At 38.8% G+C, this 71104-nt stretch overlaps 8 protein-coding genes and 1 long non-coding RNA gene across 12 annotated transcripts; 5 read left to right on the forward strand and 4 right to left on the reverse strand.

Annotated features, from left to right (window-relative positions):
- On the reverse strand, positions 4105-7034 carry LOC109831694. 2 transcript variants are annotated; one of them, XM_020399077.1, is made up of 3 exons: positions 6884-7034; positions 6607-6704; positions 4105-5224 (listed from the first exon to the last, which is right to left on the reverse strand). In XM_020399077.1, the coding sequence occupies exons 2-3, from the start codon at positions 6667-6669 to the stop codon at positions 4307-4309; spliced, it is 981 nt and encodes a 326-aa protein (XP_020254666.1). In that variant the 5' UTR covers positions 6670-6704; positions 6884-7034; the 3' UTR covers positions 4105-4306. The 2 variants fall into 2 exon arrangements, with proteins under 2 accessions (XP_020254666.1, XP_020254665.1); XM_020399076.1 differs by having other exon boundaries at positions 6607-6768.
- Positions 22355-22957, forward strand: LOC109831356 (uncharacterized mitochondrial protein AtMg00810-like). The gene has a single exon (XM_020398686.1). The coding sequence runs from the start codon at positions 22355-22357 to the stop codon at positions 22955-22957; it is 603 nt and encodes a 200-aa protein (XP_020254275.1).
- On the forward strand, positions 26138-28326 carry LOC109831695. The gene is made up of 2 exons (XM_020399078.1): positions 26138-26394; positions 27325-28326. The coding sequence occupies exons 1-2, from the start codon at positions 26239-26241 to the stop codon at positions 28237-28239; spliced, it is 1071 nt and encodes a 356-aa protein (XP_020254667.1). The 5' UTR covers positions 26138-26238; the 3' UTR covers positions 28240-28326.
- LOC109831696 lies at positions 30675-31423 on the forward strand. The gene has a single exon (XM_020399079.1). The coding sequence runs from the start codon at positions 30689-30691 to the stop codon at positions 31286-31288; it is 600 nt and encodes a 199-aa protein (XP_020254668.1). The 5' UTR covers positions 30675-30688; the 3' UTR covers positions 31289-31423.
- Positions 34408-37390, forward strand: LOC109831697. Its single transcript, XM_020399080.1, has 4 exons — positions 34408-34431; positions 34547-34708; positions 36108-36389; positions 36459-37390. The coding sequence occupies exons 2-4, from the start codon at positions 34643-34645 to the stop codon at positions 36633-36635; spliced, it is 525 nt and encodes a 174-aa protein (XP_020254669.1). The 5' UTR covers positions 34408-34431; positions 34547-34642; the 3' UTR covers positions 36636-37390.
- On the reverse strand, positions 38407-39533 carry LOC109831357 (cyclin-D3-1-like). Its single transcript, XM_020398687.1, has 5 exons — positions 39467-39533; positions 39227-39362; positions 38937-39133; positions 38733-38854; positions 38407-38646 (listed from the first exon to the last, which is right to left on the reverse strand). Exons 1-5 carry the CDS (start codon positions 39531-39533, stop codon positions 38407-38409), a joined length of 762 nt encoding a protein of 253 aa, XP_020254276.1.
- On the reverse strand, positions 39454-40272 carry LOC109829654 (probable mediator of RNA polymerase II transcription subunit 26b). The gene has a single exon (XM_020396704.1). The coding sequence runs from the start codon at positions 40206-40208 to the stop codon at positions 39591-39593; it is 618 nt and encodes a 205-aa protein (XP_020252293.1). The 5' UTR covers positions 40209-40272; the 3' UTR covers positions 39454-39590.
- On the reverse strand, positions 41939-44091 carry LOC109831698. 3 transcript variants are annotated; one of them, XR_002244529.1, is made up of 5 exons: positions 43891-44091; positions 43702-43788; positions 43075-43161; positions 42704-42814; positions 41939-42469 (listed from the first exon to the last, which is right to left on the reverse strand). It is a non-coding gene; the product is annotated as an uncharacterized LOC109831698 (long non-coding RNA). The 3 variants fall into 3 exon arrangements; XR_002244528.1 differs by having other exon boundaries at positions 41939-42526; XR_002244530.1 differs by lacking the exons at positions 42704-42814; positions 43075-43161 and having other exon boundaries at positions 41939-42526; positions 43891-44090.
- LOC109831358 lies at positions 45569-46459 on the forward strand. Its single transcript, XM_020398688.1, has one exon. It carries the CDS (start codon positions 45569-45571, stop codon positions 46457-46459), a length of 891 nt encoding a protein of 296 aa, XP_020254277.1.

Raw genomic sequence — 71104 nt, forward strand, 5'->3', positions numbered from 1 at the left:
TTTGAGGGTGCTTATGTTGAACCAGTTGATACTGCGGAAGGTTCAACTTCAGATGCTGATACATCACAAGAGCAATAGTATAATATTACCACCGGGAGAACAAAAAGGCAGATCCGACCTCCTCAACGCTATGCAGACATGCTTGCTTATGCTTTGAGTGTAGCAGAATCGATTGAGGTTCCAGAACCTTCTACCTACAAGGAGGCTATTAGTGGCAATGAGGCTGCAAATTGGACTGTTGCGATGACTGAAGAGATGGAGTCTCTTCACAAGAACCAGACATGGGAGTTAGTGAAACCACCAAGGGGACAGAAGATCGTTGGCTGTAAATGGGTCTTCAAGAAGAAAGAAGGAGCTCCGGATACAGATTCTGTAAGGTACAAGGCACGCTTGGTAGCTAAAGGCTACAGTCAGACCGAAGGTGTGGACTTCAATGAAGTATTCTCTCCAGTTGTAAAACACACCTCAATCCGCGTGTTGCTTGCCATGGTTGCTCATTTTAATTTGGAGCTTGAGGAACTTGATGTGAAAACGGCTTTTCTACATGGTGAGCTTGAGGAGCAGATCTTTATGCATCAACCAGAGGGATTCATTGTTGAAGGTAAAGAAGATCATGTGTGCAGGTTGAAGAAATCTCTTTATGGGTTGAAGCAGTCTCCGAGGCAGTGGTATTTGAGATTTGATACTTTCATGTTTGAGCATGGTTACTCTAGAAGTAAATATGATAGTTGTGTTTATCATAAAAAGCTCAATGATGGTTCTTTTGTATATTTGCTTTTGTATGTTGATGACATGTTGATTGCAGCTAAAGATATGTCAGAAATCAACGAGTTGAAATCTCAACTCAAACATGAGTTTGAGATGAAGGACTTAGGAGCAGCAAAGAAGATTTTAGGGATGGAGATCCACAGGAACAGGCGAGAAGGAAGTTTATTCCTATCTCAGGAGAAATACATCAAGAAGGTGTTGGAGAGATTTGGCATGCTTGATGCCAAGCCTGTGAAGACTCCGTTTGCCGCTTATTTTCGTCTTTCAGCAGATTTGTCACCTCAGACTGAGGAGGAGGAGCAGTACATGTCTCATGTTCCTTATGCGAGTGCAGTTGGAAGCATTATGTATGCGATGGTTTGCACCCGTCCAGATATTTCACATGCAGTCAGTGTTGTGAGTCGGTACATGGATAAGCCTGGAAAGATCCATTGGCAGGCTGTGAAATGGATACTTAGATATTTGAGAGGATCTGCTAATATTGGTTTGTATTTTGGCAGGAACACAGACTCAGATTGCAGAATACTTGGCTATTCTGATTCAGATTATGCGGGCGATTTGGATAAGAGACGATCCCTGACAGGTTATATATTCACTCTTTCAGGTAGTGCCATTAGTTGGAAGGCGACTCTACAGTCGACAGTTGCTTTGTCTACTACAGAGGCAGAGTATATGGCAGTGACGGAAGCAGTGAAAGAAGCTATTTGGTTGAGAGGTTTGGTTGAAGATCTCGGCTTACACCAAGGTGTTACTACGGTATTTTGTGACAGTCAAAGTGCTATATATTTGACGAAGCATCAGATGTATCATGAAAGAACCAAACATATAGATGTCAGGTATCATTTTATCAGAGAAGTTAAAGTCATCAAGATTGAGAAAATTGGTACTGCAGATAATCCAGCAGATATGATGACGAAGCCCGTACCTTCACGCAAGTTCGAGCATTGCCTCGAATTGCTTGGAGTTCAACAAAGCGAAGGTTAAGCCCGTAAGGGGCTTCTGGCGAGACAGCAAGAGTGAAGAGAAGAAGTTTTCATATTCAAAGTCAAGGTGGAGATTTGTTGTTTGACTTTGCCCATGAAAACAAAAATCACCAACCCCTCCACCTAACATTTTACTGTTCCACCTACCCTATTACAATATTTTATTAATATTTTGAGCCTATATAAGGAGGTGTAGGGAGAGGGTTTAAGAGCATCGAAAACTCAGTTGAGTAGAGAAAAGAAGAGAGAGAGAGAGAAGAGAGTGAGATAGAAAGAATTTGTCTCTTTCTTTGTGTGAGTCTCTGGCAAGAGAGTGATCTCCTCTTTGTAATCTTCTCTTTGGTGATTAGTGAATTTCTCTGCTGTTCTCGCCCGTGGACGTAGGTCATACTGACCGAACCACGTTAAATCCTGGTGTGCTGTTTTATTTGTCCATTCTTGTATAAACATCTTCTGTGTCTGTGAAGCCCCTCCGCTGCAACAGACACCATTTATGTGAATCAGTTACTCTCTGTGGCTTTTCTGTCTTTGGCTGCCAAGACGGAGGAAACTGAAGTCCCTCTATTGCTTGACTTACAGATGAATTGAATATTCCATATGAACTATTCCCTAGCTTGCAATATAAGAAATTTTTACTTAATTATGAAAATTTTATGTGAATTAAATCAGGTTAGCGAATCGAAATATGTTTTTGAAGCTAGGACTATTCAAAGAATGGAGCTTCTTGTTCTGAGCACTCTCAAATGGAGGATGCAGGCAGTCACCCCTTTCTCTTTCATAGACTATTTCCTTCACAAATTCAATGATGACAATTCCCCAACCAAGCCATTGATCTCTCGAGGAGCTCAACTAATATTGAGCACCGCTAGAGGTATAAAATCTTTGTTCACGTCCATACGATAAATCTACTCCTCTATACAAATGGGAGAACCCAAAATTTACCATTCATGCTACAGTAGCATTTTACTGTAGCATTATTACTATAGCAAATAAGAAACTGGGCATTGTAGATTTTTTTGAAAAGAATTACTGTAGCACACGGGAATTGTGGCAGGCGGGATACCGCACAATTCAAAAACCATTGTTAAAATCGGGATTACTGTAGCGGAAAAAAAAACTAGTTTGTATATAAAGTAAAATTTATCTGAATTATGTGAAATTGGAATGCAGGAATCGAGTTTTTAGCGTTCAGGCCTTCTGAGATTGCAGCAGCAGTTACAATGTCAGTATTGGGAGAAACCCAAATGTTGGATATTGAAAAGTTTTCATCCTTTTGCAATTACGTAACGTTTTGCTATAACTACCCAGGTTTTTAGTTGGTTTATATGATTATAATTTGGTTGGTTGCAGGAGAAATTGCTGAGATGTTATGAAGTTGTACAAGAGGTGATACTTATGAAGAGCAATGGGCCTAAAGAATGCAAGTAGTCTATCAATTTTCTCTGTGCTGAGCCCAAATGGGGTTTTTTTATGCTGGATGCAGCTTGACCTATAACAGTGAGGAAATGGCTATTGATACTCATGAAAATTCAAAGTTATAGGCTTTTCAGGCTGCAAATCAGCATGAATTTTATCTTAAAAAAAGATTTTGAACAGTTGTATGACAATGTTACTTATGGACATGACATATCCACGCAAAATTTAAAAATATTTGCAGTTGATTTTCAGTTAAGTGCAGCTTTTATCTTATTATTACATAGCAGCAAAATATGCACAACTCCATAAGGTAAGAGTCTGACAGAACACCTGACAGGAAAAATAATTATCAGAGTATTGGCTTTTCTTAATTTACCTTCCAGCTATTACAATAAAAATATAAATGATTCTTGTAAGCATCTTTATTAGAACATATACTTGCCTGGGATGGTACAAAGTACTGAACTTATTCCCTTCCCCTTATCTATCAAGCCTAAGGAACATAATTAATTTTTGGCAGCATTGTTGCAAATTTACTAAGGTGACACCGCCCATTCCCTTGACGCTACTCCTGGTAATGTTGATCTGTATCAGAACCATTTTACAACCAGTATGAACCCTCTAACATTCTAAATTGATACAATCCAAAATATCAAATTAAATAAGAAAACACATTAAAATATTACACAATTAAACCCCAAAAGACACCCTTACTGTCAGAAAAATTGCGCGTCAGTTATCCTTTACCAGGTTATATTAGGTTGAGAAATTCAACTCTTATTCTTATGTATCAGTCAAAAACATGCACAGCTCAATAAGTGAAAAACACAGTCGAGAAGAGTGAAACAGAAATAAAATAGATGACAAGAAAATTATGTACCTTTGTGAGTTCATATATACCGAATAAGAAAGTGCACAGAGAGGCACACATAGAAAATATCTCAAAAAATGAACTTTATTTCCAGTAAGTCAATGTAAACTATTGACAGGTAAATAAACAATTACAAATTACAAACATGACATTTCAAGTGAAACTACTGTCATAAGCTTTTTCTGAGCATTTAGACCGACTTCTCTTGTTGTTTCCAAGAGTGCATACGCTGACCTCTGCTTCTGCAGAATTTATTGCCTTCTCCTGTCTAGCAAGCCAAAGAAACATGATTATGTTTCGGCAACCTTGTTGCAAATTTATTAATATGACACCCTCGATTCCCCTTATGCTTCTCTTGGCTATTTCGCTGAACTGGTAGGCTCTTCAGGTCTATCATCACGACCCTGCGCTTCTTTTTTATATTTTCAGCATCCTCATAGTTTTCTCGCAGCTTCCTCTTTGAAACCTCGAGCTTCTCCTTATACATCAGGTCCTCAGGTTTGCCAGTGACACGAGGCAAAATCTTTGGTGAAGCCCTTTTACAGACTTGTATTGGCTTCAAGTTGGGGCTCGGTTTGTCAGTGCTCTTCTTTAGGAGGACTGACTTTGCTGGCTCTGTTGAAGCTGGATTTCCTCCTGGTTTCAAAGTTTTCTGAGGCTTCGTGATGGAATTTTTCATCGTTTTTAACTGAGTATTTTCTCCAGTTTTCTCCACTCTTCGATGAAACCTGTAAACAACTTTTGGTTTCACTTGGTAGCTCATTTCATTTCTGTAACTCATGATGAAAGTTTCCTGAGGGTTGTGAATGGATCTTTTCAATACTTCAATGTTCTTCCCGGTTCTCTTTTGCTCTCTTCTGCTAAGGGACCATTCATCAACCATTCCGTTGAAGAAATTTGCGAGATCAAACGTCGAAGTCTGTGAAGCCAATAGATCACCTATATCAAACGGAATTTCCTCCTCTCTAGCCGAATATATATCGAAGCTTTCTCGGGTATCAGCCGTCCATTTACTCAGAAGAAACTCCCAGCCCGTGACGAGAAGATGGGCGAAATTTCTGATTCTCTCGCTGGTATCTTTTAAAAAGCATTTTACCGAAGAGGTAATGTCTGTGGCTTTGATGGTATGTGCAGAGAGCTCCATCAACTGTAGTAGTCTTAATGACTCAAATAGAAGGTTCTCAGACTGAGAGGAAAAGAAATCTTTATCAGTTAAACTATTTATAACCATTCATGTACTAGAACAGATATCTTCCCGAAACAACGAAACCATAACTTAATCTCGGTACGAAATAATTAAACCTGGAACTTTTACCATCTATCTATAATTAAAAGCAAAAACCTGAAACTTTTACCATCTATCTATAAGTAAACGCAAAAACCTGAAACTGATCTCTGAGTTCAGAGATAAGTGCATGAAGAATAAATAACTTGAACCTCCCAATTGTAAAATGTGTAATGCAATCAAAACTTAGTCCAATAACAGGTCAATGCATGTAATTCATATTATTTCTAGTCTTAAACATGCAAACCTATCAAAATCTAATAAGCCAAAAAACAAAATCCTGTGCAGTGACAAACATGAACCACAAACCTGAAACTTTTATATCATCTGTAACTAAGAACAGAAAGCTAAACTCTCTTAGTTCCAAGCACACAAAGAAATAAGAAGGGTTATCTGCATATATACCCCTTAAGTCATGGGTATTTGCAAAACTACCCCCAAATCTTTGCATTTGCGAAGCTATACCCCTCAGATCATCAATTTTTGACGGGTGGGGGGGGGCACCCTAAAATCAACAAATGATCAACTTGATGAGTAAAAACTTGACTACGTTGTTAATTATTTACACTGCAGTTGCATACTAACCTATTAAAGTTGATAATTCATTGATTCGGAGGAATCCTTTTCCGCAATTGATGGCTTGAGGGGTAGATTTGCAAATACTGAGATATTTTTGGGGGGCTAGTTTTGTGAATACCCATGATTCAATAGGTATGTTTGCAAATAACCCAAACAAGAGAAACGAACGATCCATCAACAAATTTGGTACTGTGGCTGAGATGATTGCATGAAAATAGTTTCATGATGCCTTTTCCATGGAGAAATTGCCGGCATACCTATTACGTTATGTGTTATGGAATCTCTTATGATCATATTTCTTGGAAGCAAAATAGATCCATGGTTGCAACTTTGGACCTACATTTAGGACGTAATTATCAATGCAAGAGGTATTATCCAAAGTTGAGTATGTCTGGTTGAACTCTTGAGAAGATGGTCGGGACATCTCCTTGGATTGAATGTGAGGTATAAGGCTATAGAGATCTATATTCAGAAATTGTGGAAAGAAATTGGCAATCCCCAATTTTACTTACTAAAAGCTGGAATTTTACCTAGCAATAGCTCGCAAAAAAAAATATAAAATAACATAAAAATCAAACACGGCATTAGGTAAGACTACTACTTTTAATCTTTAGAGGTGGACTTCAATGCTATAAATTCAATAAAGAAACAATAGAAAAACATCAAATAATGAGCAAAAAAATCAGCCAGGATAATAATCTCACCTTAATTTCCAATGCCTCCCAATCCAATCTGCGCTTCTGATATTCTACTAGTAATATCTTCATCTTCGTCTTCTTCCATCGTCGGAGAGAGTACTCCACTGCGAGAAAATTGTTATTTACTGATGAGAGGGAAACAGAGAGTTGTATTTTTCTGTGAAACTTCTACAAAGGCCCAATGAAGAGAGAGCAATTTAGATATGTAAAATATCACCATTTCAAAACAACTTAGTTCGCATATAATTTAGATATGAAATTAAAACAAGAGTTTCGATTCGACCTTATGGAGCAGACGGCGGATCCGTCGGCGACGATCTGACGGCGTGCGGCGAATACGAGGCGTGCGAAGATGAAGGGTTCTGACGGCGGCGGGAGACGAGGATCTGACGATGGCGGGAGATGAGGATCTGACGACGGGATCTGACGAGGATCAGACGCGTTTATTAAATTGCTCAGGCAGCGGAGGAATCACGCTGACTGTTGCCGTTGTCGGGTTTGATTATGTAGCCTAACTAACTAATGTTTCCTAAAACTCAATAATAATAACTTACCAAATATGGCAGCAATTATTTCCAGTAATAAAGGGAAAAATTACTGAACCAACCAACTCAATAACTAATCTCGAAGTAGATCGTTTTAGGAAACATTTGATTTGGAGCCACTTTCAAATCATGGTGTTTTTACATGTTCACCCCTCGTATCATTCATATCTGCAATCCCTCCAAAATGCATAGCTTTGCGAATTTAACCCCCAATTGTACCAAATAGGACGCTTTCTCGTTTCACGTGGTGTCCAGAGGATCGCTGGGGGCATGTAGGATTAAACCAAATGATTTCACTTTTTTTTTCTCTCTATGTTTTTCCTCTTATATATGGTTCGCCGAAACTGACTGAAATTTTAAATAGGGGTTATACGGTATTAGTCCCTTTACTTACATCTTTAGTTATTAGATATTTGTCCGTCAAACCTGCATATTTTGATATTAATTCCTCAAAACTTCATTCTTTGTTGATACAAGTCCTTTTGTTAGGGTTTGGATTAGAAACAGTGAATCATGGTTAGGCTTATCCTAAACATGGTTGGCGCAGGTAATGAGTTAACCCCACTCAAGCGTCATCTCCCCCTCTTCATTTCCCACTGTAATCTTGTGAAATAGTCATTGAATTTTAGAACTACAGTACTTTCTACCGTTGGGGGGTTAACTCATTACCTGAGCAGAGAGAAAGAAAGGGAAAATGAAAAATGAGATTAGATTTTGAGAATCATCTTGCGTACTTTGCTTGTTACTTGCTTGTTTGAGTTTGTGATAATAATCTTTAAGTATGCGTGGAGGGCTGTCCACGACATGTGATAATGAATGATCAACTTTTCCCGTAGGCAAATGAAAATTTTGCAAGATTTGATTCAATTCACCTAAACTAATATCCATATAGATGATGAGGATCGAATTTCACTAGACTTTCTGTAGTTGTTAATCTGGTGGACTTAGTCAGGCATTTACATGCTAGAATTTGAGTGTCGTACGTAAATGGAAGTTATCTAAGTATAAGGGATTATATTGGGTTTACATATGCTATAAGCATTAACCAATTCCAGGTTCATTTAGCATCAAAAGTAGGAATTAGAACGATTTATGTATCAAGGACGAATCTGATACTAAGTTGCATAACACATTTCTGATACGGAACTGATTTAGCATCAGATATTTCAAACTCTAACAGTTTAAAATTCAGAACTGATAATTTCATATGTTCTGAAGTAAGGATCCAATAAATTATCACATGATATCAAGAATTTCCTAATTTCAGTGTTCTTGCTTTCAATAGCAGCCACTAGTCTCTTTTATTCCGCCCTGTATTATCGAGAATGTTGTTCCAAAAATAGGTAGGAATACTTCAAGGCTAAAAGTTCGTAGAGAATATGTGACACATAACTGTAATACTTACTGTATTGCTCTGACATATATGGAAATTTTTAGATTTGTGCATATAAATAACATAAAGAAATATGAGAAGAGTTATGTAGCCTACAGTGTCAAAGTGTAAACATCGGAAGATGGGAAACATATTTATATTGGTACTTTGCTGAGATATTTAAGATTCATGAATCTGATATGGAACTATATTAATCAGATTTAATTCTGACACGGGACCAATACAGTGTAGCAGCCATATATATTATAAATGCTGACAGTTTATAAACTAGAGCCACTTGATTGTGCAGACTACTACAGAAGAAGTTCTAATGTAAGAAACCAATTGTCCATCATGCATCATCTCCATCAATTAAATTTCTTGGATGTACCTGAACAAATATCCATATAGATGAGGAATTCGAATGAGCTATTTAACGAGGACGAATCTGATGCTAAATTATAGGTAACACATTTTTTATACAGAACCTGTTCAGCATCAGACATTTATATTGCTAACAGTTTAAAATTCAGAACTGTTAATTTTAGGAAACTATATAAAAAGTTTCGAAGTAAGAACCCAATAAGCTCTCACATGGTATAAAAAATTTCCTAATTTCCGTACTGTCATCATCAAAATATATGAAACATATTTACACTAGAAATTAGACTGATATATGTAACATGCACGAAGCAGATACTAAATTACACATATCAGAATTCTGATTCGGGACTGATACCATGCAGTAATCATATGTCAAAAATGCTAACAGTTTAGAAACTAGAAACAGTAGATTATGTAGACTACAATGGAATAGCTAGAAGGTAAATTAGGCAAAGCTAATACTCAATAAATATATTTCCTGTCAGGTGTTCTATCAGACTCTACCTTATGGAGCTGTGCATGTTTTGGATTGATACGTAATAATAAGATAAAAGTTGGACTTAACTGAAAATTGACTGCAAATATCTCTAAATCTTGCCTGGATATGTCATAGTCCATAAGTAAATTTGTTACAGAATTGTTCAAAATCTTCTTTTAAGACAAAATTCATGCTGGTTTGCAGCCTGAAAAAATGCTTATAATATTGAATTAATGCCCACATAAATTGTTTCGGTTACCAGCCCATGCAATTTGCATCTTGATTCTAGGCATTTTACTCTATTTTCAACCATTACTCTTCAACTATAATACTGTGCAATTAAGAGTTAATACTTACAACCTGAGCAAGAGTCTGTTCAATGTGATATATTCAGCCAAAATAACTAACTTTTATTCAAATAATTCCTCCACAAATGTAAAAAAATCATTTCCATATTAATGCGGAAAGTTTTACATCATTAAAACTCTTACACGCATAGACTTCAGTTAACACAATAACTATTGTGAAAAGGTGAGCTATAGAGGCGTCAGCTAGTAGATTCTGTCAAGATGGTTATGCGCCTAAAATGAGAAGATTGCAATCCTGCACATTTAGTTTTTTTCCTTGTATACTTACATTCCTAAAATAAGAGAAACTTGGCAGACAAACCTGTGTTCTATAAAGGATAGTCTCTTCTCCTGTAAAAAATAAAAATAGACATTGAAAAGAAATAAAATAAGGGAGGGTGGTTTTAGGGAGTGCGGTGTCATACTGGGATCTGTTATGTTTTTTGACATAGTATCAGAGCCTCACGATGACTTCTCATTCTTCGCCAAAGAAGTCTAGCGACATCATGACTCCTCCTTCTTCACCAAAGAAGTCTAGCGACTCAACCAAAGCAACTACGTTGCTTGAGCGGCTTGCTCAGATTCTTTCGCAACCGCTGCCTCTCAAGACGGAGCAACCATCTCGCTCAGGGACAACCAATGACCGAACTCCACCCATCTCGGTGAAACTAATCGGGCATAATTACGGTTTATGGGCGCAGGTAGTTGAGATGCATATTGTAGGCAAGGAGAAATTAGGATACATCAACGGCACTTTACTAGCTCCACCTACAACTGATGAAGGTTATGCAAAATGGTTTGCAGAAGATTCAACTGTCAAATGTTAGTCAAAAATGGTGAGCCACCGAAAAGCTTCAAGCCACCAAAGTTGACAAAAATGCAGACAATCCTCAAATCACCATATTCGGTGAATGACAGGGGAGAAGAAAAATTGTACGTGGGCCCCACCGGCGGGCCCCACCAGTATTAAAATATTAGTGCATAGTGTCTTTCCAAACACTATAAATAGGTCCCCAATCTCTTAAGGAAAACTCATCCCAGAAACAACTCCTCTTATAGAAGAACAAGAGAGAGAAAAGAGAGGCTTAGAGAAAAGTCTTTGTGAGAGAAAATTGTGAGCAATTTTCAGAGTGGGATTGAGTTGTGAGAAAAATTGAGTGTTGTAAAATTTCTCCCAAATAGTGAAAGATCTGCAGCAGCCCGTGGACGTAGGCAATTTTGTGCCGAACCACGTAAATCTTGCGTGTCCCCCAATTTTGCGCAATTTATTTTTCGCTTTCTCTCAAATCTGGCAATAGGGGAATCAGGGTAATTTCCCAACATCAAAGCCTGGCTTATTAGGTCCATGGATTCTGCCTTAATAGGTAATTTTATACGTTTCCCTTGTGCCAGAGATGTTTGGAAAGTAGTTGTTGTAGCTTATTTTGATGGAAAAGATAAGACCCAAGTGTATAACCTTAGGAGAAAAGTAACTCAACTCAAACAGTCGGGTAGACCACTTGAAGAATATTTCAACCTACAGTTTTTCTGGCAAGAAATCGATTTTAGGCGTCCCAACCCTATGGAATGTCCAAAAGATATAGAGAAACATAACTCTCTAATGCAGGAAGAAAGGGTGTATAACTTTCTTGACGGTCTTGATGATCGTCTGGATAGTATACGGGCTGAAGTGCTCCGTATAGAGCCACTTCCATCCATTGAGGAGGCTTTTTCCAGGGTGAGACAAGAGGATGTGCGGCAAAATTATCATCTCAAAAAAGTGGAGAACAACACACGCATGGCAATGGTGGCAACGGAGAACGAGGCAAACCTGATACCCGTGAGAATTGGGCTAACGAAGCCCCGGCCTCCACCTGGCGGATGTACACACTGCGGGGGGATCAAGCATACCAAAGAGACCTGTTTCAAGTTACACGTGTATCCCGACTGGTGGAAGGACCCGAAGAAGAAGAAACAGCAAGGCAACGACGGGGGCAAAGCCACCATCGCAACAGGTAACAAAGTTTCGTTGGTTCCTTTGGTAAACGGTGAGAAGGACTCATTGATAGAAGGTAATTTTTTCTACAAATTTGATAAATGGGCTGAAATTAATTCTCAGAACTAGACCGAATGTATAACTAAAAAAACAAATAGGCCTGGTCACTTGGTTTCCGCTGCCATGATACAGGCTGGGCCTGTTTCCGAAAATCCTAGACCAGATCAAAGCTTGGTCAGTACAAGTTCTGTTTTTTTCACAAGTAGATCGTCCAGAGAAGCATGGATAATTGATTTTGGCGCTTCAGATCACATGACCTTCTGTAAGAATGATATTACAGATAACATAGAACCTAGAAAACGGGAAATTGTAAATGCAAATGGTAAAAGTAGTCCAGTAACTGATGCTGGAACCATGCACATATCCCCTTCAATGACCTTGTCGAACACTCTCCTAGTTCCTTCATTAACTACAAAATTGTTATCTGTTGGACAAATCTGCGAAGAGCGTAACTGCGCTGTACTAATATATCCAAAATTTTGTCTTTTTTAGGATATCCTCACGAAGGAGATTATTGGGCGTGGTTCTAAAAGGGGAGGGTTGTATCACTTGGAAGACATAAATGAGGGCAGTGCACTTAGTACTTCTAGTTTGTTTTCAAATGGTAAGATTGTATCACTTGGAAGACATAAATGAGGGCAGTGCACTTAGTACTTCTAGTTTGTTTTCAAATGGTAAGAATAAAGTGCTGATTTGGCACAAACGAGGGCAGTGCACTTAGTACTTCTAGTTTGTTTTCAAATGGTAAGAATAAAGTGCTGATTTGGCACAAACTATTGGGTCATCCATCATTTGGTTATATAAAAAACTTGTTTCCTGAATTGTTTGTGAATTGTGGAAATCATAAATTTGACTGTGAAACTTGTATCAAGGCAAAGAGCCATAAGGTTTCTTACCCGAAAAGTCTAAATAAGTGTAGTAGTCCGTTTGACTTGGTTCACTCCGATGTTTGGGGTCCGGCACTAATTACCTCAAAGATCCAGCATAAGTGGTTTGTGTTATTCATTGACGACTGCACCCGCATGACTTGGCTTTACTTACTCAAAAATAAAAATGAAGTGATTGATGTGTTCTAAAGTTTCTATAGAATGATATACACATAATTTGGCAAGAAAGTAAAGATTGTCAGAAGTGATAATGTGGGAGAGTTTGTAAATAAGACCCTAAAGCCTAAAGGTGTTCTTTAACAATGAAGGGGTTATTTATGAGACATCTTGCATCGGGACTCCATAAAAAAATGGAGTGGCTGAGCGAAAAAACCGACATGTACTAGAAACTGCAAGAGCTCTACTTCTCGAATACAATGTTCCGAAATAGTTCTGGGACGATGCAGTTATGGCAGCAGTCTATTTGATTAATAGAATGCCATCTACGGTATTAAAGTTTCAAACTCCTCTACAAAATCTCTCATCTTTCGTTCCAATTCCCTCAACCTTAACCTTACATCCAAGAATTTTTGGATGCATTGCGTATGTTCACATTTCAAAAACACAGCAAACCAAACTAGATCCATGCGCTGAAAAATGTGTTTTTTTGGGTATGGACTACAAAAAAAGGGTTACAGGTGTTACAACCCTACATCAGGAAAGGTATATGTGACAATGGATGTCACATTTCTTGAAGAAGAAGGCTTCTATCAAAAAACCAAACACCATTTTCAGGAGGAGAATTGTGAGGAAAATGGTTTTATGAATCCGTTCTGCATAAATGTGGGCCCAGTAGATGAGTGTGTTAACCCTGAAGTTCGAGTGGACTTTGTGCATCCTATGCAACCCGCTGAACCATATGCTGGACCCGCTGAACAGCCCGCTGAACAGACACACAGCCCATGTATACAACCTGACTTGGGCCCTATCCACCTCAACTTGGGCCCTCTCCATCAAAGCCCATGTTCTCAGCCCAGTGCAGATCCAGTTGAATTTCATTCAGTTCAGCGCAAGTTTAATCTAGAGAAGGTTTACTCAAGGAGGAAACAACCAAATATAACCACTGGAAACAGATTTCACGTACTCGCAGATGAAGATGAAGAAAATGTGATACAACTCCCTTCTCAACCACAAAGCCCAGCTCTAGAGGATATCCAAGAGGTAACTGATCTAAACTCAAATAAACTAATGTTGGTTATGAGCTACCTCACAGGTACAACAGAGGAAAGGTGCCAGATAGATTCAAACCTGACGAGTGGGATAGGAGGAGGTGTTCGTATCCAATAAGTAACTATGTGCTTGGACCATCTTTCCAGGCGAGTGAAAAGATTTGCTGCAAATTTGTCAGCCGTAAAAGTTCCTGAACGAGTAGAAATGGAGGCTCTGGAGAAAAATGGCATGTGGGAATTAGTAGAACTTCCAAAAGGAAAGAAAACTGTCGGCTGTAAGTGGGTATTCTCAATAAAATATGCTGTAAATGGGGTAATAGAAAGATACAAAGCTAGACTGGTTGCAAAAGGATATACCCAAACCTATGGTATTGATTTTCAGGAAACCTTTTCTCCCGTTGCGAAACTCAATACTGTGCGAGTTTTACTTTCACTTGCAGCAAACTTAGACTGGCCACTCCACCAGTTTGATGTAAAGAATGCTTTTTTACATGGCAATCTTGAAGGAAAGATTTATATGGACGTTCCTCTATGATATGAAGTGGAAAGTTATAAGCCGATGGTGTGTCGACTAAAGAGATCATTATATGGTCTGAAACAGTCCCCGCATGCGTGGTTTAGGAGATTTAGCAATGCCATGAAGAGCTATGGATACCAGCAAAGTGACTCCGACCACACCTTGTTCCTCAAGCATAATCAAGGTAAAGTCACTGTACTCATTATTTATGTCGATGATATGGTGATAACAGGAGATGATGTAATGGAAATACAAACTCTTGAAGAAAGTGTTAGACCCTAGAGGGGGGTGATTATAGTCTTATACTAATCTAATCCTGATTAAATTCTAATTAAAATTATATTGATTAATTTGTTCTTGCACGAAATATATGAGATGGATATGAACAAGAATGATATGAATAAGCACAAGTAAAATATACGCTAAGCAAAATGAGATGGATATGAACAAGAATGATATGAATAAGCACAAGTAAAATATACGCTAAGCAAAACTCAAACAAACGATATGTTTACGAGGTTCAGTCACCATGACCTACGTCCCTGCTCCTCACCTCGAGGAGATCTTCACTATCACAATCCGGTTTGGAAGCTGAAACTTCTACACACTCAGTTTATAAGTTTACCAAAACTCTCACACAACAAATACTATGCAATCACACTTTACACACTAAGTGTAGGAACCTAGCTCGTGTCCTCCTCCTCAAGTGCTCGGATGCAACCTCTCCCTAAGTTCGTCAACCGACGCCACTCCTATTGGATTCGACCCCGTCTCACGCCTCACACTTCTCTCGGTGTACAAGTGTATTACAAGTGATACTCATAATAAAGGTTAAATATAATGGTTTGCTCTCGATAACAAATGAGAACACAATAAAGCTCACTCTCACTAAATCACACACCGTTACCCAATAATATATAGTATGGAAATATTATAAGCTCAATACAGTATGTGTGTGATATTAGTGAATAGAAAATATGCAACTCAATAGATATAGTTAAGATATGAAAAATGAAATGATAAGCTATATATAAAATGAGTTAGGAAAACTTCTCAATAGACAAGAAGAACAGTAGATGATGGAATTGAAAGCCTCTTCTTATTAGGGGCTGTTTGGTTATTTCCTAAAAAACCAAAAAATAGAAATGCAAACCAAGACAACTCAAAAAGTACAATTTCACACATTTTCATCCCTAAAACTCACCCACAATATCTAATAAAATATTATTTTTATCCAACAACTCATCCATCACATCTAATAAAATATTATTTTTTATCCAACTCATCCATCACATCCATCACATCTAATAAAATATTATTTTTATCCAAAACATCACTCAACTCATCTCATCTCATATTTAAAAATTACTCACATCATCCAATAAGATTGTGACAACTCATCTCATCTCATTAACATTTCATTTCTTTGTTTTTCTCCCAAAAAGCTAGGAAAATAATTTCCTTAAGTGTAGGTCATATCATCCAATAATATAATAACAACTCATCTCATCTCATATATTTTCTTATTTTTAAGAAATAACCAAGCAAAAGAAAACAACCTATTACAAGAAATAGGTTTCTTATAATTTATTTCATTATTTTTTTCACCAACCAAACAACATCAAAACAAGTTTTCTTAAAAAATCACTCACATCATCCTATAATAAGGTGATAAACTCATCCTAGTTTTCCTTATTTTTTTTAGCAAACCAAACACTCCCAAAACAATTCTTTGATTTAATAGTTTTCCATTTCTTTGATTTTCAATTTTTTTAGGCAAACAAACAGGCCTATATGAAACTTTTTTTTAAACAGACTGATGAAATCAGCTTAAACAGCTCTTAAACAACTCTTAATCTTTTGTTAAAAACTTATTATAAAACAAACTCCTTGGTAGTTGAAAGAGGAAGGTAATGGGTGTGGAGAAATCAGGAAAAGAATCAGAAAAACCAGAAAAACTGGCATAAGTCGACTCATGCACTGTGCACGAGTCGACTTACGATCTGCAGCCGAATTGTGATTTTAGCCTCTGTCAAGTCGACTTAGCATGACTGTTAAGTCGACTTATGGCTAACTCGGCAATCGCTTCTGATAATACGGTATCCAGTCCGGGACAATCTCGCGAAGTGTTCATGATCAACACCGAGCAGATCGCCAAAATTCTCGAGGATGCTCTAACCAAACAGAAAGAGGCATTCAAGATTGAAATGGAAATGGCTATGCGGCGGATGAGGGAAGAACATGACCAACAAATCCGAGCTTTGTCGAATCAAATTGGTGAATCCAGCCGTCGCAACACTGCTAACCAAGCAAATAGCGATTCAGATGTAGATGAACGTCTCAATCCTGATAACCCTCCCGTTGACCAAAACACTGGGGGTGACTCCACTAAAGATAACAACGCTGGGGGTGGTTCCACCGAAGATGACAATGCCGAGGGTGGCCGTGTTATTCCTCTTTCGAATCGTCCGAGGCCCGACACGAGTGAGGATGAGAAAATGAAAGATCTCGAGAGCAAAATCAATGCTCTAATGTCTGCTCGAGAGGTGAAAAGGACCGGCATTCCATGTCCCTATCCAAGAGAATGGGATTCGATCCCGTATCCGGCGAAGTTCAACCTGATTAACTTCACGCCGTTTGACGGGAAGGGTTCACCCACTCAACATCTGATCTACTTCAAGTCCCACTTGGGTATGATCTCCGGTAATGAAGCCTTGATGGTTCGGTCATTCGTTGGCACCCTTCGCGGGCCGGCCTTCGATTGGTACCGCCGTCTCAAGCCCGGAAGTATTAACAACTGGGACGATATGGAGAACTCATTCCTTGGTAACTTCTTTGATGACGACGACGAGGTATCCATCAGGATACTTTTCGATGAGAAACAAGAAGATGACGAGATAGTCGACGACTTCGTCAAGCGCTTTCGGAATAAAGCAATGAACTGCCGAGATCCGATCACGGAGGACTTCATCCTCCAGACATGTCATAACAACCTATCTATTGAGATATTAGAAGTTATGGGAGTCGCACCGTCCAACACTTGGAAAGAGTTGAAGATGCGCGGAGAGCGGGCCGAACGCTTCCTCCGAAGGAAGAAAGCCGAGAGGAGCCAACCGACGGCGAATCTTCCGAACTCAAACTTCGCCTCCCGTAGTAAAGGAAAGGCACATGCAGCGATTGTAGACATTAATCAGACATCACAACAACAACCCCGAAGGCAGCAAAAAACTTCGGATCCGAGACTCCAAAAAGAGTACTCCTTCAAGGACGAAGATGTTCTGGTTATTTTCGAGTCCCTCCTTGAAAATAACAAGATCAAGCTACCACCTACCCCAGATCAGGAGGAAGCTGATAGTACTGCGGATCCGAGGTACTGTGCGTACCACAAGAGGATCCTTCATCCTACCAAGGCTTGCTTCGCTCTTAAGAATATCATCCAAACCTTGGTTGAAGCCGGCGTTATATCGCTCAATTAAACCGAATGAAAACTCCAAAGAGTATACGAGTATAAACTGCTTCTCAAATTACTCCAACAAGTATACGAGTATAAACTGCTTCTCAACACTCCGACAAGTATAAGAGTATAAACTGCTTCTTAATCCTCCGAATTTTTACATGTAATATTCTTAAGGATAACCCGATCATGCAACTGAATACAATGGTAAATCCAGCTTCACAAAGGAAGCTGGGGGTGAATAATTTATATAACAGGAAGTTTCCAGAAGAATGTTAAATGTAATATTCTTAGGGATAACCTGATCATTATGGATAAAGTGATAAACACTAAGCTCTTACTGTGATTTCCGAACACTCTTTTGCTGAGGCGAGATTCGATCACTTCATTGGATCAATCTTCCCTCACAAAACTCCCATTGGTGTTCGACGACTCATAGTCTTCCACTATAAAATCCCTCACTGATCAAATCAATTGACGGTGGGTCCACTAAAATTCTATCCGCCAATTCATGGCAATTCCCAAAACTTGACGTGTTAAGGCCTAACCACTTAACATCAAAATCCTCCATCGAGTGGATAGTACAAACCAGTATTTCTACTGCTACATGTATTCCGCTCTCTTTGCTTTCAGGTCAAACCTATAAAAGTTAAGGCCAAAGCCAAATTCTCCTCTTAATTCCTTCCATAAATCTGCGATTGAGGGGAAGACCCCTATGGAGATGTGGTCGGGAGAGACAGCACATGACTATGACCAGCTTAAGGTATTTGGTTGCCCTGCATATTATCATGTTAGAACTGATAAGTTGGAACCTCGAGCTAGGAAGGCCATATTTGTAGGATTCAAGCGTGGTGTCAAGGGATACAAGCTTTGGGATCCAGTTGATAAGAAGATTGTGCTGAGTAGGGACGTCACATTCGATGAGGCTTCTATCTTGAAGCTTCCCAGCTCTCATCAGGTGGAGAGCAACCCGACAGAGGAGATTTCGCAGGTGGTGGAGATTGATGCAGCTCCACAGAGTCCAGATAGTGCAGTATCCATGAGAGTGCCGACTGAGGTGACGCCAGGCGAGCACGACGGTGATGCGGAGGATACGGGTACTCATGAGCAGGATCAGGGACCGACGGCTCAGGTTCAGGATTCTATTGCGGCACGGAGACAGAGGAGAGACATACGGGTGCCAGCACGGTATGCCGACACAGTTGCATATGCACTTCCGGTGGAGAGTATCGATGAGATGGTGCCTACTACATTCAGAGAGGCCGAGCAGAGTTCGGAGGCTGATTCGTGGCAGGTGGCTATGCAGGAGGAGATGGAGTCTCTTCACAAGAACGATACATGGAAGCTTGTAGAGCTTCCAAAGGGGCGGAAGGCGATTGGGTGCAAGTGGGTGTACACGAAGAAGGAGGGCATTGAGGGCACTCCAGTGAGGTTCAAGGCTAGGTTGGTTGCGAAGGGCTATGCACAGGAGGAAGGTATTGATTACAATGAGGTTTTCTCTCCGGTGGTGAAGCATTCGTCGATTCGGATTTTGCTAGCTTTGGTGGCACAGTATGGATTGGAGTTAGATCAGTTGGATGTGAAGACAGCATTTCTTCATGGTGATCTTGATGAAGAAATATATATGACTCAGCCATTGGGATTCCGAGCTGCAGGGAAAGATAAGTTGGTTTGCAGGCTAAAGAAATCGCTATACGGTTTGAAGCAGTCTCCTCGACAGTGGTATAGGCGATTTGATGGTTTTATGCTTGGTCATTCGTACACTCGGAGCCAGTTTGATCCTTGCGTGTATTTTCGCAAGTTGAGAGGAGGTGCGTACATTTATTTATTGCTTTATGTCGATGACATGTTGGTTGCTTCAAGTTCCAGGTCAGCTATAGATGAGTTGAAGATTCAGCTTTCGAATGAGTTTGAGATGAAGGACTTGGGCGAGGCGAAGCGCATTTTAGGGATGGAGATCGGCAGAGACAAGAAGAAGGGCAGAATTTGTTTGACACAGGTGGCTTATTTGAAGAAGGTTCTACAGCGATTCCATGTTAGCATGGATACGAAGCCAGTTAGTGTACCGTTGGGAGCCCATTTGAAGCTTTCAGCTGACCTTTCACCGAAGTCAGTTGAAGACCGTGAGTTGATGTCGAAGACTCCATATGCGAGCGCAGTTGGGAGCTTGATGTACGCGATGGTATGTACGAGGCCGGATTTGTCACAGGCAGTGAGCATGGTGTCGAGATACATGCACGATCCAGGAGTGGGTCATTGGGATGCCGTGAGATGGATTTTGAGGTACATTCTAGGTACGCTCAATGTTGGTTTGGTTTATGAGCGGGACACTACAGGTGGGCAGTTATGCATTGGCTATGTTGATTCGGATTATGCCGGGGATTTGGATAAGCGCCGATCTACGACGGGGTATGTGTTCACCTTGACCCGTGCGCCGGTGTGTTGGAGATGCACCTTACAGTCGACGGTGGCTTTGTCTACGACGGAGGCAGAGTATATGGCAGTTACGGAGGCTGTGAAGGAGGCTATTTGGCTTCGAGGACTTCTGGAAGAACTTGGTATATCGCAGCGATCCGTCACTATTCATTGTGATAGCATGAGTGCTATATATTTGGCGAAGAATCAGGTTTTTCATGCGAGGACGAAGCACATTGACGTTCGTTATCACTTCGTTCGAGATGTTCTTGAAGATGGCGATGTGGAGATTGTGAAGGTCCATACGAAGGATAATCCGGCGGATATGCTCACGAAGGTGGTTCCAAGCAACAAGTTTGATCATTGCAGAAACTTGTTGAATATTTGTGATTGTTGAGGCCGTTGACGGCCATTTGGATGAACTACGGGCGGCTTGATCCCTTGGGAGAGGGGGTACGTAGGCAACCATGGTGGTGCAGCCGTATTTGGAGAGACGACACATTGATGCTCTTGGTTTGGTGTCGGCTCATTTTTTGGCAAAATTCGCCGAGGTGGAGAATTGTGGAGAAATCAGGAAAAGAATCAGAAAAACCAGAAAAACTGGCATAAGTCGACTCATGCACTGTGCACGAGTCGACTTACGATCTGCAGCCGAATTGTGATTTTAGCCTCTGTCAAGTCGACTTAGCATGACTGTTAAGTCGACTTATGGCAAGTCGACTTAACAGTCTGTTAAGTCGACTTATGAAGTGTTCTCCAGTTGTTGATTTTCTCTCTGTCAAGTCGACTTGTGAGCTCTGTTAAGTCGACTTACGACGGGTTTTTTGCATACGTAGGTTTCCTATTTGCAGTCTGATTGGGGTTTTGTTTTGGTATAAATAGGGAAACGATTTGTGAGGATAAAATATCAGAGATTGAGGAATCTTTTGAGCATTGTGAGAGGGAGATATTGTGAGCAAGGTGAGATCTTTGGTTGAGGGTTAGTTTGAGAGAATTTGTGTGATTGTAACCCTTTGTACTCTCCTTGATTTAGTGAAATCTCCCCATCCTCTCCCCGTGGACGTAGGCAAATTGCCGAACCACGTATATCTCTATGTTTGGATTGATTTGGCATTATTGGTTGGATTTGTGCAAGAGTTTGGCTTTCTTCTACTCGTGATCACAGGTTCGTTGTGAGTTCGTGCAAGGCTTCAGCAAAGGCGCGCGACAATGGGGTATTTATACCCACTCAAAATATCAGCCAAAATAAACTTAAAAAGACCAAAATAGCCCCAGAAAATCAAATCAAAAAATACTCATTGGAAAGCAATTATGAGTTTGGTGGTCGACCGTGGAAATCTCGCGGTCGACCGTGAAGCACAAAAAGGCTGTGAAGAGAATTTAAAAGCTGGCGGTCGACCGCGAAAGTCTCTGGATGAGCTAGGTCGACCATCACGGTCGATCGTGATTCAATAAAAGGCATACTATGAAATTTAACTGCTGGCGGTCAACCGTGATGGTCGAACGCAAACTGATATATGTTAAATTACAGGTTTTGGGGTGATTTTGAAAATACGTTAAAAATATCAAATTAATTTCGAAAATAGTAAAACTTTGAGAAAAGTTTCTAAATGACAAAATAAACATGTTTGAAAAGGAATTTTTAGAAATATAATTTTCGTTTGTGAAAACTCACTGTTTTTGAAAAATGTTCATAAAACATGTTTTTCACGAACATGAAAATTGAGATATGACTTGTAAACTCGTATATTTTTATCATGTATATATTGTATATATATAATGAAGTATGAACGAGCTGTAAACATGAAATAAAAGCTATTGTAATAAAGTTTGATTAAAAATCATTTATATGATATAAAACGTCAAATTTGTGTTGTGTTTACATATTGAGCTTAAATATAATCATATGATATATGTAAGCAAACTAAACTTATACCTAGGTGAATGCATACACATAAACTTGAATCTATAACTCTTGATTGTCGTGTGTTGAATTACCTGTAAAGAGAAAAACCAAACAACAAAAACTAAAAAATAGATTTCCTATAAATTGTTTGACAAATCATCATCAAAACCATAAGGCCAATAGAAAGGTTGTCAAAAGAATTCGAAATGAAAAATCTCGGAGGGTTGAAATATTTTTTAGGAATTGAGGTTACACGATCCAAACAGGACATTGTCTTATCCCAGAGAAAGTACGTGCTAGACCTGCTCACCGAAGTTGGAATGCTAGATTACAAACCAGCTAACACACCTGCAGTTCAAAATCTAAAACTTGGAAATTATCCGGACCAGACTCTAACCAACAAGGAAGGATACCAGAAATTGGTGGGAAAGCGGATATACCTTTCTCACACGAGACCTGACATTGCTTACGTAGTAAGTATGGTAAGTCAGTTCATGCATTCACCTAGTGAAGCACACATGGAAGCATTAGATAGAATTCTCAGGTATCTAAAGGGTTCCCCGGGAAGAGGGATACAGTTCAGGAAATATGGACACCTAAAGATCAGTGGTTATACTGATGTTGACTGGGCAGGAAATGTGACAGACAGAAAGTCTATGGCTGGCAACTTCACATTTGTTGGAGGCAACCTAGTAACATGGAGAAGTAAGAAACAAAATGTGGTAGCCCTTTCCAGTGCAGAAGCTGAAATTTGTGGCATGTCTAAGGGATTGTGCGAGCTATTATGGTTAAGAAAACTTATGACCTAACTTGGGTATTCGCCACAGGAGGAGATGGATCTGTTTTGCGACAACAAAGCAGCAATTGACATATCCCACAACCCGGTGCAACACGATCGAACCAAGCATGTTGAGGTGGATTGCCATTTCATAAAACACAATCTTGAAGACAAGATCATTCGGTTCCCTCATGTCAGATCAGAGGAACAATTAGCAGATGTTTTGACCAAAGCTGTCGATACACGAAGTTTTGACAGCTCATTGGGCAAGTTAGGTATGGTAGATATCTACCAACCAACTTGAGGAGGAGTGTGAAAAGGTGAGCTATAGAGGCACCAGCTAGTAGATTCTGTCAAGATGGATATGCGCCTAAATGAGAAGATTGCAATCCTGCACATTTAGTTTTTTTCCTTGTATACTTACATTCCTAAAATAAGAGAATCTTGGCAGACAATCCTGTGTTCTATAAAGGATAGTCTCTTCTCCTGTAAAAAATAAAAATAGACATTGAAAAGAAATAAAATAAGGGAGGGTGGTTTTGGGGAGTGCGGTGTCATACTGGGATCTGTTATGTTTTTTGACAACTATATACATACGTATATATGCCAATAACAAATCCTCGCTCACCGTCTCAAACGAGAACTTGGCATGTGGATTCTTTTCATCATCAGTGCTCATCTCTTCTCTCTCAACTTATCCTCGTTGATATCTTGTTTTTTCGGTAACTCATCTGCCTCCAAAACTTTGACGCTCCGCTGCTTCCTCGCATTGTCGGATTCTAGATAACTTTGGTGAAGCTTTCTTTTGGTAATCTCAAACTTCTCACCAAATGATAGATTCTGCGGAATGTGAACGGAAAACTTATGGGCAGGAGAAGATTGTGCTTCTCTAGTCATCTTGACATCAGTTTTATCAGCAGGACGAGATAGAAAATGGTGAAGCGAGCCAACTGATTGAGTTGTGCATGTTTTGGACTGATACACAAGTAAGAGTTGAATTTCTCAACGTACTATAACCTGGTAATGGATAACTGACGCGCAATTTTTCGGAGAGTGAGAGTACCTTTTGGGGTTTAATTGTGTAGTATCTTGGTGTGTTTTCTTATTTAATTTGATATTTTGTATTGCATCAAATTAGAATGTCACAGGGTTCATACTGGTTGTAAAATGATTCTGATACAGATCAACATAACCAGGAGTAGCGTCAAGGGAATGAGCGGTGTCACCTTAGTAAATTTGCAACAATGTTGCCAAAAATTGATTATGTTCCTTTGGCTTGATAGATAAGGGGAAGGCAATAAGTTCAGTACTTTGTACCACCCTAGGTAAGTATATCAAATTCATAGCAAGTGTGCATCTTAGAGGTGAAACTGTTCTAATAAGGATACTTACAAAAATAATTTGATCATATTATGAAGGTTTATTAGGGGAATTACTGTGAAATAATAAATTTTGAATGTAATTTTATATTTTTTGCGTTCTTAATGATGTGTTACAGTTTTGCATACAAGTTATAACATGGAATCTAGAGATCATCCCAGAAAGGAAAAAATTGCAAATGCTTCCTGTCATAATTGAACAACAACTTTGATTGATATTAATGAAGAAATAAGCAAGTGAAGGAAAGAAGTTAGTAGTCCCTATAAGGCAAATTAGGCAAAGCTAGTACTCAATAATTATATATTTCCTGTCAGGTGCCCTGTCAGACTCTATCCTATGGAGTTGTGCCTGTTTTGGACTGATACGTAATAATAAGTTCAGAGTTGGACTTAACCGAAAATCGACTGCAAATATCTCTGAATCTTTAATTACCTGGATGTGCCATTGTCCATAAGTTAAGTTTGTTACAGAATTGTTCAAAATCCTCTTTTAAGGCTAAATCCATGCTGATCTACAACCTGAAAAATAGTTACATCATTGGATTAATGCCCACATAAATTGTTTCGGTTACCAGCCCATGCAATTTGCATCCTGATTCCAGGCATTTTTACTCTATTTCAACCATTACTCTTCAACTAAGAGTCTACTCAGTGTGATTGATATATTCAGCCAGAATAATTAAAGAAGAGCTAGAAACTGAAATAACAATTAGTCTAGAGAATCAAGAAACTAACTCTTATTCAAATAATTCCACAACAAATGCAAACAACCCTTTTCCGTAATAATGCGGGAAAGTTCTACAACATCAATTAATAACTCTTACGCACATTGGCTTCAGTTAGTACAATACTATGTACGTGCCTATATATATGTCGATATTAATAACTCTTACGCACATTGGCTTCAGTTAGTACAATACTATGTACGTGCCTATATATATGTCGATATCGAATCCCCGCTCACCGCCTCAGACGAAAACTTGGCGCGCGGGTTCTTTTCTTCATCAGTGCTCGTTCCTTCTCTCTCAACTTCTTCTCCTCGCTGACATGATCTTGTCGCTTCGGTAACTCATCTACCTCCAAAACTTTGATGCTCCGCTAGCTGCTTCCTCGCATTGCTCGATTCTTGATAACTTTGGTGGAGCTTTCTTTTGGTCATCTCAAGCTTCTCACCAAATGACAGATTCTGCGGAACCTGAACGGAGAATTTATCGGCAGGAGTAGAGTGTGCTTCTTCGGTCATCTTGCAGACATCAGCTTTACCAGCAGGACGAGACGGTGCTTGTTCGGTGCTCTGCCGAGGATGTTGAATTGGCGTGACTCGTCTTCTCCTTAAAGACAAGTCCACAAAATTGTATGGGTTTTAACTTCGTGAAGCTGTACGTTTTGGGGGAATTTGCAAATATGAATGATACGAGTGGTGCACATGTAAGAACGCCCTGCGAGCGATCAAGCCCCAAGGCTTCCTAAAGCGGATTTGGGTCAAATCAGGTGAGCCCGCTACCCATGATTTGAAAGTGGCTCCAAATCAAGTGTTTCCTAAAACGATCTACTTGGAGATTAGTTATTGAGTTGGTTTGGTTCAGTAATTTTCCCTGGAAATAACTGCTGCCATATTTGGTAAGTTAATTGATTTTTAGGAAACATCAGTTAGGCTACATAATCAGACCCGATAACGGCAACGGTCAGCGTGAATCCTCCGCTGCCTGCGCTTCGTTTTGGCGGGATTTTCCAACGAACAGATGATCTCAGCCATTAAAACACCCTCCCTCCTCCCCTCTCCCTATTTATTTCCCCAATCTCTCAAGGCTGCTGACCGCTCGAATTTCAAAACCCTAGCCCCTGAACTCACTACTTCTCCTTCAGTTTCAAAGCTCCCGTCTTTTTCTTTCTGCTTTCCAAAGCTAGGGTTTTTTCAACATCGGATTGATCAATGGCAATGCTGCCGAGATCGATGAAGCAGAGTTCGGAGAGCACGTACGGCTGTGATGAAGTGGCCAGCGCGCTTCTCGACGAGATCGATGAGGAGAGCCACACCGTTCGAGAGGTGCTCAGGATCAAGAGGCTTCTTGATGCTCGCCACGAACACGTAAGTTATTTCCATCTCTGAACTCTTTAGTTTTGTGGCTTCCTGTTTCTTGATTGGCTGGGACTCTTCTAATTAAAATGGGTCTGAAGGGATTTCGAATTTGTTCCAAGTTTTTTTTGTAGTTTTTGGAATTATTAATGCTTATAATCAGGATAATTTTCATACTGACTGTATTACGTACAGTCTTCATTATTACATGTTGATGGATCGTTCGTTTCTCTTGTTTGGGTTATTTGCGAACCTACCTATTTAATCATGGGCACTCGCAAAACTAGCCCCCCAAAAATATCTCAGTATTTGCAAATCTTACCCCTCAAGCCATCAACCTCGGAAAAGGATGCCCCCGAATCAATCAATTATCAGCTTCAATAAAGCTAGCTTGTGACTGCCGTGTAAATTATTAACAGCATGGTAAAGTTTTTACTCATCAAGTTGATCATTTGTTGGTTTTAGGGTGTCCCCCCGCCCCTCAAAAATTGATGATCTGAGGGGGTATAGCTTCGCAAATGCAAAGATTTGGGGTAGTTTTGCAAATGCCCATGACTCAAGGGGCGTATATGAAAATAACCCTTTTTATTCCTTCGTGTGCTTGGAACTAAGAGAGTCTAAGCTTTCTGTTCTCAGTCACAGATGATAGAAGTTTCAGGTTTGTGGTTCATGTTTGTTACTGTACAGGATTTTGTTTTTGGCTTATTAGATTTCGACAGGTTTGCAATATTTGAGGCTAGAAATAAGATGAATTACATGCATTGACCTGTTATTAGACTAAGTTTTGATTGCATTACACATTTCATAATTGGGAGGCTCAAGTTATTTATTCCTGGTGCACTTATTTCTGATCTCAGAGATCAGTTTCAGGTTTTTGCGTTTAATTATAGTACAGGAATGGTTATAAATAGTTTAACTGATAAAGATTTCTTTTCCTCTCAGTCTGAGAACCTTCTATTTGAGTCATTAAGGCTGCTGCAGTTGATGGAGCTCCCTGCACATATCATCAAAGCCACAAACATTGCCACTTCGGTAAATTGCTTTTTAAAAGATACCAGCGAGAGAATCAGAAAATTCGCCCATCTTCTCGTTACGGGATGGGAGTTTCTTCTGAATAAATGGATGGCCGATACCCGAGCAACCTTCGATTTATATTCAGCTAGAGAGGAGGAGCTTCCATTTGATATTGGTGATCTAATTGCTTCACAGACTTCGACGTTTGACCTCACAAATTTCTTCGATGGAATGATTGATGAAGGGTCCCCTAGCAGAAGAGAGCAAAAGAGAACCGGGAAGAACATTGAAGTACTGAAAAGATCCATTCACAAGCCTCAGGGGACTTTCATCATGAGTTACAGAGATGAGCTACCAAGTGAAACCGAAAGTTGTCTAAAGGTCTTACCGAAGAGTGGGGAGAAAGCTGGGGGAACTATTCAGTTGAAAACAGTGAAAAATTCCATCACGAAGCCTCAGGTAACTTCAAAACCAGGAGGAAATCCAGCTTCAACAGAACCAGCAAAGTCAGTTCTCCTAAAGAGAAGCACTGACAAACTGAGCCGCAACTTGAAGCCAATACAAGTCTGTAAAAGGGCTTCACCAAAGATTTTGCCTCGTGTCACTGGCAAACCTGAGGGCCTGACGTATAAGGAGAAGCTCGAGATTTCAAAGAGGAAGCTGCGAGAAAACTATGAGGATGCTGAAAATGTAAAAAAGAAGCGCAGGGTCGTGATGATAGACCTGAAGAGTATACCAATGCAGCGACATAAACAAGAGAGGCATAAGAGGAATCGAGGGTGTCATATTAATAAATTTGCAACAACGTTGCCAAAACATAATCATGTTTCTTTCGCTTGGTAGACAGGACAAGGTGATAGATTCAGCAGAAGCAGAAGTCAGCATATGCACTCTTGCAAACAACAAGAGAAGTCGGTCTAAATGCTCAGAAAAAGTTTATGACAATAGTTTCATTTGAAATGTCATGTTTGTAATTTGTAATCGTTTATTTACATGTCAATAGTTTGCTTTGACTTACTGGAAATAAAGTTCATTTTTGGGATATTTTCTGTGTGCCTCTCTGTGTACTTCCTTGTTCGATATATATGAACTCATAGAGGTACATAATTTTCCTGTCATCTATCTTATTTCTGTTTCACTCTTCTCGACTGCATTTTTCACTAATTGAGCTGTGCATGTTTTTGACTGATACACAAGTAAGAGTTGAATTTCTCAACCTAATATAACCTGGTAATGGATAACTGACGCGCAATTTGTCATCTGTCTTATTTCCGTTTTCACTCTTTTGGATTGTGTTTTTTACTAATTGAGCTGTGCATGTTTTTGACTGATACACAAGAATAAGAGTTGAATTTCTCAACTGTGTAGTGGTTAACTGACGCACAATTTGTTTGAGAGTGCAAATGCCCCATGGGGTTTCATTTGGTAATTTTGTGGAACTTTAGGAGAATGCATGAATTGACTGAGAACCTGGACCGAATAAGATATATCAGGTATTGTGATGGTTAGATAGATCAATATGCCAATTAACCTTCTATATGCATCTGGCGACCTTAGAGGCTCAACATCGTCATCATTGAGCTTCTTGTTTTGTTCTATAGGTACATGAGAAGGGTTGCATCCCATCATTTTCTCTGATTGAGGAAAACACCCTTTGCTGATGTAGCCACCTCTATGCCAGAAAAGTATTTCAATCTTTCAAGATCCTTGATGTGAAACTTACCAGCATTATATAATTTCAAATCATCAATGGAAGCCTTATTGTTACCTGTGATGAGGACGTCATCAACATAAACTAGAATGGCAGTGAAACGTGGACCTTTCCTCAATGTAAGAAGTGAGTAACCAGTCTTGGACTGATGAAAACTAGCTGCTAACAGTGCTCCTGAGAATTTGGCAAACCACTGCCTCGAAGCTTGAGTCCGTGAAGAGACTTATGCAGCTTATAAACAAGATTACTAGTCTTTTGTTGTGGATGACCAGGTGGTATAGACAGCGGGTGATAAACATCCGTTGTGTGTTTTAAAGAAAGTTGTAATCTTTTTTATTATAAAGAGACTTATGCAGCTTAGAAACATAATTATGTTGCGGCAACATTGCTGCAAATTTATTAATATGACACCCTCAACTCCCTTTACACTTGTCTTTATTATGTTGCCTGCAGTATACTTTCTTGCTCTATCATCATGACCCTGCACTTCTTATTAACAATTTCAGCATCCTCATAGTTTTCTTGTAGCTTCCTCTTTGAAATCTCGAACTTCTCCCACCTACTCATCAATGAAAGGGACCAAAAGGGAGGATCCTGTGTTTGGGTCGAAAGTTGATTTCTTCATTGCGGGACTCATTACAACTTCAGTCGTTATAATAAGTTCAAAAAAAGAAAGACTTTTTATAAGACTTCTTACGCAATGGAAATAAAAAAGTTTCAAGCCACCCAAAATGTATAGCTTCACGAATTTAAAACCCATACAATTTTGTGGACTTGTCTTTAAAAACTCAATGTCACAAATACACCACATAACTTTGTATCCGACCAAAAAATTTTTATTGCAAAACACACCCTCAAGTTCAAAAGTTTCAAAAATAATTAAACACCCAAAAAGTTTCAAGCCAACAAACAACGCACTGGAAATCTAGGAATTACTTAACGGTCGTATTGATTGCTCGTATTATTCATATTTGCAAATTCCCCCAAAATGTACAGCTTCACGAATTTAAAACCCTTACAATTTTGTGGACTTGTCTTTAGACTCAATCTCACAAATACACTACATAACTTTGTATCCGACCAAAAAAATTGAAAAAAGAAAATATCCCATTTTACAGAAAACAACCTAAAAAATTTTATTGCGAAACACACCCTCAAGTTCAAAAGTTTCAAAAATAAACACCCCAAAAGTTTCAAGCCAACAAACAATGCACTGAAAATCTAGGAATTACTTAACGGTGGTCGGATAAATTTGAAATTTTCAAAAAGCACCTTAAAAGTTTGTAGAATAGCAAGAAACTCCACTCCAAATTTTAAAATTTGCAAAAAAAACCCTAAAAGATGAAACCTTTTAAGGATATTTTTAAAAAAAAACACTAAAATTTCCTGACTTATTTTTTACAACTTAACCTACTAAGAATAGGAGTACGCACTTCCCTCCTAATAAAGCTCAATTAGGAAACAATTTGAGACACCGCGTCCTACTCTGAGTAGGGACAGACCAAACCAAGAATAAAAGCAGAGCATGCGCTAGCAAAAAAGCTTCAGAGAAGAGAAGAGAAGAGAAGGTGATTTATAGCAATGGAGGTGGAGAGAGCACGGGAGAGGCGAGTCCGAGTCGTCATCAAGAGCGGAGGAGTAGTCGTGGCGAGATCTTGCCGCCTCTACGCGGTCAAAGATGATCCAACTCAAGAGGAGGAGAAGAAATCAGAGGAGTTACCGAGAAAACGACTTCGCCTCGATGGAGCTGCAGCATCACGGCCTACAGCTGCGGATGGAACCGGTGCAGCAAAGGATCCGATGGAGAATATGAGGAGAAGACGAGTCACGCCAATTCAACATCCTCGGCAGAGCACCGAACAAGCACCGTCTCGTCCTGCTGGTAAAGCTGATGTCTGCAAGATGACCGAAGAAGCACACTCTACTCCTGCCGATAAATTCTCCGTTCAGGTTCCGCAGAATCTGTCATCTGGTGAGAAGCTTGAGATGACCAAAAGAAAGCTCCACCAAAGTTATCAAGAATCGAGCAATGCGAGGAAGCAGCGGAGCATCAAAGTTTTGGAGGTAGATGAGTTACCGAAGCGACAAGATCATGTCAACGAGGAGAAGAAGTTGAGAGAGAAGGAACGAGCACTGATGAAGAAAAGAACCCGCGCGCCAAGTTTTCGTCTGAGGCGGTGAGCGGGGATTCGATATCGACATATATATAGGCACGTACATAGTATTGTACTAACTGAAGCCAATGTGCGTAAGAGTTATTAACTAATGTTGTAGAACTTTCCCGCATTATTACGGAAAAGGGTTGTTTGCATTTGTTGTGGAATTATTTGAATAAGAGTTAGTTTCTTGATTCTCTAGACTAATTGTTATTTCAGTTTCTAGCTCTTCTTTAATTATTCTGGCTGAATATATCAATCACACTGAGTAGACTCTTAGTTGAAGAGTAATGGTTGAAATAGAGTAAAAATGCCTGGAATCAGGATGCAAATTGCATGGGCTGGTAACCGAAACAATTTATGTGGGCATTAATCCAATGATGTAACTATTTTTCAGGTTGTAGATCAGCATGGATTTAGACTTAAAAGAGGATTTTGAACAATTCTGTAACAAACTTAACTTATGGACAATGGCACATCCAGGTAATTAAAGATTCAGAGATATTTCCAGTCGATTTTCGGTTAAGTCCAACTCTGAACTTATTATTACGTATCAGTCCAAAACAGGCACAACTCCATAGGATAGAGTCTGACAGGGCACCTGACAGGAAATATATAATTATTGAGTACTAGCTTTGCCTAATTTGCCTTATAGGGACTACTAACTTCTTTCCTTCACTTGCTTATTTCTTCATTAATATCAATCAAAGTTGTTGTTCAATTATGACAGGAAGCATTTGCAATTTTTTCCTTTCTGGGATGATCTCTAGATTCCATGTTATAACTTGTATGCAAAACTGTAACACATCATTAAGAACGCAAAAAATATAAAATTACATTCAAAATTTATTATTTCACAGTAATTCCCCTAATAAACCTTCATAATATGATCAAATTATTTTTGTAAGTATCCTTATTAGAACAGTTTCACCTCTAAGATGCACATCTGCTATGAATTTGATATACTTGCCTAGGGTGGTACAAAGTACTGAACTTATTGCCTTCCCCTTATCTATCAAGCCAAAGGAACATAATCAATTTTTGGCAACATTGTTGCAAATTTACTAAGGTGACACCGCTCATTCCCTTGACGCTACTCCTGGTTATGTTGATCTGTATCAGAATCATTTTACAACCAGTATGAACCCTGTGACATTCTAATTTGATGCAATACAAAATATCAAATTAAATAAGAAAACACACCAAGATATTACACAATTAAACCCCAAAAGGTACTCTCACTCTCAAAAAAATTGCGCGTCAGTTATCCATTACCAGTTTATAGTACGTTGAGAAATTCAACTCTTACTTGTGTATCAGTCCAAAACATGTTGGATTTAATCTAATAAATCTATTTGTGGGCACATATGATTAATCAATGTGTATTGCTATCTTTCAGGATAACCCACTAAAGTGATCAATTAAGTTGGGTTAATTTGGTATTTAAATAAGTCATGGGGTTATATGTGCAGATACCAGGTTGTAATTGTAATTTATTGAGGGGCTAAATTACAAAAGTACAACATCTATAAATAAGGGGTTATGGTCCCTAACCTAGGGTTACATTCTCTAATTCTCTTCACCCCCATCTAAGAGAGAAATTCGGCCAAGAGAGAACCCTAAGGTTAGAAGATTAAAACCCATCTCAAGATCAAGCAATGGATTCAGGTATAAGCTTCCGCTCTTTTAGATCCTTGTTAATCTCTTTGAATTAATCATGGCTATAAAGTTTCAGATCTAAAGTTTATGATGTAGATCTAACAAGTGGTATCAGAGCCACCTTGATTAATTCTTAGGGATTTAAGTTTTATTGGGTTTTTGATCTTAAATCTCTGGTTAAAGATTCAATTTTTGGGAATTTTTTGGATTTTTCTTTGATTTTCGGATGAACAGTAAAAATTTTTTTGTTCGGCTGAACAGTAACGAACAGTTTTCGGGTGAACAGTAACTGAAAAATATCCGTTGAACAGTAACTTTTTGGAATTTTTTGGATTTTCCTTTGATTTTTTCTTCAATTTTTTCCAATTCTGGATCTGTTTTGAAAATAAAAATCAAAGGTTTTTTGGGTTTGTCGGCGGCGGTTTCAATTTGAAACCCTAAGGGTTCATGGCGAAAATTAAGGAGGTGGTTACCTCAAACGAACCTCGCGTTTGTTCAATTTTAACCGAGCTTCGCGCTCAACGAACCTCGCGTTCGTTCTAAGGTGAACCTCGCGTTCAACTCAGGTGAGCGTCAAGCTCAATTTTAACGAACCTCGCGTTCGTTCTAAGGTGAACCTCGCGTTCAACTCAGGTGAGCGTCAAGCTCAATTTTTTAACGAACCTCGCGTTCGTTCCAAGGTGAACCTCGCGTTCAACTCAGGTGAGCGTCAAGCTCAATTTTTTAACGAACCTCGCGTTCGTTCTTCAGACGAACCTCGCGTTCGTACTTCAGACGAACCTCGCGTTCGTACTTCAGTCGAGCCTCGCGTTCGTACTTCAGACGAACCTCGCGTTCGTGCTTCAGTCGAGCCTCGCGTTCGAACTTCAGACGAACCTCGCGTTCGTACTTCAGACGAACCTCGCGTTCGTACTTCAGTCAGTTTCGGCGAACCATATATAAGAGGAAAAACATAGAAAAAAAAAGTGAAATCATTTGGTTTAATCCTACATGCCCCCAGCGATCCTCTGGACACCATGTGAAACGAGAAAGCGTCCTATTTGGTACAATTGGGGGTTAAATTCGCAAAGTTATGCATTTTGGAGGGATTGCAGATATGAATGATACGAGGGGTGAACATGTAAAAACACCATGATTTGAAAGTGGCTCCAAATCAAATGTTTCCTAAAACGATCTACTTCGAGATTAGTTATTGAGTTGGTTGGTTCAGTAATTTTTCCCTTTATTACTGGAAATAATTGCTGCCATATTTGGTAAGTTATTATTATTGAGTTTTAGGAAACATTAGTTAGTTAGGCTACATAATCAAACCCGACAACGGCAACAGTCAGCGTGATTCCTCCGCTGCCTGAGCAATTTAATAAACGTAAGAATTCGGATCCAAATACCAAAATCCCAAACCCGTAACCGCTAACCAACCCAAAACCCAACTAGAAAACCCTAGCCTCCGCTCCAGTTTCTCTCTCGATTTCTACAACGCGACGACGGATCCGCCGTCTGCTCCATAAGGTCGAATCGAAACTCTTGTTTTAATTTCATATCTAAATTATATGCGAACTAAGTTGTTTTGAAATGGTGATATTTTACATATCTAAATTGCTCTCTCTTCATTGGGCCTTTGTAGAAGTTTCACAGAAAAATACAACTCTCTGTTTCCCTCTCATCAGTAAATAACAATTTTCTCACAGTGGAGTCCTCTCTCCGACGATGGAAGAAGACGATGATGAAGATATTACTAGTAGAATATCAGAAGCGCAGATTGGATTGGGAGGCATTGGAAATTAAGGTGAGATTATTATCCTGGCTGATTTTTTTGCTCATTATTTGATGTTTTTTCTATTGTTTCTTTATTGAATTTATAGCATTGAAGTCCATCTCTAATCTCTAAAGATTAAAAGTAGTAGTCTTACCTAACGCCGTGTTTGATTTTTATGTTATTTTATATTTTTTTTGCGAGCTATTGCTTGGTAAAATTCCAGCTTTTAGTAAGTAAAATTGGGGATTGCCAATTTCTTTCCACAATTTCTGAATATAGATCTCTATAGCCTTATACCTCACATTCAATCCAAGGAGATGTCCCGACCATCTTCTCAAGAGTTCAACCAGACATACTCAACTTTGGATAATACCTCTTGCATTGATAATTACGTCCTAAATGTAGGTCCAAAGTTGTAACCATGGATCTATTTTGCTTCCAAGAAATATTATGATCATAAGAGATTTCATAACACATAACGTAATAGGTACGCCGGCGATTTCTCCATGGAAAAGGCATCATGAAACTATTTTCATGCAATCATCTCAGCCACAGTACCAAATTTGTTGATGGATCGTTCGTTTCTCTTGTTTGGGTTATTTGCAAACATACCTATTGAATCATGGGCATTCGCAAAACTAGCCCCCCAAAAATATCTCAGTATTTGCAAATCTACCCCTCAAGCCATCAATTGCGGAAAAGGATTCCTCCGAATCAATGAATTATCAACTTTAATAGGCTAGTATGCAACTGCAGTGTAAATTATTAACAACATAGTCAAGTTTTTACTCATCAAGTTGATGATTTGTTGATTTTAGGGTGCCCCCCCCTCCCACCCGTCAAAAATTGATGAGCTGAGGGGTATAGCTTCGCAAATGCAAAGATTTGGGGGTAGTTTTGCAAATACCCATGACTTAAGGGGTATATATGCAGATAACCCTTCTTATTTCTTTGTGTGCTTGGAACTAAGAGAGTTTAGCTTTCTGTTCTTAGTTACAGATGATATAAAAGTTTCAGGTTTGTGGTTCATGTTTGTCACTGCACAGGATTTTGTTTTTTGGCTTATTAGATTTTGATAGGTTTGCAATGTTTAAGACTAGAAATAAGATGAATTACATGCATTGACCTGTTATTGGACTAAGTTTTGATTGCATTACACATTTTACAATTGGGAGGTTCAAGTTATTTATTCTTCATGCACTTATCTCTGAACTCAGAGATCAGTTTCAGGTTTTTGCATTTACTTATAGATAGATGGTAAAAGCTTCAGGTTTTTGCTTTTAATTATAGATAGATGGTAAAAGTTCCAGGTTTAATTATTTTGTACCGCGATTAATTTATGGTTTCGTTGTTGTTTAGGGAAGATATCTGTTCTAGTACAGGAATGGTTATAAATAGTTTAGCTGATAAAGATTTCTTTTCCTTGTAGTCTGAGAATCTTCTATTTGAGTCATTAAGACTGCTGCAGTTGATGGAGCTCCCTGCGGATACCATCAAAGCCACAGACATCACCACTTCGGTAAAATGCTTTTTGGAAGATACCAGTGAGAGAATCAGAAAATTCACCCATCTTCTCGTGACGAGCTGGGAGTTTCTTCTGAGTAAATGGACGGCTGATACCCGAGAAAGCTTCGATATATATTCGGCTAGAGAGGAGGAAATTCCGTTTGATATAGGTGATCTATTGGCTTCACAGACTTCGACGTTTGATCTCGCAAATTTCTTCAACGGAATGGTTGATGAATGGTCCCTATTGGCTTCACAGACTTCGACGTTTGATCTCGCAAATTTCTTCAACGGAATGGTTGATGAATGGTCCCCTAGCAGAAGAGAGCAAAAGAGAACCGGGAAGAACATTGAAGTATTGAAAAGATCCATTCACAAGCCTCAGGAAACTTTCATCATGAGTTATAGAAATGAGCTACCAAGTGAAACTAAAAGTTGTTTACAGGTTTAACCGAAGAGTGTGGAGAAAACTGGGGAAAATACTCAGTTGAAAACTGTGAAAAATTCCATCACGAAGTCTCAGAAAACTTTGAAACCAGGAGGAAATCCAGCTTCAACAGAGCCAGCAAAGTCAGTCCTCCTAAAGAAGAGCACTGACAAACTGAGCCCCAACATGATGCCAACACAAGTTTGTAAAAGGGCTTCACCAAATATTTTGCCTCGTGTCGCTGGCAAACCTGAGGACCTGACGTATAAGGAGAAGCTCGAGATTTCAAAGCGGAAGCTATGAGAGAACTATGAGGATGCTGAAAATATAGAAAAGAAGCGCAGAGTCGTGATGATAGACATGAAAAGTGTACCAGTGCAGCGACATAACCAAGAGAAGCATAAGAGGAATCGAGGGTGTCATATCAATAAATTTGCAACAAGGTTGCCGAAACATAATCATGTTTCTTTGGCTTGGTAGACAGGACAAGGCGATAAATTCTGCAGAAGCAGAGGTCAGCACATGCACTCTTGGAAACAACAAGAGAAGTCGGTCTAAATGCTCAGAAAAAGCTTATGACAGTAGTTTCACTTGAAATGTCATGTTTGTAATTTGTAATTGTTTATTTACCTGACAATAGTTTACATTGACTTACTGGAAATAAAGATGCTTATGACAGTAGTTTCACTTGAAATGTCATGTTTGTAATTTGTAATTGTTTATTTACCTGTCAATAGTTTACATTGACTTACTGGAAATAAAGTTCATTTTTTGAGATATTTTCTCTGTGTGCCTCTCTGTGCACTTTTTTATTCGGTATATATGAACTCACAAAGGTACATAATTTTCTTGTCATCTATTTTATTTCTGTTTCACTCTTCTCGACTGCATTTTTCACTTATTGAGCTGTGCATGTTTTTGACTGATACACAAGTAAGAGTTGAATTTCTCAACCTAATATAACTTGGTAAAGGATAACTGACGCGCAATTTTTTTCTGAGAGTGAGAGTGCCTTTTGGGGTTTAATTGTGTAATATTTTAATGTGTTTTCTTATTTAATTTGATATTTTGGATCGTATCAATTTAGAATGTTAGAGGGTTCATACTGGTTGTAAAATGGTTCTGATACAGATCAACATAACCAGGAGTAGCGTCATGGGAATGGGCGGTGTCACCTTAGTAAATTTGCAACAATGCTGCCAAAAATTAATTATGTTCCTTTGGCTTGATAGATAAAGGGAAGGGAATAAGTTCAGTACTTTGTATATCAAATGCATCTTAGAGGTGAAACCGTTCTAATAAAGATGCTTACAAGAATCATTTGATCATATTATGATGGTTTATTAACGGAATTACTGTAAAGTAATTAATTTTGAATGTAATTTTATATTTTGCTTAATTAATGATGTGTTACAGTTTTGTATACAAGTTATAACATGGAGCAGTCTAGAGAGTTTTTTCATCCTCGAAAGGGAAAACTACGGAAGAGCTTCCTGTCATAATTGAACAACAATTTAGACTGATATTAAGGAATGAAGAAATGAAGGTAAGAGGTTAGTCTAATCCTTTATATTTTTATTGTAATAGCTAGAAGGTAAACTAAGAAAAGCCAATACTCAATACTTATTTTTCCTGTCAGGTGTTCTGTCAGACTCTAGCTTATGGAGCTGTGCATGTTTTGGACTGATACGTAATAATAAGATAAAAGTTGGACTTAACTGAAAATTGACTGCTAATATCTCTAAATCATGCCTGGATATGCCATAGTCCATAAGTAAATTTGTTACAGAATTGTTCAAAATCTTCTTTTGAGACAAAATTCATGCTGGTTTGCAGCCTGAAAAGACTGTAACTTCGAATTTTCATGAGTATCGACGGCCATTTCCTTACTGTCATAGGTCAAGCTGCATCCAGCATCAAAAACCCAATTTGGGCTCAGCACAGAGAAAATTGATAGACTACTTGCATTCTTTAGGCCCATACTCTTCATAAGTATCACCTCCTGTACAACTTCATAACATCTCAGCAATTTCTCCTGCAACCAACCAAAATATAATCATATAAACCAACTAAAAACCTGGGTAGTTATGACAAAACGTTTCGTAATTACAGAGATTATACTTCGTCTACATTGTTGCAAAAGGATGAAAACTTTTCAATATCCACCATTTGGGTTTCTCCCAATACTGACATTGCAAATGCTGCTGCAATCTCAGAAGGCCTGAACGCTAAAAACTCGATTCCTACATTCCAGTTTCACATAATTCAGATAAATTGTACTTTATTTACAAATTTATCGTATGGACGTGAACAAAGATTTTATACCTCTAGCGGTGCTCAATATTAGCTGAGCTGCTCGAGAGATCAATGGCTTGGTTGGGGAATTGTCATCATTGAATTTGTGAAGGAAATAGTCTATGAAAGAGAAAGGGGTGACTGCCTGCATCCTCCATTTGAGAGTGCTCAGAACAAGAAGCTCCATTCTTTGAATAGTCCTAGCTTCAAAAACATATTTCGATTCGCTAACCTGATTTAATTCACATAAAATTTTCATAATTAAGTGAAAAAGTCTTATATTGCAACCTAGGGAATAGTTCATATGGAATATTCAACGCATCTGTAAGTCAAGCAATAAAGGGACTTCAGTTTCCTCCGTCTTGGCAGCCAAAGACAAACAAGCCACAGAGAGTAACTGATTCACATAAATGGTGTCGGTTACCAGCGCATGCAATTGGCATCCTGAGCAAGAGTCTGCTCAATGTGATTGATATATTCAGCCAGAATAACTAAAGAAAAGCTAGAAACTGAATCAAGAAACTAACTTTTACTCAAATAACTCCACCACAAATGCAAACAGCCCTTTTCCACATTAATGCGGGAAAGTTTTACAACATTTTTTAAACTCTTACACAAAGACTGCATCTAATACAATAAGTATATATACATACGTATATATATATGACGATATCGAATCCTCGCTCACCGTCTCAAACGAAAACTTGGCATGTGGATTCTTTTCTTCATCAGTGCTCGTTTCTTCTCCCTCAACTTCTCCTCGTTGATACCTTGTTTCTTCGGTAACTCGTCCACCTCCAAAACTTTGACGCTCCGCTGCTTCCTCGCGTTGTTGGATTCTTGATAACTTTGGTGGAGCTTTCTCTTGGTAATCTCGAACTTCTCACCAAGTGATAGATTCTGCGCGATCTGAACGGGAGGCTTATCGGCAGGAGGAGATCGTGATTCCTCAGTGATCTTGACGTCAGTTTTATCAGCAGGACGGGATGGTGCTTGTTTAGTGCTCTGCCGAGGATGTTGAGTTGGTTCGACTCGTTTTCTCCTCAAATTCTCCATCGGATTCTTGGCTGCACAGCTGGTTACATCTGCGGCGGTAGAGTACTGTGGTGTTGCAGCCTCCGTAGGCGCTGAGCCCTCACCGTTGAGGCGAAGTCGTTTTCTCGGTAACTCCTCTGATTTCTTCTCCTCCTCTTGAGCTGGATCATCTTTGACCGCGTAGAGGCGGCAAGATCTCGCCACGACTACTCCTCCGCTCTTGATGACGAGTCGAACTCGCCTCTCCCGTGCTCCCTCCACCTCCATTGCTAATTCACCTTCCCTTTAAATTTTTTTTCTTTTTTCTTTCTTTTCTTTTCTCTTCTCTGAATTTTTTTTGCCCTCAGGTTGGACGTGTTAATTTTAGTAGCGCATGCTCTGCTTTTATTCTTGGTTTGGTCTGAAGCCTACTCAGAGTAGGACTTGGGAGTCTCTAACCGTCTCTAACCGTCTCTAAATTCTAACAGTAACAATTTGGCAATTGAGCAATAACGATAATATTGTTTGCTAAAATGGATTCGGGTCAAATTCGTTTTGATCAATTGCTATCCGACTTCAGTCTAATCTTTGAATCTTTCCAAATATAATTTTAGTTAGCATTACTCTTTAAAGTGATATATTTTTGAGTTAACCTCCCTGCAAGTGGCCTATTGGTCAGGGCATGGGGCCTTGGATAAAAAGTTTTATTCTTTTTGGGGTTTTTAATAAATTTTAAAATTTTGAGCAGAGTTTCTTGCAGCTCTAGAAACTTTTAAGGTGCTTTGTGCAAATTTCAAATTTATCCGATGGCTGTTAAGTAATTCCTAGATTTTCAGTGTATTGTTTGTTGGTTTGAAACTTTTAGGGTGTTTTTTTTTTTTTGAAAATTTTGAATTTGAGGGTGTGTTATGCAATTAAAAATTTTAGGTTTTTTTCTGTAATTAAAAATTGTTTCGGTTTATAGGTAGAAATAAAACTGTTTGGGTTTAAGAATGAATCAGGGTAATTTACTTGGTGTTTAAAATTTAAGTGTTTTGAGCAATTATAATATCAAAATATGCGGATTTGACGGACTAATATCTAATTACTAAAGATGTAATGGACTAACATCGAATAACCCCTGTTTAAAATTTCGGTCAGTTTCGACAAAGCATATGTACGAGGAAAAAAACATATAAAAACAGTAAAAATCATTTGGTTTACTCAGTCGCATCCTATTTGGTAAAAGTGGGGGTTAAATTGCAAATACGAATGACACGAGGGGTGCGCATGTAAAAACACCTGCGCGAGCGATCGAGCAATCAAGGTTTCCCAAAGCGGGTTTGGGTTAAATCAAGTGAACCCGCTATCCACAATTTGAAAGTGGCTCGAAATCAAGTGTTTCCTATAATAAAACGATCTATTTCATGAACTCCTAAACCTACGCGGACTGCAAACTTTCCAAATCAACGCGGCTTCACTTTGTTACTTAATCCGAGTTGGTCCAGGAATCATAAGTTTCTAAAGTAAAAAAAAAAAAAAAACACACAAAAGCTAATATATATTGAATGCGAGAGAAATAGAGAAGAAAGAAAGAAATAGAGAAGATGAAGCAGAAATCAGAGAGCACGTACGGCTGTGATGAAGAGGCCAGCGCGCTTCTCGACGAGATCGATGAGGAGAGCGACACCGTTCGAGAGGTGCTCAGGATCAAGAAGCTTCTTGATGCTCGTCATGAACACGTAAGTTTCATCTTTGTTGAATTCTTTTTCTTTTTTGGCTTGTTTCTTGATTGACTGGGATTCTTCTAAAATGGGTCCGAGGGGATTTCGAGTTTGCTTTAGTTTTTATAGTTTTGGAATGCTTAGGATTGAGAATTATTTATTTATTTATAATCAGGATAATTTGTTACTGTGCAGGATTTTGTTTTTGGCTTATTAGATTTCGATAGGTTTGCAATGTTTAAGACTAGAAATAAGACGAATTACGTGCATTGACCAGTTATTAATTATAAACTAGAAGAGTAGTAAGTTCGTCTATAAACAAAATAGTAGCACAACCATAGTCTACTTATTTCCCATCTTTCAAATGTTCAGGCATGAACAGGATCATGACAGAAGAAAGAAAAGACCAGGAAACAAAGATCAAAAGAGAGGGATTTTACGAGAAAGTAAATCTTAGCCCCCAAATTGACAATGCTGCGACTGACAATAATCACAACGCAAGGAAACAGTATAAACATATTACAGAATCAACCAAAATCAACCAAAATAACTGCAGTTATAGACGTACTACTAGCTCACAAATTCAAGGTTCTCTGCAGCATCAGCAACAACTGCTTCGGCAGCAGCAGCTTCAGCAACTTCAGCAACTTTAGCAACAGCAGCAGCAACAGCAGCACCAACAACAGCTTTAGCAGCAGCGCTTGCTTTCTCGTCAGAATTCGTCTGTGCCATTTATTGAACAAATTCAAGGTTCTCTGCAGCATCAACAGTCAGTTAACCAGTATATGCCAGAGTTGGAGCAATTTTTGAAACTTCAGGTTAGAGGAGCAACATCATCTTCAACAGCTGCAGCAGCAACAAGAATTGCATCAGCAACAACAGCAACTTCAGCTCCAAATGCAACTAAAAATCATGAAACTTCACTTGGTTAATTGTTCAATTTTTGAACATTTGCTGCATGGGAACTGTATTAATATATAAAGAACTTAATATTTGTAATCTCATGATTTAAGGGAAATCCTTCTTGGTATTTGTACGTGTAGTGTAAAAGTGAGGCAAAAGCTCAAAAATTTTGCTTACTCATACTAATTAATTGTAGAAAGCAAATGTCAAAAGTAGAACTTATCGCATGTTGCCTTCTCTCAATACATCAATCATGTCGTATATTTTCTTATCAGCCTTGGACTGCACCTACATGAGCACAATAGTTTCAAGAATGATCAACTGTCCAAAATGATTGGTTAAATTTCACAAAACACCCTAAATGTCGGATACAAAGCACATGACAACTTAACCTAGACTCTGCCTGTCATGGTGTTTTAGTGGAAAAAAAAGCATGGTAGTTTTCTCCTATTTAGAAAGTTTAGGAGCTTTTACAAAAAAACCCTCAAAAGTATGGTTTTTAAAAGATTAAAGTTAAATATAAGGAAAATAGAATTGCTATCTATTACCTTTTTCGACAGAAATATGGCAGCATCAATAGTTCCCTCGGCATATATAGAACGGCCACATACATTGTGCTGGAACTCAAAGACACTCTGTTGGAAACACATCAAAGTACACAATCCACTTAACTAAATGAACTTAGGATGCCTAGTATATGAGTAAGCAAAATTCTAAATTGTTTTACCATACAAAACACAGGCAAAGGACAGCCCGAAAACAAAAAGGCAAATGGCAAGGCAACTATCAGTTTATCACAAAGGAGAGGACAGCAATTGAGAAGGACAATGATCCAGCTACAACAAGCTCACAAAGTGGTGCTCTTGGACTTTAAGCCAACCACACGCGCATCAAAGACAACCACAAAAACATAAACTTGTGCCATGTAATGCATCTACAGAATTTCTATATAATAAAGGTTGTGCCATATTATGCACACTTAAATTGCAAATTGTCAAAATTCGAAAATGGCAACATCCAGGGGTCCTTTTACTTCAGAATTTCTAACTTTTGGCAGGAAACATAAACTTATGAGAAATAAATACATATTAAAACAACAATCAATATTTAGCCAACAACATTAGAAAAGCAAGTTTATGATGTACACTAATTTCATGGAACAAGTAAAATCTTACCTTAATCACTTTCGCCTTCCGATTCAGAAACCTCTAGATTACTGAAATCATGTACTAATAAATTTCCTTCTTCAATGTCTGCCAGAGCTGCATTTAATAAGAAAAAATAATATTAATATTTTGTGATAAAATATGTAGCCCACAACAATACAAAAAAGCAATAAAGGAAAAAAAAAGAAGGCAACTCACAAGGAATCCCGTCTAACCAAGAACCAGTTCAGCTGTCCATACATTTCGTTGCGATGAAATCTTAAGTTACTGCCTGCATAAGTACACTAGACATTCTTTCTCATCAATCATAGATTTTCTAGTTTCTTTTCTCACAAGGGCATGCGTGTCTTGACTCACAGAGAATGTCTTGATGTTTTTCTCTCGTGAAAACCCTGAGTCTAGTTGTCTTCCTACAAGAATGCAAAACAGAAAAAACCAATCAACATTTGAATTTTGAGAAAATTAGTAAGAAATTTCGATGCCTGTGATTCTGATAATACATTAATGAACAGATAGAAAGTTGAGAGACTTAACTTTAACTTCCTAAACCAATTGGCCTTCATATGTGCTATTTGCCTAAAATGTCTCCTGCTTTTGGCATTTCTATCTATTGCACCATAATCTAGATTAGGTGATCACTGTCATTATAATCTTCTTTTTCCCATCTACACCTCCATATGTAAGAGAAGCAACAAGATTTAAGTCTAATCCTAGTCTTTATCTTGTAGCTCTTTGATCAGGACCAAAGTCTATGATATGAACTTTATCAAGTATGTTTTCATATAGTTTGATGAGACAGTATGGTAGCTGAGCAAGTAACAATGATGGGCTTATATAATTCCCGTGGATTGTATCATTTGTGCCTCCATCTCTTGCCTTTTTCTCCTCCCCACAACTTGAGCTCTCACCCTTTCCATGCTTGTGCTGCAAAAACAGCCAGGTTTCAATCTCAAGCACGTACTACACAAGCAAAGAAAAAACCAGATGAAAACAGATAGATACAGCATATACATAACATTTGTGGGATATCATTACTGATTTTTAAAATACATAACATTTGTGGGAGAAGCTTAAAACCTCCAACTATTAATTCCTAGAGCTTGGATATGTCATGTGCCTCACCAAAAGATTTACATTAGAATGCCCATTTAGCACCCGTTTAATTAGATGTAAAATGGACCCGCCCATTTAGACCCATTTAATTAAATGGGTGGGTTTTGAGTGGGCAAATAATGGGTGGGCCAGATGGGTAAATGGGTATGGGCATAAATTGCCTTCCCTAGAGAGCGACACCGTTCGAGAGGTGCTCAGGATCAAGAAGCTTCTTGATGCTCGTCATGAACACGTAAGTTTCATCTTTGTTGAATTCTTTTTCTTTTTTGGCTTGTTTCTTGATTGACTGGGATTCTTCTAAAATGGGTCCGAGGGGATTTCGAGTTTGCTTTAGTTTTTATAGTTTTGGAATGCTTAGGATTGAGAATTATTTATTTATTTATAATCAGGATAATTTGTTACTGTGCAGGATTTTGTTTTTGGCTTATTAGATTTCGATAGGTTTGCAATGTTTAAGACTAGAAATAAGACGAATTACGTGCATTGACCAGTTATTAATTAGACTAAGTTTTGATTGCATTACACATTTTATAATTGGGAGGTTCAAGTAATTTATTCTTCGTGCACTCATTCCTGAACTTAATTAGAGATCAGTTTCAGGTTTATTTCCGGGTAAATATAGATAGATGGTAAAAGTTTCAGGTTTTTTTTCCGGGTAAATATAGATAGATGGTAAAAGTTTCAGGTTTAATTATTTTGTACCGAGATTAATTTATGGTTTTGTTGTTGTTTCGGGAAGATATTGATCTGTTCTAGTACAGTAATGGTTATAAATAGTTCAGCTGATAAAAATTTCTTTTCCTTGCAGTCTGAGAATCTTCTATTTGAGTCACTAAGACTGCTGCAGTTGATGGAGCTCCCTGTGGATACCATCAAAGCCACAAACATCACCACTTCAGTAAAATGCTTCTTAAAAGATACCAGTGAGAGAATCAGAAAATTCGCCCATCTTCTCGTCACGGGCTGGGAGTTTCTTCTGAGTAAATGGATGGCCGATACGCGAGAAATCTTCGATTTACATTGGGCTAGAGAGGAGGAACTTCCGTTTGATATCAGTGATCTGTTGGCTTCACAGACTTTGACATTTGATCTCACAAATTTCTTCAACGGGACGGTTGATGAATGGCCCCTTCGCAGAAGAGAACAAAAGAGAACTGGGAAGAACATTGAAGTATTGAAAAGATCCATTCTCAAGCCTCAGGGGACTTTCATCACGAGTCACAGAAAAACTCAGTTGAGAACGGTGAAAAACTCCATCACCAAGCCTCAGGAAATTGTGAAACCAGCAGGAAATCCGGCTTCAACAGAACCAGCAAAGTCAGTTCTCCTAAAGAAGAGCACTGACGAACCGAGCCCCAACTTGAAGCCAATACAAGTCTGTAAAAGGGCTTCACCAAAGATTTTGCCTCGTGTCACTGGCAAACCTGAGGACCTGACGTATAAGGAGAAGCTCGAGATTTCAAAGAGGAAGCTGCGAGAAAACTATGAGGATGCTGAAAATATAAAAAAGAAGCGCAGGGTCGTGATGATAGACCTGAAGAGTCTACCAGTTCAGCAAAATAGGCAAGAGAAGCATAAGGGGAATCGAGGGTGTCATATTAATAAATTTGCAACAAGGTTGCCGAAACATAATTTTGTTTCTTTGGGTTGCTAGACAGGAGAAGGCAATAAACTCAGCAGAAGCAGAATTCTTTTGTATCAGCAGCATATGCACTCCTGGAAACAAGAAGAGAAGTCGGTCTAAATGCTCAAAAAAGCTTATGTCAGTAGTTTCATTGGAAATGTCATGTTTGTAATTGTAATTGTTTATATACCTGTCAATAGTTTACTTTGACTTACTGGAAATAAAGTTTGTTTTTTGGGATATTTTCTATGTGTGTCTCTCTGTGCACTCCCTTATTCGGTATATATGAACTCATAGAGGTACATAATTTTCTTGTCATCGATCTTATTTCCGTTTCACCCTTTTGGATTGTGTTTTTCACTAACTGAGCTGTGCATGTTTTTGACTGATACACAAGAATAAGAGTTGAATTCCTCAACTGTGTAGTGGTTAACTGATGCACAATTTGTTTGAGAGTGCGAGTGTCTCTTGGGGTTTCATTTGGTAAATTTGTGGAACTTTAGGAGAATGCATGAATTGACTGAGAACCTGGACCGAAAAAGATACATCAGGTCTTGTGATGGTTAGATAGATCAATCTGCCAATTAACCTTCCATATGCATCTGGCGACCTTAGAGGCTCTACATCCTCATCCTTGAGCTTCCATTGTGGTTCTACAGATACAAGAGAAGGGTTGCATCCCATCATTCCTGTGTCTTCCAGAATATCCGGGCAATATTTTCTCTGATTGAGAAAAACACCCTTTGCTGATGCAGCCACCTCTATGCCAGGAAAGTATTTCAACCTTCCAAGATCCTTGATGTGAAACTTACCAGCATTATATAATTTCAAACCATCAATGGAAGCTTTACTATTTCCTCATCAGGTCTTGGACTGATGAAAACTAGCTGCTAACAGTGCGCCTGAGAATTTGGCAAAACACCGCCTCGAAGCTTGCTTTAAGTCCATAAAGAGAGACTTATGTAAGAAATTAATGCACTGTTAACATCCATTTCATATAAAGGCCAGTGAGGTGAGGCCACAACGGCAAGGAGCAAAAGTTTCTTCGTAATCCAAACCCTCAAGTTTGTGTAAAAACCCTTCGCTAACAACCTGGCTTTATACCTCTCTATAGAACCATTTGCATTATGCTTGACTTTGTAAACCCGCTTATACCCAATAGTTTTCTTACCAGCTGCAGGCAAAGTGGCCAGAGACCAAGCGTGATTTTGTTCGAGGGCAGCTAGCTCTTGATCCACAGCCTCAATCCACTCCGGGTCCTTCATGGCTTGAATATATGTGGTATGTAAGGGATGATCATCAGGATTTTCATAGATAGGCTTCGGAATGACAGTTTGATCCGGAATGCCTACGTGTTGAAAAGGAAACACATCCTAAAAAAAAAGAAACTACTTCCCTACTGACAATGAATTTTTGAGTTTCAATATTTAACATCTGTAACCCTTTTGCCCATGAGGGGTATCCCATGAATATGCATATAGAGGCTCTAGGAGAGAATTTATCGTGGTTGTTTACATTTTTAGCAAAGCAAAGACAACCAAATACCCTTAAATGAGCATAACTGGGGGTTTTGTTGAAGAATCTATGGAATGGAATAAAACCGGGTAGAAAAGATGTAGGAGTCCTATTTATAAAAATAGGCTGCGGTGAGGATGTACTCCCTCCCAAAACTGTGTAGGCAAATGAGATTGAAATTTAAGCGCCCTGGCTACTTCCAACAAGTGCCTATGTTTTCTCTGTACCACTCAATTATGTTAAGGAGTGTAGATGCAAGTCCTTTGATGCATAATACCATGAGTAGAAAGGAAGTCAATGCAATCTTCGTTGAAGAACTAAGTACCATTATCACTCATAATGACCTTAGTAGATGAACTGAATTGAGTTTTGATCGTGGCAATAATGGTCTTAAGGATGGAAAGAGTTTGAGACTTATATTGGAGGAGATGGGTCCAAGTAATTCCTGAAAACCCATCAACGATGGTTACAAAAAAAAATCTGCCTCCACTGTGTGTGGGTGTTTTATAAGGACCCCATTAATCAACACGAAGCAATTCAAAAATGTGATTTTGTATCGGTGCAATTATTACAATTGAAATCTAGATTTTTCGCAAAAGAAGACTTCAAAGCTTGTATCTGTTTGAGTCTAGGAACAGGTGCGCGACCCATCCTTTGATGCCATAGCTTGTAGGGCTGTTAATCGGTTTGAATGGTGCGGTTTATAGGTGACAACGAACACCAAACCGATCTATTTTTTCGGTTTGGTTCGGTTCGGTTTTTCACTTATTTTTTCATAAACCAATTGTGTTCGGTTTAATTCGGTTTGGTTTTTCTCTGGTTTATACCGGTTTTTTTTCGGTTATTTTATAAAGAAAACAAGTCTAGAAAAGTAGAAAATAGAAATGTCTCATATTACATAACCGTTTCTGAAAAGAAAAGAAAAGAAAAAAAAATAAAAAAGGGCAGCCCACAATGCCATGCACATAACAGTTTTCTAAAATAAAAAAAAACGATGAAAAACTAGAATAGCAGAAACATATAGATGATAGATGCCTCCATGTCCATGAGAGCTAACTTCAAGTTCAGCAGCAAGCTCCAATCCATGACCAAAAATCCAAAAACCTGCAAAAACAACCTTCATGAGACACATGATTTCACAAACAATAGTCAGAAGACCTTAGCTCCTGCACCGAAAAATTGCTTCCCAATTGAAAGAACTGTACTAATCCTGAATGGTTTCTCAAAATTAAGAAAAACTAAAACAAAACAATAGCAAAACACATATTCGTTGTGTCTGGTTATAACCGTACAGGAGCATTAGTAGCTCTTGTAATATATATTTACTTTAAGGCTCAATAAAAATTAGCATATATATTTACTTTAAGGCGCAGTAAAAATTAGCATCACCTTTCAACCTATTGAACATGGCTAAATTCCAAGCAACCCCCAGCTTAACAGATGGCAAATTCCTCAACGTGAGCTCTGCCCCTCTTTATATATATTTATAAATAATATAATTTTCTTACAATATATATAATCGGTTTTTCGGTTCGGTTTCGGTTTCCAGACATCCTATAAATAATATAATTTTCTTACAATATATATAATCGGTTTTTCGGTTCGGTTTCGGTTTCCAGACATCCGAAACCAAAACCACACCAATCGGTTTTTCGGTTCGGTTTCGGTTTCCAGACATCCGAAACCAAAACCACACCAAACCTTTCGGTTTTTGGTTATTTTTTGCGGTTTGGTGCGATTTTTTTCTTTTCTCGGTTTTTTTCGGTTATGGTGCGGTTTTGGTGTGGTTATTTTTCGGTTATCGGTTTTCAAGTTACAGCCCTAATAGCTTGTGCGAGATAGACTTTAAGTGACAAGTTGGTGCATAGACTAACAGAACCAACATGAGATATAGGAAAAGTTGAACCATTAGGCAATCTGATATATAAAAATAGTTTGGTAGCTGAAGGGGTTTTGAGAATGTATAATCGCGGAGTCATGTGATCAGTTGCACCTATGCTAATGATCCATTTTCCGGACCAGTAGACACTGTTAGGATTCACCCCAATAATAAAGCCTCGAACGGAGACTTAATCACAAAATAAAGGCACAAAATTCAACACAGAGTACTCACAGATATACGTGGTTCACTCCTTCGGAGCTACTCCATGGTGCAACGACGACGCCAAATTCTTTTATATCCCAAAAGAATTGATCCAAGAGAACACCCTCTCTTGATCAGATACACTCCAAGAACTCTCACAAACTCTCTCTTTGTTTTTTCTTACTCTTCTATAAGAGGAGTTGTTTCTGGGATGAGTTTTCCTTAAGAGTTTAGGGCCCTATTTATAGTGTTTGAGAAACACTATGCATAAATAAAATATTATTAGTGGGACCCGCCACTAATAATAATTTACTGTGGGACCCATCATCTTTTTCATTTTTCTCAAAAAACAGCACCTTTCGGTGCCTAACTTGCCTTTGTCAACAAAAGGCGGCTGACAATCTCCCACTTGAAGATTTGATTGAATGTCGATCATATCTTCACACCACTCTTGGTTGCATCATCCGGATGTCAAGTGAATGGCACTCTGACTGTCGCAGTGGATGAAGTATTTCTCAAAGCTTACTCCAAGCTCGAGAAGAAAAGCCTTCAACCATAGCAACTCCTTTGCTGCCTCTGCTGCAGACACGTACTCGGCTTCGGTTGTCGACAAAGCCACAGTATCCTGTAACTTGGATCTCCAACTTATCGCTCCACCACCCAAGATGAAGATGTAGCCGCTCGTGCTCCTTCTTGAATCTATATCCCCTGCGTAGTCTGCATCACAAAAGCCCTCTAGCTGCAAATCTGCCCCGCCATACTCAAGACAACGGTCGGACGAGCTTCTCAAGTAGCGTAGAAGCCACTTGACCGCACCCCAGTGTTGTTTCCCTGGATTGCTCATAAAGCGGCTCACAACTCCCACTCCTTGTGAAATATCTGGCCTCGTGCACACCATCGCATACATCAAACTCCCGACGACAGATGCATATGGTATGTTTGCCATGAACTCGTGCTCTTCAGCAGTCTCTGGTGCTTGGGTCTTCGATAGCTTGAAATGACTTGCAAACGGCGAGCCCACCGGTTTAGCTTTCTCCATGCCAAACTTTTCAAGAATCTTCTCAATGTAGGCCTTCTGAGACAACCTCAGCCTCCGTGCTGATCTGTCTCTGATGATCCTCATCCCCAGAATCTGGTTTGCTGGACCCAGATCCTTCATCTCGAAGCACTCGGAGAGACGCCCCTTGAGTTCCTCAATGCGGGCCAAGTCGGGCCCTGCAATCAACATGTCATCAACATAAATTAAGAGTATTATATAGGATTCGTCATATCTCTTGATGAAGCAGCAGTGGTCTGTGTCACATTTGAGAAAACCGTTCTCCTCCATAAAGTTTTCGAACTTCATGTACCACTGTCGCGGAGCTTGCTTCAGGCCATACAAGCTCTTGCGTAGGCGACACACGAGGCCCTCCCTGCCTCGTTCCTCGAAGCCCACTGGTTGATGCATATAGATTTCTTCCTCCAGATCTCCATGAAGGAATGTCGTCTTCACATCCATCTGTTCTAGGTGGAGATCTCGAACTGCTACAATGCTTAGCACAGTTCGGATCGTGGTCAACTTGACGACGGGAGCGAAAACGTCAGAATAATCAATCCCTGCTTTTTGTTCATAGCCCTTCACTACAAGCCTCGCCTTGTAGCGTCTCCGTCCATCGGCTTCATCCTTGACCCGATAAATCCACCGATTGTGAAGAGCCTTTCTCCCTCTTGGAAGCTTTACGAGCTCCCAAGTCCCATTCTTCATCAAGGACTTCATTTCTTCCTCCATGGCAGACTCCCACTCGCCCCGAGCTTTGTCGGTCTGCTGTACCTCCTCATAGCTCTCTGGCTCACCATTGTCAGTCAGGAGAAGGTAATTCATGGTGGAAAGGTACCTCTCTGGCACCCTTGGATTTCTTGGAGCTTTGCGAATTGCGATCGGCAACTCTGCTGGATCCTGCTGCTGTGCATCCTGCATGTTCTCTTGGTCTCCGTCTTCTATGCTGATTGGTATCTCACCACCGTCCTCACTGTCAGCAATATCTGGAAAAAGAGGGGGAGATAGCTGACTCACACTCACCTCTTTGGTCTTGTACACCGCATTCTCATGGAATACGACGTCACGACTGCGCACCACCTTGCGCGCATCGTGATCCCAGAAACGGTACCCATACTCATCTCCTCCATAGCCGATGAAAGAGAGCTTCTTTGACTTTGGATCAAGCTTTGACCGGTCTGCAGGATTGGTCATGACATAGGCGTCACAACCAAATACTCGTAAGTGCTCTAGCTTCAGCTTCTTTCCGGTCCAAGCCTCTTCAGGTATCCCATAATTGAGAGCCGCGGATGGCCCGCGGTTGATCAAGTATGCAGCAGTATTGACAGCTTCAGCCCAAAAGCTCTTGGGCAATCCGGAGTGGATCCTCATACTTCTGGCGCGCTCCAAGATAGTGCGATTCATGCGCTCCGCCACTCCGTTGTGCTGAGGTGTGCCTGGGACGGTCTTCAGTCTCCGAATCCCACGGGACGAGCAGAAGTTCTCGAACTCCTGGCTGCAATACTCGCCTCCATTATCAGACTTTAGGCACTTCAGCTTATTGCCTGTTTCGTTCTCCACACAGGCAAGCCACTTCTTGAAGATGATGAATACATCTGACTTGTGCTTCAAGAAGAACACCCACAATTTTCTCGTAGCATCATCAATAAAAGTGACAAAGTAAAGAGAGTTACCAACAGATGAGACTTGCGCAGGTCCCCACATGTCGGTGTGCACCAACTCCAATTTCTGTAGTTTTGGAGCCGGTCTGGTCTTGTTGAAGCTCACCTTCTTTTGTTTGCCTAGGATGCAGTCCTCACAGAAAGTTAGATCGATCTTATTCAGACCCGGAAGCCTCTCTCCCGCAGCCATAATCTGCATCCCCTTCTTGCTCATGTGGCCAAGTCGTCGATGCCAAGTCATGCAGTCGACGGATGATGATGATGATGCTTGTCCTGCGGCAAGCAAGTGGTCGATCTTCCCGTTGGCGATGTAGAGAGACCCCTCGCGTTTGCCGTGTGCCACCACCAGGGAACCCTTAGACACCTTCCAGCTTCTCTGCTCGAATGATACTCTGTAACCGGAGTCAGTCAGTTGCCCGACTGATATACCAGCTTCTCTGCTCGAATGATACTCTGTAACCGGAGTCAGTCAGTTGCCCGACTGATATAAGATTTCGTCTGAGATTTGGTACATGCCGAACATCATTCAGCATCAAGGTGGTCCCGCCCTCCATCTTAAGGGTACAATTTCCCTTCCCGGAAACCTTACAAGGTTGATCGTCGCCAAGATAGACTGTCCCCAAGTCCTTCTTTACGAACGATGAAAGCAGCTTTTGTTGTGAGGTTGCATGGAAAGATGCGCCAGAGTCGATGACCCACGCATCACTTTTGTCTTCTAGGGATAGGAGAAGTGCATCCGAATCCGTCTCGTGCATGAGATTGGCTGCACCGTCAGCCCGATCATCCCCTGCTGATGCTTGAACAGTAACTCTGCAGTCCCGTGCAAAGTGGCCCTTCTTTCCGCATCTGAAGCACTTCCCTTCACCGTAACCATTCGGGTTAGGCCCTTTAGACTTCCCTCTGGATTTTGATTGGCCTCGTCGTCCCCTACCCTTCTTCTGTGCACGCCCTCGTGCCTCGACATGCAGAGCACTCCCACTGCTAGAGGCCTCAGCTCCTGAGACTTTGCGGCGAGATTCTTCATCCAGAATTGCCCCAACCACTGTGTCGAGCTTCATCTTGTCATTGCCATTAGCGTTGCTCACCGCCATTACCATATTCTCCCATGAATCTGGTAGACAAGAAAGTAGCAGAAGAGCTTGGATCTCGTTGTCGAACTTTAGATCTACTGCAGCAAGCTGTTGCACCACAGCCTGAAATTCGTTCAAGAAGTCCGCCACGCGAGCTCCTTGCTGCATCTTGAGATTGAATAGCTTCTTCATCAGGTACACCTTATTTGAAGCAGACGGCTTCTCATACAGCGCCTCCAAGGCCTCCATCAACTCCTTGGTGGTGGTCGCATGCGAGACGTTGTAAGTCACATGCTGGTGAAGGTTGAGCCTGATGGTGGCAAGTGCTTTACGATCGAGCACCTTCCACTTATCGTCGTCCATCTTCTCAGGTTTCCCCGCCTCTCCTTGGAGGGGTAGGAAGAGATCCTTCTGGTACAAATAGTCTTCTATTTGCATCCTCCAATACCTGAAATTTTGGCCGCCGAACTTCTCAATTCGAAGTCTGTTGTCTTCAACTGTAGATCCCATGGCGAAAGATTACGTCTTTCCCGTATTCGTGAATAGTACAGTATTCGTGAATAGTACCGTATCCGTGAATAGTACCATATCCGTGAATAGTATCGTATCCGTGAATAGTACCGTACACGTGAATAGTGTCGTACACATGAATAGTGCCCAATGCCTTAAAAGAGTAAATATTAATCTAACTTATTTTCTGATGTGGAGGATCCACTTTTAGTGGCAGCCACAGAGCATACGATAAGCAGATATATATACTCTAAGTCAGGCTCTGATACCAGTTGTTAGGATTCACCCCAATAATAAAGCCTCGAACGGAGACTTAATCACAAAATAAAGGCACAAAATTCAACACAGAGTACTCACAGATATACGTGGTTCACTCCTTCGGAGCTACTCCACGGTGCAACGACGACGCCAAATTCTTTTATATCCCAAAAGAATTGATCCAAGAGAACACCCTCTCTTGATCAGATACACTCCAAGAACTCTCACAAACTCTCTCTTTGTTTTCTCTTACTCTTCTATAAGAGGAGTTGTTTCTGGGATGAGTTTTCCTTAAGAGTTTAGGGCCCTATTTATAGTGTTTGGGAAACACTATGCATAAATAAAATATTATTAGTGGGACCCGCCATTAATAATATTTTACTGTGGGACCCATCATCTTTTTCATTTTTCTCAAAAAGCGGCACCTTTCGGTGCCTAACTTGCCTTTGTCAACAAAAGGCGGCTGACAGACACTAAAAGAGCTTTACCTACTATATTGATCTCTGTCACACTTTTACCTCAGTAAATCCTTATTCACCATACTAAGAAGTTGTTGATACTCTTCTTGGGTGAGGGAAGGAGCATTTGTATTGGATGTCTGATCAGGTGTACGGGCAATCATCTGGCAAAGCAACTTTCTGAAAATCTAGACTTTGTCGTCGAGCTGCAGCATTAGAAGTGTATGAAGATGTCTGGTTACTGCTTGGCTTAGGCTTGTTCAGTTTGTGTCCCAAAGGGAGACCATGAAGCATTGGGTACAATGGGCAGGAGAGAGCACTGAGGGGTGCTTGTCCTGCTGTGGCATTGGCAGCCTTGGGTACGACATCCTCTGTGCTCTCTGTGAGCTAGGAAGACTGATAAAAAAATATGAAGCAATGAGTAGAAGAAGCAGAGATGAGCCTTGAATATGCTTTGATATTGTTGCAGTGGGGGGATTCATAGACACAGAAGATGTGTATACAAGAGTGGAGAATAACAACACTAAATAAACATAGTGAAGACAAAGAGAACAACACACAAGGATTTAATGTGGTTCGGTCAGTATGATCTACGTCCATGGGCGAGAACAATAAAGAACTTCACTAATGACAAAAGAGAAGATTACAAAAAAAATCACTCTCTAACCTCACTAGAGAATCACACAAAGAAAGAAATTAATTTTCTATATAAATTAATTCTTTCTATCTCTCTCTTACTTAAAACTCCTCTCTAACCCTATGTCATTTCCTTATACTTCACAACTCTTTTTATAGGCAAATGAGAGAGACAACTTGGTAGGTGAAACCGAGGAGCTAAGGTTGAGCTAGAGTGTAGGAAATGGCAATGAATTATTCAAATTGATGGAAAATGTAAAAATTCAGCGCTATAGGAAAAGAAGCGGGTTAGTCGACTGATCACACATCATCAGTCGACTGACCATTTGCTGTTTACAGGGTCAAAAACCATCATTCTGCCAAGTCGACTGATGATGCTTCATCAGTCGACCGATGCTCACCCACTAGTCAACTGATGAGGCATCATCAGTCGGCTGATAACGGATATTGGACCGGTTTACAATTTTCTGATTCCCAGCCTGTTTTGGATTGTGTTTTGATATAAATTAAAACACGTTTTCTAGGGTTATAGGAGAGTTGTAATCAGAAAATTGTGAGACTTTTGAGCACTTTGAGAGCGAGATTATTGTGAGGGAGTGAGAGATCTTTGGTTGGGTTATTTTGAGAGTTTGTGTGAGTTGTAACCCGTTGTTTTCTCCTTCATATAGTAAAATCTCCCTATCCTCTCCCCGTAGACATAGGCAATTATCGAACCACGTAAATCTCTGTGTTTGTGATTGATTTGTACCGTTCTTTTGTGAATTACACTCATTAGTTGTTCTCCTCTCATTGCTCGCCAAATTGTTTGGTTTGTACGCACGCTTCCTCTGACGCACAATAATTGATATAAGAGCCTAGGGTTTCAGACCTAGGGTTTGTTTTGGGTGGAGGAAAACTTGGTGTTCTTTCTCTACAATTTGGAGTTAGCAAACAATGACAGGAGATAGTGGTGAAAGGAGCAAGGCTACGACGAATACCTTTCAGATTGCACTTTAGAATACGAAGATTAGTATTGTGAAGTATGACGACAAGAACAACTTTTGGGTTGTGGATGAGCGATGTGCAGGATGCTTTGAATGCTCAAATTTTGGAAGAAACGATTATGACTCACGAGACGCCACCGAAGTATGATGAGGCAATATGGGATAAGATGAATCGAAATGCTTGTGGGGTGATTAGATCTTGTTTGGAACAAGAGTTGAAGTATGATGTTATCGGCGTAACGTCTATGATGAAGATGTGGGAGATTCTCAACAACAAGTATCTTACGAAAAATATTGAGAATCGATTTCCTTTGCTGTGAAGATTGTTTAGATTCTAAATATCCAGGGGCACCTCACTTGTAGGTCATGTGAACAACTACACAAAGTTGTTGTCAGACTTAGCGAATGTGGATGAGAAGATATCAGATGAGTACAAGGAGATTATTTTGTTAGGCTCCTTACCGATATTGGCCAGTAGCTTCAACAGTTTCAGAGACGGGTACGAGCAGACTTTGGCACTACAGATTGGGGCACACACACAGGGGAAAGTTACTGTAAGATTTGTGCAAGCAGGGGCTATTGAAGGGAGCTAAGAGTGAGAAGATTGATTTCTATGAGCACTATGTTCTTGGCAAGAAGACTAAAGTAAAGTTCAGGACAACCGTTCATAGGACGACATGCATCTTGGACTATATGCACATAGATGTTTAGGGTCCCACCAAGACAGCATCACTTGGTGATCGATATTGATAGGTTCATCATATTTGTGGATGATTATTCTAGGTGTTGTTGGGTGTACACCATAAAGCATAAGAGTAAAGTCCTAGAGATATTTGTGGAGTGAAAGAGAAGATTAGAACCGCAGACAGGGAGAAAGATCAAGAAGTTGAGATCCGACAACGACAGTGAGTACACTTCAGACCCCTTTCAGCAGCTATGTCTAGATGAGGGCATAAAGAGACACTTCATAGTTAGTCATACACCATAGCAGAATGGAGTGGCAGAGAGATTAAATCAGTCTTTACCAGAGAAGGTCCGATGTTTGTTATCGCAGAGTGGTTTGGAGAAGATCTTTTGGGCTGAGACATTTTCATATGCGAGCCACCTCATTAATAGGCTGTCTTCATCTGTGATTGAGGGAAAGACCCCTATAGAGATGTGGTCGGAAGAGCTAGCACATGATTATGATCAGCTCAAGATTTTTTTGGTGCCCTATATTTTATCATGAGAAGACTGATAAGTTGAAACCGCAAGTTAGAAAGGTCATATTTGTGGGATTCAAGCATAGAGTGAAAGGATACAAGCTTTAGGATCCAGTTGATAAGAAGATTGTACTGAGCAGAGACATCATATTTGATGAGGCTTCATTCTTGAAGCCTCCCAGCTCTCATAAGGTGGAGAGCACCCCAATAGAGGAGACATCGTAGGTGATGGAGATTGATGCAGCTCCACAGAGTCCAGATGAGACTGTATCCATTAGAGTACTGACTGAGATGACGCCAGGTGAGCACAGTGATGATTTGTAGGATATAGGTATAGCAGAATAAGATCAGAGATCAATGGCTCAGGAGGTGGAGAAAAGGCCTGGGGCTTGTGGCAGTTGTCGAGCAGCACAACTACAGGGAGTTGGCGGAAACGGGGAGGAGGGGAGGTGTTGGCATGGCTGTTATAGGGGACGTGGGAAGGGGAGTTGAAGGGGACGGAGGCTGGCAATTAGGTAGGAGGAAGAGGAGAGATGGAGTCAGCGGCTGAGGACGTAGATAGGGGGTGGTGACTTGAGGTTGGGTCTGACGAGAACTGTGGGCGGCTGGGGGTTAGTCGGCTTGAGGAGTTGGAGATGAACTTGGTGTTGACGACGATTGGAAGAAGACGGGGGGTAACAGGTGTGGGTAGGGTGTTTGGATGAAGAGAGAGAATAGGTGGAGGGTTTCACGTGAGTTGTGGAAGAGGAGAAGAATAGAGGGGATGAGATTTGGGGGCTGGTTGGTTTGACGTGGGGGAAGGCGGCTGAGGTTTTTTGTTTTTTCGTGGAGAAAATAGAGAGATGGAGTTGACGGATAGATTTGGAAAGGAGGAAGATCGGTCGACTGAGGTGAAAACAAAGAAGAAACAGTATAGGCTTAGGGTTTCACACCAAATAAGCTAACACAATTTTATTTCAATTTTCAATTCATTGATTTTTCTTCTCATTACAATAATGTTTATAAAGAGAAAAATTATAGATTTTCAATTCCCTCAAATCACTCAACTACTAAATTTGATCAAAATTCGAAATTCGAAAATTAAAATCCTACCAAAATAGAAAATCCCTCAAATCTCCCATAATTATTAACTACCAAATCTCACCTACAATTCAAAATTCAAATCTACTACTAAAACAAAAGTCAAATAGCAAATATGAAAGCTTGTCCTCATTATTCTCTTCGGGTGGGCAAAAACTCGACTCCGTCGAGTTAGCTGCAGAAACCTATCGTCTTCAATATACTCTGTTTGCATCTTAATCTGCCGTCAGTTATTTTTCTGCATCTCAAATCATTAGCTAGATTGCATTATAAATTCACCGTCTAAAATATTATCAAAATTCACTGTTGCATGGGTGAATATATATAGAAGTAGGGTAAAGTGAAAAAACTCTTAGAAACAATAGACTAGGGTCAGGCTTATATCAGTGGACTGCCAATAACATTGTAAATTGCTTAATCACTCAATATTGAAAATAGAACTATGACCAAATCGATAATATAAATGTTGCTATTAATTAGTTCAAGAGTTGGAAAACTTCATAAATATCATGTCAAATCTTAAACGGCTATAAATAAACTGTACTGGATAAATCCAAACCATCTCAAATATCATCATTAACTGTTTTAAATTATGTCCTGACTTCATATCATACATTTCAGTTAACAATGTATTTATTCAAATTAGATCACCGATTCCCTGATATATGATCAATGCAAATCAAAACAAAATGATGCAAATCAACTCAAATGACTATATGAAATGCAGACTCGAAAAATACGATCAATGGCGGATGTAACTCAACAAAGTATTTAACATGCATGATGTCCTCTATCAAATGGAATAATTAGGCGTTCCTTCGTTAATATGAATACCATATTTCCTCTTTTAGCAGTGATAGTGAGGAACATGCAAACAAATGTATGAAGGAATGTTTTTGTGTGCTTAATATGGGAGAAAAAAGAAATAAAAACACTCGTGCTCAAACTTGTGTCCCTAATCACTGTATATTCCCAAAATGGATCAATGTATGTGTGAGTGACTGTCAGAACAATGCATAGGGGTTTGACATTTGATATGGTAGCTATTTCACTATGCTCAATTTGGGATTCAACTTCCATACAGATATCTGAGTGACTCACTTTAGGAACTGAATCAAGAACATGTTTGGTATCATGTTGGTCCGGGAGGACTTCGTGGGGAATATCAACAATGTTTTTAGTCACTGATGTGAATTCAGGAGGAGTTGGAGTTTTAATTTCAGGAGCAGCTTCAAGGACAACATCAATCAACTCCGTGATCAAAGAGGTAGCTTAGGGAATAACCGGAGTGTTGTCATTGCATGAAAATTCAGTCAACTCCATAATTGCAGGGGTAGTTTCAGAAGAAATAGAAGTACATGGTTTTTTCATTTTACTATCCTAAAATTTCTTGCCAGAGTTAGATTCTATCAAATCTACGGCCTGGTTAACGATTTTCTCAATAAGAGATTTTGATTCCATTATAGGCGGCTTATTAATTCTAACTCTGAACGGGGTCGTACAGATGCTAGTGACGTGCCTATATTCTTGACAATTATAACATTGAATTATTGGGTAAAGTTTAGAAAAATCTCTCACTGACTCCTTACCCTTAGGATCATCTCTTGGCTAGAAAGAACTAAGGTTAGGCCGACTTGGAGGTTGACTAGAGGCAGTGGCATGGGAGAGCTGACCTTGATCTTGCGGATACAGAGTTGTAACAGGTGCTTTTCCTAGACTAATGTGTGTCTCCTTGGTTGCATCTTAGACGGCCTGGGTACGACACCTAGTTGTATTTTGAGTTCATTGAATTTTTTAAGGAGTTCGGCAGACATGCTGGACTTACTAGTCGATTCACTTGACTCTCCTAGGATAGACCTGTGCGATTAGGCATGCACTAATAATTAACTAGGATGAGTGAGATGCATTGATAGCTAAATGAGATGAATGAGATTTTTTATATCAAATAAAAGACTCAACTAATCTAAAAATAAAAATAAAAATAAAAATTTTCTACCTTAGAACCATGCTCTTGTAGGATCTGTTACAATGCTCACTAAAACACTAGAGGGGGGTGAATAGTGTTTTTTTTAAAATTATACAAAATAGATTATGTTGCAATGAAGATAGTAAAATCACAGAGAATCACAATTGCAAACACAATATTTTATACTAGTTCCATCTCCCCGGTGTACATCCAGTCCCTAAGCAAATTCCGCTTGAGAGTTCCACTATAATTTTGAAAAACTTACAAAATCAAACAACAAATCTAACCAGTTTATAAGACCATGCAAATTGCACACAATCTCTTCACCAAGAGATCAACTCCCTCAAATCCGAGAGAAACCTTCTTCGAATCAAAGTACAAAACTCCTATAAGCCTTGATATGATCGTGAAGTGCAGTAGTGGCTTATGAACCTTTTAAACTCTCTGAAATTTGCCTAATCAACTTATATGAATGCTGGGAACAAAAGGCAATATCAGAATTTCAACTGTTGACCATTTGGATGAGAATTTTTATCAAGAGAGAATTAATTTTCACAAAATTCGAATCTTATAAGTACTAATCTTGGTTGAAGTTTTCTAATGTTTAAACCTATTTATAGCCTTTGAAAAACTTGAATTTTAAACCTAATAAACAGATAAAAATGGCTATAAACAGTCTTATATTCAAATTATAAAAATCTGGAAAAACTGTATCTGTAGTCGACTATAAGGCTTAGTAGTCGACTACACTGAGTCTAAACAGACTTTGTAAAGTTAGAAAATTGCTTAGTAGTCAACTACAAGGTATAGTAGTCGACTACACTGTAAACTCATAGATTCTGGAATTCTGTTTTCAGTATTCTGGCTGTAACTTTCTCATCTAACCTCGAAATGAGGTAATTTAAGATTTGTTGGAAAACTATTGAAGAGACCTAAAACTTTGGTCTTTGAGTTTTTCTAGATTCGAACTGCTAAGGGGTATAAATAAGATATAACACACTAAATATGTGTCAGTGTGTTTTAAACACTATGTGTGTGTATGTGTGTGAGTGATCAAGGTTTGTACAATATTTCTAAGTAAAGAAAATGTAAAAACTACATTGTGACGTTTATGTGCTTCTTCTTCTTTACTTCTTGTTGCCTTGAACTCATCTTATGTCTTGAGTATCTCTTTGAATATCATTGTTGATTTTGCTCTGATACTAAAAAATAAATGTTAGCACATAATACACACAACATATAATATTTATTATCATCAAAATAAACATATCTTGGGTCAAGATTCCTAACATTCTCCTCCTTTTTGATGATAACAAATATATTGTGTTAATATATATATATATATATATACATTAGCAATAATAATAATAATAATAATAATAATAATAATAATAATAATAAATATTATTCTAGTTAAATTCATTTTTCTTTTCTCAGGTACATTAATAAAAACATTAAGCACTTTGATACCCTTTTATATTAGATACTTAGGATTAACCCTTAGGAATCCAAATTCACTATGAATTTTGGTTTCCATTTATTAATATTAACATAATCCTTTGAATTGCAAACATCATGCATATAAGATGAAATATAGGTATTCCTATCATGAATATTCAAATTCTTAGGAATCTATATATACTTATATTGTTTAGCATGAATATTCTTATTATTATCTTCAAAACATAATCATTCTTTGTAAAATACTTAGGAACAAATCCAATACCAAAATGATTGTTTGAATATTTTTGAAATGAGAGCAAATTATTCTAATTCTCTTTATCTTTGTTAAATTTGTTCACATTTAAAGATAAGTCTTCATATTTACATCTAAGTGAACTCATTTCTTTATCTAAATCTGAAATACAAGTTTTCGTTTTATCATATTCAGATTATAGATAAATATTATCATTAGTCAATACTTTATTTTTAGAAAATAAATTATTATTTAGTTCATTCAATTTTTCAATTTGTGAAGAATTTGAAGTTACTAATTTTAAGTTTAATCATTCATTTTCATTTTTCAATAACTTATAATTAGACTTCAAATCCTTAAATCTAACGTAGAGTTCATTGAATGCTTCTAATAATTCTTCATTATTGCATACCTCATCTTCTTATATCATAAAGCACATGTGAGTGGATTCCTCTTTTTATTCTTCTTCTTCTTCAGAAGAGCTATCATCCCATGCCATTATCAAAGCCTTTTTCTTCTTATTTTGTGACTTGTTGAAGTTTGTAGACTTTGATTTTGACTTTAGAAGAGGATAATCCTTCTTACTGTGTCCTGGCTTATTACATCCATAACAAATAAAATTATTGTTAGTATCTTTAACCTTTTTATACTTACTTTGGATAAGGAACTTTTTGATTTTTTTTGAGAGAGCATCAATGTCTTCATCATCTTCATCTGATTCATCGCTGTCGGAAGATGCATTTAAAGCAATGATATTCTTCTTTGGTTGTTCTCTCTCCCTTCTATCTTGAAGTTGTACTTCATATGCTATCAAATTTCTAATAAGATTTTCTACGATGAGAGTTGATAGATCATTTGCTTCTTCAATCGTCGTAGTCTTCTTTTCTCATTCTGGAGTTAGTGCTCTTAGGATTTTTCTCACCATCTCAACTTGAGTATATTCTTTGCCAAGTCCAATTAAGGAGTTAGTAATAACAGTGAACCTTGTGAATATCTCCATGATGGTTTCATTCTCTTTCATCTTAAATAATTCAAATCTGTGAACAAGGACAAGAATTTTACTTTCTTTAACCTTATTTGTGCCTTCATGTGTTACCTTAAGAGTATGCCAAATTTGATGTGCTGTTGTAGAGGTAGACACTCGATTGAATTCATTCTTGTCCTAGGCACAAATTAGTACATTCATTGCCTTAGAGTCCAGATTTACGTTTGTCCGTTGAACAACCATCCATTCAATGTAAGGAGTGGTAGGTTTTGTAAATTCATTCTCAACAATGTTTCATAGATCGTAGCCAAGAGATTGGAGGTAGATTTTATCCGGCACTTCCAATAGTTGTAGTTTGTACCGTCAAAGAGAGGTGGTCACGGTGTGGAATGCTTTTCTTTGAATTTTGAAGTAGTTGTTGATGTACTTGATGATGTCATCTTTCACCTTGCTCTGATACCAATTATAGGATTTGTTACAATGCTCACTAAAACACTAGAGGGGGTGAATATTATTCCTTTTAAAATTATGCAAAATAGATTATAAATTACAATGAAGATAGCAAAATCACAGAGAATCACAATCGCAAACACAGTACTTTATACTAGTTCCACCTTCCTGGTGTACATCCAGTCCCCAAGCAAATACCGCTTGAGAGTTCCACTATGATTTTGAAAAACTTACAAAATCAAACAACAAACCTGACCAATTTGCAAGACCATGTAAATCACACACAATCTCTTCACTAAGAGATCAACTCTCTCAAACCCGAGAGAAGCCTTCTTCGAATCAAAGTACAAAACTCCTATAAGCCTTGATATGATTGTGAAGTGCAGCAGTAGCTTAGGAACTGTTTGGTGGAAAATTTGGAGTAAAAGAAATGAAAGAAAAATTTGATTTGTATTATCTCGATCTCGATTACAATTGAATTTCCTGATTACAAAAGAGAGGAGAATTGATCTGAATTCTCCCCTTTGTTTAGGTCTGGGTTCTTCACGGTGGCGATGGAGTGTCTTCCTCGAATGCTCACGTCGAGTTTGCTCTCCGTTGACGATCTGAACGTCTTATTTCACTGGAACATGATCTGCTCCTCACGATTTGACGTTGTGGAGAACTTGCGTGGCAAGTTTGAAAATAACTCTTAACGAGTTAATAACTCAGAGCGAGTTTTAGAAGAACTTGTAGAGCAAGTTTTGAACTCTGATCGAGTTGATAACTCTGAACGAGTTTGAAACTCTGAAAGAGTTGATTTAACCGAAATCGGTTTATAAGCCAAGGATGAAAGCTCTTTGTTGTTGAACGTTGCTGAAGGATGAAAGTCGGTCTTCCCCTCGCTGCCAAGCCAAAGATCTTCTCTTCGCTGCCAAGTCTAAGATACAAAAAGCCAGCCTCTAACTCGGTTGAGTTTACCCCTATTTAGAGGAGATTAAGGGGTGTAACCGTCCCCTTAATTCGCTCCTAAGTGGGACCGAATGGGGTGTAACCGCCCCCTTAAACAGCTCCCCAAATCGTGGGAAAAATGATTTTGAAACCGTTCAATTCGTGCTTTGAACGAGTCAAATGCTGAAAAATAGCGTTCAGGGCCCGAACTCTGCGTTTTTAGACTAAAAACGCAGAGTTGGGCCTATTTTGGGCTGAAAACACACAGGTCGCACTGCACAGAGATGAACTGTGCGTTTTTGGACCTGGGACGCAGAGTTGGGCTCCGCATGAACTGTGCGTTTTTGGACCTGGGACGCAGAGTTAGGCTCTGCATGAACTGTGCGTTTTTGGACCTGGGACGCAGAGTTGAACTCTGCTTTTAAGTCCACGAACTCTGCGTTTTTGATTCTGTAATGCAGAGGCAAGACTTAGGCAGGCTTGGCGAGCTTCAGGCTAAGTCCAATGTTCAAGTGAAGTTTAGTCTTGCAGACGGACTTCGGAACATAACTTTCTGTGAAGAACATGTCATAACTTTCAAACCGTAAGTCGGAATTGGACGAATTATATATGAAAATCGGCTATCTCGATTTGCTCCGTCAGTTTTGCCAAATTCCTTACGGTTTGAGAGATATTTGCGTTTTGGTTTGAAGAGACCGTCGATTTGTAGTATCTTTTGCTAGAGCGTTGCAAAGATCGTCATCTTGTAACCTTCGTCTTGGCTCCTTGAAGATGTGATAGTCGTCAGATTGTAACTCCCGATGTTGATTGTGAAGGCTATTGATTAGAGCTTTCATCAGTTGTTGCGAAGGTCGTCAGATTGTAACCTTCATCGATCCACGTGAAAGTCTTCAAATTATAGTCTTCTGGAAGCCGTCAAATTGTAACTTCCATCATCGGTGTTTGATGGGAATAAGCTATCTGTTGTGATTTTTAGACATCATACAGGAACCTTTTAAACTCTCTGAAATTTGCCTAATCAACTTATATGAATGATGGGAACAAAAGGCAATATCAGAATTTCAACTCTTGACCATTTGGATGAGAATTTTTATCAAGACCGTATTAATTTTTATGAGCATTAAATTCATGATCAGAGGGATTTGGACCCATGTTGCTTTGATGCCATGTTGATTAATGATCCAACCATTGCACCAAAACCCCGGAGTTAGTGTGAGGATTGGGGTTATATTTTCATATTATAACATAAATATTTCATCTTTTTGTTTGTGGACATCAGTGTTAGCTAGCATTTGAAACTCTGGGGGGCACTTTTGTTTTTTTTTTTCCTCTTTAAAAATAATAGAACAATTATATTAATAATCACATTCGACAATATTAAGTTTCCTTTTAGAAATGTCAGGGTCTCAAATTTGAAACTCATCCCCCCTCCCCCCTAAAGTATAGTACGAATAAATAACAACTAGGTCCCAAATAATGCCATCAAGCTTATCCATATGATTTTGCAACTTTTTTTTTTAATCTTTGCATATTTGCAGCATTATAAGCAGTATAAAAAACATTAGATTTGATTTATGTTACTAAAATATCATTTATCAGACCATATATATTATTGGAAAAACTCTCAACAAAAAATAGTTTTCATGATATTTGTGACACCCTGTACGTGTAGTCCCACGTTGGTGGAAACATAAGAAATTTTAGGCTTTATAAGTTAAAGCCTGGGATCCAAGTGTAACAAATGATTAGTTATTTTTTGGCAATGGATTTAGCCAAACAAAACGTTACACTTATTGTGTCCTACGGTTTGCACCATGTCAACAGGCTCACGGGCATGGGGCGGGACAAATATTACTAGAGCGGTTTGCCAGCCGGAAGTGTGAACCTATGTGCTATATCACGTGAGCTTGATAGAAGCCACCTCTAGAGCCCATAGGAGCCACCTAAAGAGTCCACGTCGTCTGACATTGATACTGGGATGTGCTAATTGTCATATCGCAATAACGACGTCGCCTTTGTAAAGTGAGGTAACTGTGACACCCCCTATATTTAGTCCCACATCGGTGGAAATATAAGAAATTTAATGCTTTATAAGGTAAAGCCTAGGATCCAAGTGTAAGAACTGGCTAGCTACTTTTTGGTAGGGGTGGAAATAAACCAAATAATTAATAAATGGTTCGGTAATTGTTCGAATAACTATTCGATCATATTCGATTCGGTAGTTCATTTATCACTAAACAAAAAAAATTTAGTATTCTAGTTTATTAACGAATAGAATTTAACCAAATGTATATTCGATTCGTTTGTCTATTAAATATTCGTTTAAAATTTAACCACAGCTTATTATTTGTATTATTGCACATATGATGTCATATTTTTAACCCACTTACCATTTCTGCTTAAGTTTTATATATTGATTTTAAGACTTAAAATAATCTTAAATCAGTTTTCTAATTAATATTTTAATTTAAATATATGTACATCATATATTATAGAGGAATAAATTTTATTTATGAATTTCAATGCTATTTTAAAATCAAACTCTGTAGTGGAATAAATATACTTGATATTCGATAAGTATTCGTGAATACTCATGAATAAGTGTCAAATACCAAGTATTCGAGTTTGAATTCAAAAAACTAGATATATGAATATTAGAGTCCGCATTCGACTTTGATAATTTTAAACAAATACAAACATGAAAACCTTAGTATTCGATTCGATCCGATCGTTTACCACCCCTACTTTTTGGCAGTGGATTTAGCCAGACACCGAGTTACACTCAGTGAGTCCTACGGCTTGCACCAAGCCAATGGGCCCGCGATGTGACATGACTAAAAACACTCTCGACAATGCTAACACCTTGTTTGGATGGAGGTTAATAGATGGAAGTTAAATTAAAATTTCAATTTCACATTGTTTGGGAGTTTTTTTGATGGGTTAGAAGATGGAATGGAAGGTTAAATTTTCTTTCATTTTCCTCCCCTCCAATTTTACTCACTAAAGTTCCAAAACAATATTTTATCTTTTCACTTCCATTCCCTACGTTTTCTTTCTATTATTTAACTTTCCGTCCCTTCCCTTAGTAAACTCTCAAACAAAGTATAATGGTAACTCATATGTGATTCCCAATACAGTCTTCATCCAATTGGATAAAAAATGCAAATTCATAATGGCACTGTTTGGCAACAAGAGATTGTGTCTTATCTAAGAGATTGTGTCTTATTGACTTGGTCAATAAGCTAGTAGAGCTGTTTGATGACAAAAAATAGGAGGAGATTATTTTTGGAGATTGTGTCTTTTGCAATTAGCTTTTGGAAAGCTACCTCAAGTAGCGTTTGTCTTTGAGAAGGATCTGTTAATTTTTTCTTCCGTTTTTACCCCTAATAATTAGGGCAAATGAAAGCTACTACCCCACCCAAAAAACCCTAGCCCTTTTCCTTACCCATATAAGAAAATATATAAAATAAGAAAATAAAGAAAGAAATTAATAAGTAGGTAAATAAATAAATGAGTATATATATATATATATATATATAATTGCATGTCTTTTTTAGTCATTTAACAAATTTAAGCTAGTTGTACAGCTACTTTTGTCAAACAGCTCTACTTTAATCAGCTAGCTACACAGCTTTCAGCTACAGTTTCACAGCTTTCAGCTAGCTTAACAGCTTTCAGCTATAATCTCGCAGCTTTCAGCTAGTTTTGCCAAACAGAACCAATATCAATAGTGTTTCGTCTCTTCTTTTTTTTATTAATGTTTTAATGCAAAAATGTCAATACTAAAAATCATGTAAATTTGTCCCTCTCTGTAATTGGAACTTGAGCCCTTCATTGTGGTTTTTTATGATTTAATAACTTTAGTTTTATTTGTAGGTGGTGAGTGCTTCTCTATGAAAACATACGTTTGCTTTTGACTTTTTTTTTAAAATTTATGATAGAAATACATTTTTATACTTCTTTTTTGCAAAATTATGGGTTGGACTACCCACTATCCCTTACCAAAATGCAGGAAAATTTATGAAGTACACTTACTCTTATTCTTGACTCTTGTTATTGCTTTTCTTGCTCTACTTTATTGTTAATTACTAATATCTTGGCATAAGTGCTTGTTTGTTCATGTTATGAACCTACCAGCCCATTGATGATGTGTAAGTCGTGTGACCTACTGAGTACAACTTATAGTTTGGTTTGATCCAGCGTGAAAATTAACCGGTCAATATTGCAACTTAAGTTTATTTACTTTAACCGGCTACTACGTAGCTAAGTGGACGATCATGAGACTAAACTGGATTGGGGGTATTACACAATTTACCTCCAAAAAATAAAATTCTAGATGTTCTTCCACAACACTAGTATTCTTTTTTCCCCCTTCTGAAAAAGATTGACCCGAAAAACATAAACGAAGTATGACCATATAATGGAAGATATTAAAAGGGGAAATATCCATATTTAATTCATCATCTAGAAAGAAAGTTTTTTGTGCTCTATTATTAGAAGATTACGATGTTAAGAGCTAAACAAAACTATAATTTTAGTAAAATAAATTAAAATAGTTGGAGTTTTCTAGAATGCCTAAACTTAGAGGGAGGCTGAGTGAGCGTTTCAAAGTTTCTGGTGGTAAGTGCGGAAGGCCCAAACTTATTAAGATTTTAGTGAGATTTATCCTTAAAATTTGGAATTATCCATTCAAAGGGTGTTTATAAAAGTTAAGGATGAAATGAGCAACTCTCCTTTAAAGTATTGGTGAATTTTTAATATTCTTATTAAAGTATCATTTTTTTTTTTTTGCTCTTGAGCTACGGTTATAGGTCCAATGTGACCATTTGTGATTCAAGATCAAATATTTAACAAATCAATGATTTAAGAGTTCTTATATTTTTGTGTCTTTCTTCATGAGTATTGTTTATCAAGCTATGTACTTTCTCACCCAAAAATAAATCCTAACTACTTTTCCCTAAATTCTCTGAAACTGGGAGATCATTTTTTGAATTGCAGGAATACAAGAAATGCAAAAAAAAAAAAAACCTCATCATTAATCTGTTAAGTATTGACCATGGGACCATGTCAGCCCATTCACTCAGTTTAAGAGAGAAAAATAGATAAATTGACACTTTAAGATAAAGTTTAGAATTTGCCAATACTAGGCTGTTTTGTCCTAAAAGTAATTTATAGTCAAAAAATTAAATTTTTGTGGACCTAATGTATAATTGACAAAGATTTGGAGGTTTAGTATAGCTAGACTCCATATTTTCAGGGTATATTTCGATAGACAGTAGGAGAGGGTAGGAGAAGAGAATTTGGCAATTAAGTTTGTTTAGGAGTTTTTTTAAGAAGAGTAAATAGAAAGAAGAGAAGGGAAAATTTACATAGAGAACATTGTCATTTCGTTTCCCCTAATATTTAGATGTAGAAGAGGGAAAGGAAAGGTAATTAATCATAAAAAGTTATTTGAGCCCCTATCATTGAGAACAGACGACTAATATTTTATAATAGGAGAAATTGCTTCTAGCCCTCAATTTCCTAACAACTATTCCACCCCCTTCCAAGACTTTTTCAACGCTCCCACAATAAACTAATTATTCTCTGAGCCCAAAAACACAAAGCCCAAGAGTTTTTAACATGTGAAGACCATAATACACTTTCTCTCTTTCTCTTTTTTTTATCTGTGATGATTTCTCGTCCCATCTCTGCGTGAATCCGTCGCCGCTGTCTCTGATGTCGATGTTGGTGTCACTGGATCTCAACATGCAACCTTGCCAGATCAGCTGGCTCGTGGGCCCCATGCTACCTTCTATGATGCCTCCGCCGCCGCCGACGACGGAGGGCGCTTTCAGCGGGAGATAATCGGTGGGGCCCGGAGGTAGGAGGCCGAGGGTGTCGGTGGGAGGGGACTGCCGTTCGATCTCAATGAGCCACCACCGACATCGTAGATGCTGCTTTAATTTGATTTTCTTTTTTCCTTTTCCCCTTCTTAGAATTTAGTGTGACTGTATATAATTAATTTTGTTGTCTTTTACTTTGGCTTTTTTGGTTTCTAGTTTAGGAATGAAGGGGAAAGTGGAGTTCAGTTTTTGGAGTAAAAACTTTGGGGCTGGCGTAGCTATTTTGGTGATGAATTAAAGGCTCAGCTTCTTTTAGAAATTGATCTCTTTA

The sequence above is a fragment of the Asparagus officinalis genome, chromosome 2 (assembly GCF_001876935.1).
Source record: "Asparagus officinalis chromosome 2, Aspof.V1, whole genome shotgun sequence".
NCBI classification, from domain to species: domain Eukaryota; kingdom Viridiplantae; phylum Streptophyta; class Magnoliopsida; order Asparagales; family Asparagaceae; genus Asparagus; species Asparagus officinalis.

Coding starts and splice junctions, on each gene's coding strand:
- LOC109831694 (XM_020399077.1), bottom strand. CDS start 6,669: ATGAAGATATTACTAGTAGAATATCAGAAGCGCAGATTGGATTGGGAG. Junction 5,225..6,606: donor GGGAGGCATTGGAAATTAAG/GTGAGATTATTA, acceptor TTTTCCTCTCAG/TCTGAGAACCTTCTATTTGA.
- LOC109831356 (XM_020398686.1), top strand. CDS start 22,355: ATGAAAAATCTCGGAGGGTTGAAATATTTTTTAGGAATTGAGGTTACA.
- LOC109831695 (XM_020399078.1), top strand. CDS start 26,239: ATGGCAATGCTGCCGAGATCGATGAAGCAGAGTTCGGAGAGCACGTAC. Junction 26,395..27,324: donor TTGATGCTCGCCACGAACAC/GTAAGTTATTTC, acceptor TTTTCCTCTCAG/TCTGAGAACCTTCTATTTGA.
- LOC109831696 (XM_020399079.1), top strand. CDS start 30,689: ATGGAGGTGGAGAGAGCACGGGAGAGGCGAGTCCGAGTCGTCATCAAG.
- LOC109831697 (XM_020399080.1), top strand. CDS start 34,643: ATGATGAAGATATTACTAGTAGAATATCAGAAGCGCAGATTGGATTGG. Junction 34,709..36,107: donor GGGAGGCATTGGAAATTAAG/GTGAGATTATTA, acceptor TTTTCCTTGTAG/TCTGAGAATCTTCTATTTGA. Junction 36,390..36,458: donor CACAGACTTCGACGTTTGAT/CTCGCAAATTTC, acceptor TCGACGTTTGAT/CTCGCAAATTTCTTCAACGG.
- LOC109831357 (XM_020398687.1), bottom strand. CDS start 39,533: ATGCAGTCTTTGTGTAAGAGTTTAAAAAATGTTGTAAAACTTTCCCGC. Junction 39,134..39,226: donor TTATTGCTTGACTTACAGAT/GCGTTGAATATT, acceptor AAATCAGGTTAG/CGAATCGAAATATGTTTTTG. Junction 38,647..38,732: donor TTTGCAACAATGTAGACGAA/GTATAATCTCTG, acceptor GGTTGGTTGCAG/GAGAAATTGCTGAGATGTTA.
- LOC109829654 (XM_020396704.1), bottom strand. CDS start 40,208: ATGGAGGTGGAGGGAGCACGGGAGAGGCGAGTTCGACTCGTCATCAAG.
- LOC109831358 (XM_020398688.1), top strand. CDS start 45,569: ATGGTTATAAATAGTTCAGCTGATAAAAATTTCTTTTCCTTGCAGTCT.